At 39.5% G+C, this 72,089-nt stretch overlaps 1 protein-coding gene across 1 annotated transcript; it reads left to right on the top strand.

Annotated features, from left to right (window-relative positions):
- The first annotated feature begins 15,911 nt into the window (after window positions 1-15,911).
- LOC127506172 (cadherin-7) lies at window positions 15,912-70,551 on the top strand. Its single transcript, XM_051882375.1, is given in 11 exon segments — window positions 15,912-16,040; window positions 25,020-25,476; window positions 43,246-43,540; window positions 46,716-46,835; window positions 52,771-52,904; window positions 52,906-52,939; window positions 56,738-56,925; window positions 61,120-61,373; window positions 64,963-65,099; window positions 68,956-69,077; window positions 69,859-70,551. Coding segments are annotated over 10 exon segments (1,518 nt in total). The 5' UTR covers window positions 15,912-16,040; window positions 25,020-25,254; the 3' UTR covers window positions 69,871-70,551.
- The last annotated feature ends 1,538 nt before the right edge of the window (window positions 70,552-72,089 follow it).

The following is a 72,089-nucleotide window of genomic DNA, read 5'->3' as shown; positions in this document are numbered from 1 at the left end:
AGAAAAATACTGCATCATGGTACAACAGTATTACTCACGCTATCAAGAGAGAAACTCGTAATCTAGAATGCAAATGGAGACAAACTCGTTTAGAGGTCTTCAGAATCGCGTGGAAAGACAGCTCGTCCCGTTATAGAAAGACTCTAAAAGCAGCCAGGGCCGAGCATCTCCGCAAACTCAGAAAATAACCAAAACAATCCAAGGTTATTTAGTACAGTGGCTAGATTAACTAATAAACAGACATCACCAGAACAAAATATTTCATTACAGTTTAGTAGCGATGACTTTATGAATTTCTTTACTGAGAAAATCGAAAGCATCAGAAATACAATTGTAAATGTACAACCTTTGACAGGGTTTTATGATTCAGCCTCAATTATCGTCCCTCAAGAACAGTTGCAGTGCTTTACAACTATAGGACAGGAAGAGCTAAATAAACTTATCACAGCGTCTAAACCAACAACATGTTTATTAGATCCAATACCCACTAAACTACTGAAAGAATTGTTACCTGTAGCAGAAGAGCCTCTTCTCAATATTATTAACTCGTCTTTATCTCTAGGTCATGTTCCATGATCGTTCAAGTTAGCAGTTATTAAGCCTCTCATTAAGAAACCACAATTAGATCCAAATGTATTGGCAAATTACAGACCCATTTCAAATCTTCCATTTATGTCTAAAATACTAGAAAAAGTGGTGTCGGTCCAATTGTGCTCCTTCTTGCAAAAAAACGCTATCTATGAAAAATGTCAGTCAGGATTCAGGCCTCATCATATCACAGAAACTGCGCTCGTTAAAATTACAAATGACTTACTTCTAGCTTCTGACCAAGGCTGTATCGCAATACTAGTGTTACTTGATCTCAGTGCTGCGTTCGACACTATAGATCATAAAATACTCCTAGATCGACTACAGAATTACACTGGTATCCAGGGACAGGCATTACGGTGGTTTAGGTCGTATCTATCAGACCATCACAATTTTGTTTATTTAAACGGGGAAAAATCTAAGATAACGATAGTAAATCATGGAGTGCCGCAAGGATCTGTGTTAGGCCCTCTGCTATTTTCAGTATCTTTGCTGCTACTTGGTAATATTATAAGAAGACATGGAATTAGTTTCCACTGCTATGCCGATGATACTCAGTTATATATTTCAACACAACCAGATGAAATCTCTAAATTATCCAAGCTGACAGTGTGTTAAAGAAGTAAAACATTGGATGACCAGTAATTTTCTTCTATTAAATTCAGATAAGACTGAAGTATTACTTATTGGACTAAAAACTTGTACAGAATCTCTCAGACTACAATTTGCATTTAGAAGGATGTACTGTTACTCCATCCTCGACAGTTAAAGACCTGGGTGTTATATTAGACTGCAACTTGTCCTTTGAAAATCATATTTCATATGTTACAAAAACAGCCTTCTTCCACCTCAGAAACATTGCTAAGCTACAGAACATATTATCTGTTTCTGATGCAGAAAAGTTAGTTCATGCATTCATGACGTCTAGACTAGATTACTGTAATGCATTACTAGCTGGTTGCCCTGCTTCCTCAATAAACAAGCTACAATTAGTACAAAATGCAGCTGCTTGTCACGATCACTGTCTGTTCCTGTCAGTTCCTGGACTCCACTTCCCACAATCCTCCCTTCCAATCACATGCACCAATCACCAATTGCCACACACACCTGCAGATCATTACCTGGACTATTTAAGACACACACACACACACCCTTGGCGAAGTCTTGATTTGCCGTGGTGATCATTTCTAAGCGTTTTCTTGTGGACTGTTTCCTGGTTTCCGATTGGACTGTTTATTCCCTGCGACCCTTTGCTGCCTACCCTGATCTTTGCCTGTTTCCTGGACTGTGATTGTTTGCTGCCTGCCCTGATCCTTGCCTGTACCCTGTTTCTGTTTGTCTGCCGCCTGCCTCGACCATTGCCTGTTCCTGTTTATGCCTCTGCCTTTGCCCTGTCTGCTCTGTAAGTCCTTTTAATAAAATTAGCTGCAAATGGATCCACATTCTGTCGACCCATCATTACAGAAGACTTCGCCAACACATGGATTCAGCGGCTTTCCTGAAGAACAATGGCCCGGTAGGAATATCGCACAATTGTTATTAGGACTCACGCAGGGCACACGATCGATTGAGGATTATATCACTGAATATTTGAACATTGCTTATTGGTCAGATCTGCCGGACTGCGTGCTCATAGACTTTTTCTGTGAGGGCATCAATCAACCACTTAAAAAACAACTAATTCGTGAGGGACCCCGCTCCTCCCTTAGTCATTTTCTGGAATTTACACTATTGACTGTTGGCTCTCCGTTTACTGTGGGTGTCGCGGAGGAATGCGACACTTCATCCATTCACGTAATTGCTGCTGTGCCAGAGGACACTCACAAGGTGGCGGCTACAACAACAACACCAAGTCAAGCCACAGTTGATATTCCTGAGCCCAGTCAAGTCACAATTGATCTTCATGAGCAAAGTCAAATCACAATTGATCTTCATGAGCAAAGTCACTTCTCTGCTGATCACCCAGAGCCACGTCACGTCTCCGCTGATCTTCCAGAGCCACGTCACGTCTCCGCTGATTGCCCAGAGCCACTTCACGTCTCCGCTGATTGCCCAGAGCCACGTCACGTCTCCGCTGATCGCCCAGAGTCACGTCACGTCTCCGCCGATCGCCCAGGATCACGTCACATCTCTGGATCTGTTTGGGAGCGGAGTGGGTTGCGTTCCAGTGTGGCTGATCCACCACTGACATCAGCGCGAGCGGCTGGCATTCCTAAGCCTCCGCCGGCCGCTTCGCACTCAAGTTCGTCGGTTGCAACGCACTCAAGCCCGCCGGTTGCTACGCACTCAAGCCCGCCGGTTGCTACGCACTCAGGCCCGCCGGTTGCTACGCACTCAGGCCCGCCGGTTGCTACGCACTCAGGCCCGCCGGTTGCTACGCACTCAAACTCTCTGGATGCTATGGACAAGATGGCCGCTTTGCCAGTGCCCACGGGCAAGATGGCCGCCCCGCCAGTGTCTGGGAACATAGGGGTCGTTCCAGCCAGTGAGTCCACTCCAGAACCAGCTCCAGCCCGTGAGTCCGCTCCAACCCGTGAGCCCGCTGCAGCGCCCACAGAGGAGGTAGGCACAGAGCCACCGCCTCAACCGCGTAAACGGAGGAGGAGGAGGAAGAAGGCTTCCTCCATCCCTCAAGGCCCGGAGGCCGTCCCAGAGCAGCCCGCTTTTCCTGATACGGCCACGGAGGCCGTCGCTGAGCTCCTCGCCCTGCCGGCGCCACCCGAGCTCCTCGCCCTGCCGGCGCCACCCGAGCTCCTCGCCCTGCCGGCGCCACCCGAGCTCCTTACCCACGAAACCGCCACGGCCTCCGTTGAATTCCCCAAGAACTTTTTTGGGGGGGGCCATATACCTGAGGGTGGGGAGCTTGTGGGTGGGGACCCTGCACGGCCGCGATCATCAGCGGCCTCCGAACTGCTTGAGCTTGCGGGTGGGGACCTTATACGACCATGGCCTTCAACTGCCTGTGAACTGCTGTGGTCGCCCAAGCCACCTGACCCGCCGTGGTCGCCCAAGCCACCTGACCCGCCGTGGTCGCCCAAGCCACCTGACCCGCCGTGGGCGCCCAAGCCACCTGACCCGCCGTGGCCTCCCGACACTCCTGACCCGCCGTGGCCGCCCGTGGCACCTGACCCGCCGTGGCCGCCCGTGGCACCTGACCCGCCGTGGCCGCCCGTGGCACCTGACCCGCCATGGCTGCATGAGTTCCTGGACCTGCATTGGAGACCCCGTTCCCGTCTGCCAACAGGTCTCCAATGTACCCACCCCCCCTCCCTATCTGTGCCATTTACGCCGCGAGGACGCGCCTTCCGGAAGGGGGGCGTTATGTCACGATCACTGTCTGTTCCTGTCAGTTCCTGGACTCCACTTCCCACAATCCTCCCTTCCAATCAATTCTGTCGACCCATCATTACACTGCTAGAGTTCTTACCAGGTCAAGAAAATATGATCATATAACACCAATTTTATCATCTCTGCACTGGTTACCTATTAAGTTCTGTATTAATTATAAAGTATTGCTACTTGAAATGATATGTATCGTGAAATGCGCTATACATATAAATATGAATTGAATTGAATTGAATTGAATATACTTGTACTTTAAACTGTTTTACCATGCTTTAGTGTTTTTTGCAACTCCTGGAAATAATATGTTTTTGTTTTCTTTATTTTACACACAGAAAGTCATATTGTGACATCACTTTTTGTGTTAAAGCATGTTCATTTTGACCACAGAAGAAGCACTTTAATTTAACATGAACAGCGCAGCAAAAATAGACTTGCCTTTGCCTATAGTATAGGCCGATATGTCAGATTGTAACACCTTACATACTCCGCTGATCAAGACACATTTTTAAAAGGTGAACAGCATTGATACACCCTAAAAATGAGGCACTCCTGAAATGAGATGGTGAAAAAAGCAACAGTTACAGAAGAGGCAGAGACGGTGAGAACAGAGCAGAACACCTTATTCTGTGAGACATGAATAATGACAAATTCTGTCAGAGGAAAAAATGCTTGAATGATTTTCCAACAAGTACAAGTGCATTACAGCGAGCATATCAAAATTTACAAAGCATTGGTGAGTCTGTGAAGACACTGTAACTAGTGTGAGGTTTACAAATGAACATGTGCATGGTGTGATTTCAAGCTCAAAGCATTGAATCTCCTTTTATTGTGCACTATTCAGACATTCAGACTGATATTTTAAATTTATGATGCAAAAAACCTTACAATAACAATAAGGCATAAAATAAAAACACAATAATAAAATGCACCTGTCTCACTCGCTCTTCAAGCATGACACATTCAGTGTGAAACACGAGAAAGTCTTTCTGTCCAAACCAGGCGAACAGTCACCGGGCGAAGACAAAGCATTTCACCTCACATCTGATTCTGAACCATTCAGATGCTAATCAGACAAGAAGATGGTTCTGAGGGTTCTGCAGAAATCATGTAATGAATTATTTGCCGGTGATGTTGATGTCAACTTGATGTTGAGTTTGGCTGCTGTGATTAATTGTTTTTAGAGGTGGATATGGTTTGATATCTCACTAAAACCAAAGTTCACCTTCCTGCTAAATGCCAAGGGTAATAAACCTTTGTTGCTTTCACATCCGTTGGGATTTAAAATATATGCTCTAATTAAGAGGAAATGCCACCAACACCAAACAGCACAATCATAGCTAATTAACCACTGAAGGCAATTCTGCCTTATTAATTTTTCACTTGAGTTTCTCAGTAACGGCACATGAGCTATACTGGAGTTCAGGACGGGTGTGGGTGGATTATTGCCCCAGAGCAGAGCCTCTTAAACCCTGAATCTCCGTACGTCTCCCTCATCAATCACACCCGGCTCACATCCTGCAGTCTAATGAGCTGAAGAGTGAATCAGGCGCGTTAGATGAGACACAGGACGGGCTTGAGAAGCACTGACTCAGGGTACAATCACACCCAAGCAATGCACTAAAAATGTGTTTCGCAGACGACAACGTTGTCAAAATCCCCGTTCAGACGGATCTGCAGAAACGACTAAAAACGCTGTGTTCTGCTGCCAGGCCAGTAAATGGCGATGTCACTTTGTAAAGAAACATTATAACGATAATGGTATCTTTTTCATAATCTTGCACTTCGAAACTCATTTTCAAAAATTTGTGTTTTTCAGACCCTCAAAACATTGTTATTGTGTAAATGAACGGCCAAAACGCATAAAAAGTTTTCAGTTTTTCATTGAAAATTGTGTCATGTAAACGACCCTCAGACATCAAATCCACCATGAAAAACAAAACAAATGAGTGCAGACGAATGTTAGTGGTGGTTAATGGTGACCACTGAACACAGCAGACACGGGGTTGCTATTTAAATTGGTTCAAGACTTCAAACGATCAAGAGGTCTAAGCTTTGAACCAAACCAACCAGCTGTGAGATAAGTGAAAACATGGACACATGTGATGAAGCAAAAAGGGTATTTGAAACTCATTAAAAACAAGACGAGGTAAAGGTATTTACACAGGATCCGTCAGCTGTGGGCCATGAAAACGTCTCTGGTTCAGAAAAGTCTATTACAAAATATTGGGGTCAAACTCCACCCCAAAAATCAAAGAAAAAAAAATTGTTTCTTGCATAAAGAAAATGAAGCCCACTGCATCCTTGAGACCATTAAGATTTTATTTGTGTGTGATATTTTTTCATTACAGTTAAGCACATCTTATGTTAATTATCATTACTTTCAATGGTGATTCTCATTTCTGTACAGTATTATATTGCAATAAAAATGATTGTGATTTATCTATTGTAGTACAACAACCATGATTTATGAATATTTATAATGTAAATAATCTATATAACATGCAGAGCACAAGCTAGTTGAACCAGTCTTAACCTCAGAGAATAAGCAGTTTCTACGTCAGAAAATAATTTAGCAAGCTTCTGCTGATATTCATTCATGCTCATTAGTCTTTTAAAAGTACTTCAGCACCATCAGAAAACTAAACACAATAACCAGAGACTGAGCCCTGGAACAGCAAACAAACTTTGGCAACTCGTTTGCAAAGCTAGGTTAAGCTTATGCAAAACAGATGCATCTTCAGAGGCTCGGAAACGAACACTTCCCACCTTTTGACAGGCGACTGACAGCTATTTAAATGCGAGCTGTCATTAACAAACACAACCCTGGGCGACACCTGCTTTAATGACAGAAACAAAGGCGCAGGATGGCCGGTCCTCAGCCCTCGTGTCTGTGATGTTCAGATGATGGGAGGAGCAGCAGCGCACAACAACAACATCAAACGAGTCTGAAGCTCACGAGGACGGCAGAGCTCCGCCTGCCACGCGCCTTAATCACCGCAACGGCCGCAAGATGCTGTCATGAAGAGAACGCTGGATCGCACACCACTGTAAGAGCCATTGTCATGGAGAGGTGTGCTGAAGGGTCTCATCGCTGTAAGAGCTAAAATTAACTAATGTCTTACCAATGTGAAGCATATAATGTTTAAAGATAGTATTTTGTTCATATGTATGTCATGCCTGCCTGTGTTTGAGTATATGAATGGCTCCTTGGTGATCTGTTACATTTGTTTAAAATGTTTATAAATGGATGATTCAAGTGTTTGGTTGATCATTGGAAAGATTGTAATTAATTATCAAGCATATTTTAGTTATCAAGGGGGGGACATCTTCGGCTACTTAATCATCATCAATAAAGATATCATGGTAAATGTAGTACGGCCTTTGTTACAGTTTGTGAAAAACAGGTTTGCATATATTCAATTATACACACACCTCTACAGAAAATTCCCTCAGAGACTGTCGCTGATAAAAGCCCTGATATTCTCAGGGCGAAGTTCTTTTCTTTGGGGTAAAAAGAAGTTTGAAACATCTTTTCAGTGATATACTGTTAGCGAACATCCCAACATCCCGACTTTTAGATGAATATGTAAAAATGTGCTGCGCACTTTCCTCTCAGTAACAAAATAAACGCAAAAAAACTAAGAAAAGACTCTGGTCGCAGTGATGTGGATGTTTGTACCAGCTCTGAGATTCAGACTCCAGTCATGTCAGGTTTATTTATATAGTACTTTATACAATAGATCGCTTTAAAGCAGCAGCTTTACAGTATTAAACATGAAAAACAATGTCAGTGTCTCTTTAAATTAGAATTACAGCTTCAGTTTCTACTATAAAGCAGCTCTCCTGTGTGTTCATGTTTTTACTCGTGTCTGACCTCGACCGACTGAACAGAAGAAATGAATCAACTAAAAGAAGGCGGAGCCTCAGAGCCACACCCACCTATTACATCACCGTCATGGACCAATGGGAGTTCAGAGGCGTTTACCAGCCAGAGCAAACTTTTCCAGGGGGGTATTCCAGAAAGCAGGTTATGTGACATGCCTGAGTAAGAGTAAGTAAGCAGATAAGCTCAACTTTCGGTTCCAAAAACGGAGGAACTTTCAGGGTATGTAAGTAGCCATAGCAACTTACTCTCTGAACAGAACCTGCTCATGTTCCAGGGTTAGTCTGCTTAAGAGGTATTCAGATGCATGTTATGCATGTTAACTGGGAACATACTCTGGGTTGGCTGAACTTACTCCCGGACGCGTTTTTGGAAACGGCATACCTTGAGTAAGCAAGGCTTGGGTTAATCAACCGAGAGTTCAGGGTATATGTGACGGTAAGTTAACCTTGCTTTCTGGAACACCCCCCAGAAAGATCACTTTGACAAGCTGTTTTGAACTCTGTAAACAAACTCCAAACGAACTTTGTTTTGGCCTGATTTTGTTGGAATTTATGTCACACGCTTGAAGTATATCAGGGCCTTGAGACAGGACAGTTCAGCTCTAACCCTAACCAAACACAAGCTGATCACTGTTCAGAATCACAGGTAAATCACAGTCAGGTGTGTTACACTGGGACTGAAGAGCCCTGGTGTCGGTATCTCTGGATATTGATATGTCTGAGTGACACAGAATATGAAAGTAGGATCGAAAGCAAACCGATTATTACACTGTGTGCTAATGGTGTTTAGTCAAACTGAACACAACAGTTGAGCCCTGGAAGTGAAAATCTGTTATTTTCTCCTCATGGACTTTTTAATGATAAAGTCATCAAAGGTTTTTAATGATGATATGATAGTACAAATTGAAGAATCTCTTTAATTAATGTGATGTACATTGTATTTGTCGTTTACGATGATAACATCATGTGAATGGTTGTGTTAATCAGTGTTTCTAGCAGGTTTCAGCCAGTTCCTGATCTCTATATTGGTCGTTACACAAGCACAGTATCTGAGGCGAACACCTTCCGTCAGTTCTCAGATTGTGAAGTTGTGGCTAGTGTTTATGTGGCTTTATTTTCATACCGTCTCTGTTTTCTCCCAGGATTGATGTCATTAGCAACATTAGCCGAACAGGGATTTCAGACGCAGGTGGAGGATTACGACAACACTGGGATTCATGTAAAGGTGATTATGAAACATCTGTCGTGTGCCTCTGCGGAAATAAATCAAAATCCCTCAATAACATCTTTATCCTCTTTAATCACTAGGAGAAAAAAAAAGATCAAATTCAATATACATCTTTTTGATGATGCATACTATACACCGGCGAGCAGATGAGCCCAGAATATTAACGCAATGTGATAACTCGCTCGTTAAGCGTTTTCATTATCTTCTATGGGAAACTGCTTAACGTGAAACTCTGCACTGCGTTCATATTCTGGTTCACCTGCTTCCCTGTATTCACTGTATATATCATCAATAAGGTGTTTATTGAATTTGGTCTTATAATATCACTTTCTTACTAATAGTATTCATTTTTACCAATTCTGGTGGTCAGCAAAGGAGAGCCTTGTTTTGCCCTCCAGGTAGACGTTCTTATGTGATGTCACATGAAAACTTTGAATATGTACATGAACTAAAAATCACATTCTTCTTCTCCATAGAGAAACGTTTCAGAGTTCTGAGACCACAAGATCAGAGGTTATTAATCAATGTTATATGCTTCGGTTCAGGTCCATTTATACTTTATTCTTGCTTCAAAACACACACACACGTATATTTCATTCCTTAAGTAAAAAAATGCATTAGGGCCTGACAGGCTACAATTCTTCTCGGCAATCTATGCGTTTATCACAAACAGAAACAGCTTCGCTGTCTCCCAACATTATGATTTTACTAACAGTTCCAGTGAAACAAGAATGCCATCTGTAAAGCTGATTTAATTTGCTTCATCCATACATCATCATGCAGTTACTTTCTTCTGTTTATAATAAGAAGTCTCTATAGCTTTTGTGATCCAGGTGCTATTATTAAGTTTATCACGAGCGTCTGCTGAACGAACACTTCTGAATTGTGTTTCTCTGTAATAAAGAAGCGAAAAGCGTGATTAAAGCTGAGGCGGCGCACACATTTGTGCCTGTGACGACGCTGCTCTCTTGCTAATTACATGGCAACAAATGAGCTGTCAATCATTTGAATGCATTGTTTGCGCTTATCAGAAGGACCCATCAAGTCGAGCCAATTAAAAGTCTGAAACGAGACAGGCGGTGGCGGGGAACATGTCCTCCCCCTTTTACTTAATTCATGATTGCCAATTAAAAAAAAAAAAAAACAGTTTGTTGTGCTGTAAAATCTACCAGGATGGTTGAAATTTGCCTTTTTCATATTAGATCTGAATTGTTTGGTTCCTTTTCTCTTATCCTGTTTCATTTAGAGGCAGTATGAAGGACTAAAACGGTTTGGGATATTTAGTGGCAGCAATAAATTATCAATGGAATCGATGGATTATTTTAATCTAGCATTTTAATTGCTTGAGCTCTTTTCATTTCTTACATAGAAAACAAAGACGTTTGTTTTCTTTCAGTGAATACGATGAAGACGAAATATGACCAGCTTCTGACTAACTGCTGATTTCAGCCTGGCGTCAGAGGTGTGCGTGTTTTATCCGTCTGTCGTCTCTGAGAAACATGAGCTTCATCTAAACTGTTCTTCAGTCAACTTTTGTGGCGGTGATGTTGCAGATTATAATTAATGGCTTATAATTGTTTGCATTTAAAGTTGTTTTGGGCAAAAGAAAAATGCTACAGTAAATGTAGATGGACCATATATTCTTTACTAAATCTAAAAACCTTAAATCTAAAAATTTGGTTATCATTTGTTGCTCAAATCTGTATGACTTTCTTTCATCTATGAAACATGATAAAGTACAATATCGTGTCTGTGAGGTCGAGTCTCTCGCATCATTAGCTGCTTCTTTCTGCTATTGATGGCCTAATTAAAACCAGTCTGAATTGTGTCTCAATTTTAATGGCAGGAAATTGATAGTCCACATTAATTTCCACTGACGTCTCTGCTCTTTCTGATGCCACATTATGGCTTCTGCACAGATCCATGTATTTAGTGCTGTCGTAATCCATCACCAGCACAAATGACTAGCAAACCTGTTGAAAATCATAATGTTTTACAGATATTAAAACCACAGAAATTGTACCAGATCAATCATATATTTGATTCAAATGCACAAATGCAATATTATTTCACTGTTTTGAAAATAAATTGAAATATAAATTTTCATCTAGTTTGTCTCTGTTTATACACCTTTTTTCTTTTCCATTCAATTTTCTCCACCTGTTTTGCTAAACTCAAACAGGTGTTTCAGGCTAAAAAGATAAAAGCCTTTTTCCTCTGATGGGCACAATGAGACAGTTAGGGGATTCTTTCTGTCTTAGCTGGACTAAAAGAGCAAAACGTCTCCAGCTCTTCTCCTGGGGAATCAGTGCAGATGGCCTTTTTCAGATGAAATCTGTCACAAACCGAAGAGGACCGGATCAACCTCTGTGACTCTGCTGAATGTGGCCTTGAAGTTCCTGCCGATGGCAGTCCGGGGTGTCGAAGCTGAGCGTGTGCTTTCAGTCATGTGGGCCTTCAGTGTTCTCTCATTTATAAACTGTTCAGTCAGACAGAATGTGAAGAGTCTGAGAGTATGCAGCGTATTTATTGATTGGCTTCTCCTGCAGATTGTGTGGCTTCCGACAGTGTCATTCATCAAATTTGGCCTCAATGTTCTTTTGTAACTCAAACATGCGTTTAGATGGAAGGGTGTTTGTTGAAGAGCTCCTGATGGCAGAGAGATGGATTGTTAACAGTCATATTCTGAGCCGAACTGCTGAATTATGAGCTCTGCTCCTTATGAGGAAGGAAAGAGTGTTGTGCGTTTCTCTGAAATCCAACAATGCTGATCTTTCCAATCTCAGTTTAATGTTGTGTTAGCAGTCATCTATCAAAGGAGTCCGGAAACATCATGCTTCACTAGATTCTCCTAAAATCCTGAGGGTAAAAAATGTGTTTCAAACCATATTCAGTACAGTACATATATATGCAATACTTCAAGAAGACCCATCTGAAACTGTCAAGCAAGAACACCTAGAAATGGACAAAAATATAGACAAAAGTGAGAAAAATATATGTGAGAGAAAGTGCTGAAAAGAATGGAAAATGAACAGTCACACAACTTTTTTTATACAGTAAAATTGTATTTTAGAAGTTCAATGAACATTATTTATGTAAAATTGAATAACTTATGCTTAAGAGCAAATTTGACCAGTTATTTTCTTTATTTTTTCTTCCACCAACGAAAGCCATAGTTTCATATTTAGTTCTCTGTTCTTCCCGAGCTAGTGTAGCTTATAACGTTGCAGTTTGATTTATCAAGGACTTTGACAAACACGCAACCAAAACACAGAGAGTCAAGCTGCCAGCTTCTCTTAAAGGGGTCATGACATGGAATTTTGTATTATTTTAATATTTCCTTGAGGTTCACTTTTTGCACAAAAAGCAGTCAGTTAGACCCTCATTCAGAGCCTCATCTGAAATGACCTGTTTTAGGGGCCAGTGTCAGTGAATGGACTCAGTTATGATTGGTTAATATCATTGCATAGGAAAACGCACCACCGCCCCCTCGTATTTACAGACAGAGCTTTGTGAAATTGTTTCCATACGGTTTTTGATGCAGCTGCTGTCAGATTCAATACAGTCGGCTGCTTCATCTCTCCTTGTGAACTCTCTGTTTCACTGTGCCTCATTCAAGTCAAGTCAAGTCAAGTCAAGTCACCTTTATTTATATAGTGCTTTTTACAATGCAGATTGTGTCAAAGCAGCTTTACAGTGATAACTGGTATATCATTTTGGCTGCACAGCGGCTCTTAAAGATAATGGTGTCATTGACCAGCTTAAATAAATTCAGTATTGATTCATTCCATTGTAAAAATCAATAATTATTAATTTATCTATATCAGCACTGGAGTAAACAGTGATGTCATCGTCCAGCTCAGTTCAGTTCGCATACAATGGTGTCAATGCAGGAGATCAAAACACTGTTGAATATCAAATATCAAGTGTCCCCAACTAAGCAAGCCAAAGGCGACAGCGGCAAGGAACCCAAACTCCAACAGGTGACAAACAGGTGATAAAAATGGAGAAAAAAACCTTGGGAGAAACCAGGCTGAGTCTCTCAGTTCTCCTCTGGCCAACAGCGAACAGTGCTTTATTATGATTCAGACAGCGTTACAGGTCATAAGTCCGATTGGGATTGCAACAGTCAAAATAATTAATCCAGTTCCATGTAGTTGAGGATCATATTCATCACGCCGGTATGGACGGTTTGTTGAGGATCTGTTCCACTGGCTGTCATGAGGCCTTCACAGGGGATGATCTAGTTGACTCAATCTCTGCTGACACTTCAGGGCTGCGTTGTGGTCGTGTCAAGGTGCAGGTCCTCCATCTGATCTGGATACGGCCCGGATCCGGTTGACTACGGTAAACCTCGGGATAAACAGAAAGACTAATATTAGCATAGACGCCATTCTTCTTCTGATGTAACGAGTACATCTGGTGTTATAGGAAGTGTCCCCGTGTTCCCTAATAATCCTTTAACGGATCTGAAAATATAAATTGGTAATGTGTTATGTGTATGCCAGGTTAAAGAAATGCGTTTTTAGTCTAGATTTAAACTGACAGAGTGTGTCTGCTTCCCGAACAATGCTAGGAAGATTGTTCCAGAGTTTAGGTGCCAAATAGGAGAAGGATCAACCACCTGCAGTTGATTTTGATATTCTAGGTATTATCAGCTGGCCTGAATTCTGAGATCGCAATAGACGTGAAGGACTATAATGAATTAGGAGCTCGCTCAGGTACTGGGGAGCTAAACCATTTAGTGCTTTGTAAGTAATTAGCAAGATTTTAAAATCTATACGATGTTTAACAGGAAGCCAATGCAGTGTTGACAGAACTGGGCTAATATGGTCATACTTCCTGGTTCTAGTAAGAACTCTAGCTGCTGCATTTTGTACGAGCTGTAGTTTATTTATCAGGCGAGCAGAACAACCACCCAGTAGAGCGTTACAGTAATCTAGCCTTGAGGTCATGAACGCATGAACTAACTGTTCTGCATTTTTCATTGAGAGCATATGTCGTAGTTTAGATATATTTTTAAGATGGAAGAATGCGGTTTTACAGATGCTAGTAACATGGCCTTCAAATGAAAGATTGGTATCAAAGAGCACACCCAGGTTTCTAAGAGACGACGAAGACTTAACAGAGCAGCCATCAAGTGTTAGACAGTATTCTAGGTTATTACGTGAAGAAGTTTTTGGTCCAAAAATTACAATCTCTGTTTTTTCTGAATTTAGTAGTAGGAAATTACTGGTCATCCAATTTTTGATATCAGCTATGCATTCCGTTAATTTTGTGTCTGGTGTAGACACGGTGTTACACAAAATTTCTGAAACTATGGGTCCATTTCGCGTTTACACAACATGCAAATGTCACACATCTCTTGCAAAAGCAAACACTTCATTCAAAACTTTTTTACAGTTTTTTTCAACTGCTTACACACATTTTCAAAACTTTGCCTCTTTTTTCAGTACTTTACACAAATCCAAGAATTGCAGTAAACACGAAAGCAAGTTTGAAACCAAACTATTTATTTTTTCACTGTAAGCATTTGTGGTTGTGAATACAGTATTACACAGTATGAAAGAAAAGAAATACATCAACCATGTGTAATTGGACAGAAACAATGGTTGTGCTTGAAAAAGTGTTTTATGAAATTGAAAACTGAGTCGAAGGCCGAGAATTAGTGTATGGTTTTGCAGAATTGGTGTGTGGTTCTGGTGTTTGAGTGTCAGGTTTCAGAAATTGTGTGACAAGTAAAGATTTTGTGTGTAAGCAGTTGAAAAAACAAAACAAAAAACTGTAAACAGAAATGCAAGGGTTTGATTTCTACGATCAAATTAGGTATATTTATCCAATAAACAGAAATGCAAGAAGGTAAAAATAAATCATTTCTTTCTCAAAACAATGTGTTTTGATTTCTAAGTGAACAAATTAAGTATAAGTGTTTTCACACATATAGGTAATTGGTAAATGAGTGTGCCATTTAAATGCCAGTGTTTCCCAAATGACACACAAGAGCTGTTAGTTTTGAATGATGTCTAATGCAGAGAACTGTGTTTAGCATTTTGTAAAAAGTTTGTTTTACAATTGCAAATTGTAAAGCTACGGAAGAGGATTAGGGCCAAGCAATAATAAAAAAATAAAACCATCTCGAGATTAAAGTAATTATTAAGCGAGATTAAACTAAAAAAAAAAGTCGAAATAAAATGTCAAGAATAAACTCATTAAATTTTGAGAATAAAGTCGTTATGTTTTGAGGAAAAAAACTCATTCAATTTTGAGAAAAAAAAAGTTGAAATAAATGTTGAGAATAAACTCGTTAAATTTTGAGAATAATGTTGTTATGTTTCGAGAAATAAAATGTAGAGAATAAACGCATTTGAACTGTCATGTTCATTGCATACTGATAGAGGACATATGACAGAGTTGGATCACTTAGTCAAGCTATATTTTAGGCTTTCTTTTAGTAACATAAATACTATCAGCTTTAGCTAATTATAACTTTTATGTGTATTTGTCCGTTCAAGCGTAAGAAATTCGTGCTCTTTGTGTGAATGCTATGGATGAAGCGCCATATGCACCAGACGAAAAACAGTGAATCTATTCACCATACAGACAAAAAGTTCACTTCAAGAATGAAAAAAGTGGCATTGATGTGTTTTACTGTAAATGTGCAAACAGAAACATAAAGGACAATTTATATCTCTACATAAGCACAGGCTTACAGGCTCATTAAATAGGCTAAATAAATAAAGCTGATAGTGTGTTTGCAGTTTTGCAGACTTGGGAAGAGAGAGAGAGAGAGAGAGAGAGAGAGAGAGAGAGAGAGAGAGAGAGAGAGAGAGAGAGAGAGAGACTCTGCCTGCTCATTCTCGCCTCTCGCAGCATCAAGCACACTAGAGGATTTGATCCTCGTCTCTCTGATGTCTTTTCTTGCTTGAGCTCGTTGGGTCGACACGATCATATCGAAGCGAGAACTTCTGCGGATGTTTCTCTACAGTCACATTAGGTGAGTGTTCACGTGTGTCTGTGATGAATGAGTTGTTATAACGGTCCTGCTGATGGACATTTACAGCCATAAAACAACATAAAGAGAATAAATCACGTCTTCATATTACACGATGTTTCCATCCACTCTCGTGTTCAGTTCAAGGAGTTTGAGATGCGCTTATAGTTCAAAATTACTGACAGACACTCAGATGAGAATATGCTTTATTCAGTGTTTATGGCTTGGTTTAATTTCTCTGTTTCTCTGGGTGGGGATTGATGCTGTAGTTTACGTGGGACACTTATCTTTAATAATGAGCTTGTGTTTCAGAGTATATTAAGAGTACTTTTATTATAATTATAGTAGTAAAATATAAGGCTTAGATTATTGTCATTTACAAACACATGGTCAGTAGTTCATGATCATTTAATATGAATATTAACATTTGTAAATTGTAACTATATCTGTTATGTATTATACATGTACAGTAGTCTACAGTAATCTTATTTTAAGGGACTGTCAATTAAACTGTAAGGAACATTAATCAGAAGCTATAATATTAATAAATGATATATTTTTTTCCTACCATTTTAACCTTTTTTGATAATATAAGTGAAGCAGATGTGTAATGCCTATATCCAGACTGAGGCATGAATTTTGTAAATTGACTTTGAATACAACTTCCAAATTATAATATTAATAATAGTAATAATTGTTGATATTAGTTATTAATTATGATTAATTATTGTGAGTTCAATGTCTTTGGCAGAAATCACCCATTCACTTCTCTCTAGTAAAGTCATTTCTGAAGATTCTGTCTGAAATATTCATCCATCCACAAACGGATCTGGTGTTTTTCCCCCAGGAACACGTGCACATAAAATATTATTAGAATGTAAAAGTTGTCTATTTTACAACAACAGTAATAATAATAATAATAATAATAATAATAAATGAATGCTTATTAAAGACTCAAATTTATGTGCCATAATTTATTAGTCTGCTAAACAAAAACTGCACCACTGGACTCAAACATCTTATATGTGCATAAAGAACTATTATATTGTTTGCTTAAAATCTTTTCTGCCAATAAAAAAGCATGATGCCCCTGAAAGGAACTGCATTAGTTGGAGTGTAGGAATTTTGTTTTGTTCATTAAGATATTATTTTGATTCATACAATGTGGAAAACTATAATGTTTTTGTTTAGTGTATGTGTTTAATATTGAATATATATTTAATATTCAACATGGACAACCAATCCGGTAATGAATACCGATACAATCACTCAACCGACCCACTGCTGTCTGAAGAAAACCGTTATTCATTTTATTTTTCATGGATCTTTGAATATAAAGTTCAAAAGAGCAGCATTTATTTGAAATGTTTATATATATATATTATAATGTTTATATAAAACAGAAAAAAAAAAACTTCTTGAGGAAAATCACAGGCAAATTACTGTGAAATTGTAAAAGTGCTAATTGAATGAGACGTCCACAGCTTGAGACGACTGACTCTTCAGAAGCATTTCGTGGATTTTAAAGTTTAAAGAATAAAGAAAAACAAAACGAGTGATATGATGCTAAAAACGACTCCAGCTCCACTGTGAAGTATGATGAATGCTCTTAATATCATGCTAGAGACGTCATTAATTGTTTAATTCTTATTTTTATCTTCTCTGTAGAAGTTTTGTTCTTTTATAGTCATTTCAAATGCATTTGTCGTGTCTGAGTTTTTTCTCTCTCTCTCTGAGGTGATTGTTGTAATACATTTATTCATTTGTAATACCAAAGGCACAGGTGCTGATTCTCCCTTTATTATACATGTGAAATATTGGAGCGGTGGATCGTATTGATGAAACAGAAGCGATAGAAATGAGTCAACCGAAACCGAGAGAAAATTCAAGAAAAGACAAATATTTTATTGGAAAATGAAATTGAGGGACATGTGGTAGAATTAGATTGTGCTGAAAATCAAGAAGGCTAATGACACTCATGGCTCATAAAACATCTGAGCGTGTTTTCTGAACTGAAAATTCAACACTTTGCATTGAATTCCCCCCCATAATTTCAGAACGAGAAAGCTCAAACAATTAAATAAATTATGTTTTTCTGTGTGTGTATTTAGCAGTTCTGGTAGACTGGGTGATATATTATCACATGTTATCTTCTCCGCTAATGAATAGTTACAAAAGAAGCTATCAAGAACAGTCGAGGTAACGACCACTACAATCACACCTGTCGAAACGTCTCAGATGCTTTGATTGTTTTACTCTAACTCTTGGATTAAACATTTTGATTTAGAAATAAAGAACATTACAGAGCAAGTACATACATATTGAGATATATCTAATATTGTCAAAAGGTTGAAAAACAGATATGCACATTTACACTCACAAAGTGAATACCTTTCTACTAGAAAATATACTAGAAAAATACTTATTTCTACACTTATTTAATGGTCACTTCATTCAGACAGTACCTTCGCTTATCAGTGGCTCAAACTGAACGAGTAAAGGTGGTCGAGTTCGGACACTCAGGAGGTCGTGAGCCATTGCACACGATAAGAGTCAGTTAACCTGATATTAACCTGATAATTGCGTGAAAGCAGCTGGTACACGGCACAACTGTACTGCAAACCGGCGGCAACTGTATGAGCTTCCACGCTGAACATGGAGACTGGAACGTTGGATAGAAAAAAGTAAATAAAAAGTATGTGTGTGTGTGTGTGTGTGTGTGTGTGTGTGTAAGATGTAGGCTTTATTTAGACATTGTGAACCACAAACACATAAGGAGCTAAAGACACTCATACAGCAGTTTTTATTATGAGGTGATGAAGAATCACAGACTATCAGAGCCACTTTGTAGCTTATTCTGGCCAAGAGGTTCCCAGTTAGACAGGAAATTACAGGTTCATGAGACGCAAATTATTTGAATTATGAATTTTAACATTTGAATGATGTTTCACCTGTTGGTTAGTGCATGGCCAATGCCGTATATGTCAGAAGAACATCCTGCATCACAGTTTTTGAGCATTTTGCCACTATTTTAAGATGTTGTTTCCAGTTAAAATAACTCAACTTTTAAAGACATCTCAAGACCCCTGTTCAACTCAGTTGCACTCTGTTTAGCTGTTTTTGCATCTACATTTAATCATTTAACAGATGCTGCAAGTCAATGCGATTATAAATAAGGAATATCACAAGCCATTTGGCATACAGGGGTCAACAATTTTATCTCATTGTCAAATTAGGTAAGCTAAAGTAGTACATAAGTCAACTAAAGCAGAAGCAGTTTTTTTTTTTTTTAGTTTTGTTTTAGTTTCTAAGAAGTGGCTTTGTTTAAAACTATAATTTATTGACAAAAACAGGAAACTGAAACTCTAGGCATCATGTTTTGTCATAAAGTGAAGAGCCGCTGAACTCATTGAAAGTGTCACCAGTAATCATTCCTCTGCTCTTCCTGCAGGTTTTTATAACTGTCTTAATAGCAATAAAACCGAGGTCCTACTTGTACGCACAAGATCTGCTCTGACAAAATTTTTCTGTGGATATCGATCAACATGCCATTTATCCTTCTCTACAGGTTAAGAGTCTGGGTGTTCTTCCCTCACAATGAACAACACTGCAATTCTCATCCATGCACTGGTTACTTCACGTATCAATTATTGCAACTATTCTCACTGGTCTTCCTTCCAAACTTCTCTATAAATTTCAGCTGGTTCAGATCTCTGCGGCTTCTTACCAGAACTCCTTCTACTGAGCACATTTCACCAACTCTCCAGCGACTACACTGGCTTCCAGTGAAATATCGCATTGATTTCAAAATTCTACTTCTCACATTCAAGACACTTCACAATCTCGCTCCTCCGTATCTTACTGATCTCCTTCATATTTATAACCCTTCACGCACTCTAAGATCTTCACTCACACTCTCTCTTGTCACCACGTATACACTTAACTACCATGGGAGCTAGAACTTTTAGCCATGCAGCCCCTCGCCTATGGAACTCTCTCCCTCTCGATATCCCTAATAGTGACAGTCTGCATACTTTTAAATCCTGTCTTAAGACCTACCTTTTTACCCAGGCTTTTTTATGACTTACTTCCTATTCTACTGTTTCTATGATGCATGTGTGCTTTTAAGTTGTTGTGATGCGAATGGGATTTGTTTATTGCTATTTACCTATTTACATTTTTTTTTATAAATTATTGCTTGTTTGCTTGTAAGGTGACCTTGGGTGTTATGAAAGGCGCTGTTAAATAAAATACATTATTATTATTATTATTATTATTATTGTTATTATTGTGTGCATCACTATTTTCATCATGGCTGGCTTGACAGAAGTTCAGTAAGTGATGTTCTCAAGTACTCCTGCCCTTCCCTAGACCAGCTGATGTTCCCATGAGGAAAACAGCTTCATAAACATACTAAATGAGATGTAAACATGCAGAAACATTTGTCTGAGGGTTAGATTTAGGGGTAGACAATGTAAAATATCAGAGCTAGCTCAGAATGAAAACAATAGAAATCACTGGAAGGTGACTGACAGAAAACAAATATGTGTGTGTACCAGTACCATTATTTGATTATGTGTGTTAATTATCACCCTACAATAATTGCTCTGTTAAGGAGGATGAACAGCACAACACTGAAAGACAGAACAGAACAGCTGAACAACAGCATGCTGAAGCAATTGTCTCTATCGCTGGCAGAGAAATGCCTGAGATGGGCAGAACAGACTCGGAAAGAGGCCTTCAAGTCTTTCCATGTAGGAATGTTGATGTGGCAAACTGAAAATGAGCTGCGGTCTGATCTGTTTTTAAAGAAGTTGTTAATTAGACAGAGCGCTCCCTGGTGGATTGGAGGTAGAGGTCTTCCAGTCGTGACACCCAAGGAAGGGCAGTTGACAGAGAAGTAGTGGGCTTTACCGCTTTTAGCATCCTTTTCCTCACTTTTCCTCAGTCGGCCCTCTGCAGCTTTAGCAGTGGTAGTGTAGACTAGATACAGCTGCATCTTTCCCCGGTGGTCCGCTGGAAGGTTTTTCCCAGCTGGATCTCCTAAAAGTACTGGTACTGTTCTCCTCCAAAGAGGACTGAGGGTAGAGCAGACAGTTATTAGAGCAGATGGTCGAACACTAGATGGCATCCCTCGCTCTCTCCTGCGGTCTTCCCAGTTTTTTCACTGGAAGACTGTTGGGTTGCTTTGAAGGAGCTTTTCAATTGCTGATGCCTGGGGATGGCTAATGTGGTGGAACCATAGACCGCCCTCTCCAGAGGAGAAGTTTTAGGCGGACACAGCTGTAGCTGCAGTCTCAGTCAGTTCTGCCCCGGTGCTGTTTTTCAGGGGCATTAGAGCTGCGGTAGGTTCCCTGCCTCTAGGTGCTAAGCTCTTGGTGACTTGGTATGCGTCTTGCAACCCATGCAGTCCCTTCAGGTTGTGCTATGCTTGGTTTGCATCTATTTATTCAAAGTCACAGCTGGCGAGCAGGCATTTGTTCAGTATGGCATAGTTTGTAGTAGGCATGCCTGCATGTCTTTCTTCAGACAGATCGAAGTTGATGATGTTTATTGCAGGCACTCTTTTATAGACATGCTGGTGTACCAGTGACATCATGTGACTGCTGTATTTCACACGGCACATGCTGATGGCATTCCCATAGCATCAGCAACTGAGCCAGCGTCTTGTTCCTTTCTCAGGAACCATTGTAACATACGTAAACCTAAAACCGTTTCCTTTACATCATTAATGTGATTAATGTAGAAATACACATGCAAAAACAATTATTTTCCCCACAGTTCTTGCTTTCATACAGATAACTGGCCTACTCACACTAAACCAAGCAAGACCATTTTGGTCAACCAGCTTCACTTGAAAGACCATCTTCACCAGCTGCGCTTTGCTTAAGAACAGCATGACTCTTATGGTCCAGCACTATACCAACATAAACCATCCTGGACCAACATTCATACTGGTTTACTGATTTTTTTTTCAGCAGATATGTGGTGACTGTGATATTCCACATGAGACATCATCATCAGTCTTTGCCAGAGTTGTTATTTTGCAGTGGGAATCAGCACTAAGATGCTAAGCAGCTAATTGATATTCCACACACTCAGGTCTTCTGCCCTTTCCAACTCACAGGCGGTGTGTGTGTCCTACGTATCATCATGTTACTCTCAAATCTAACCACAGTCTATATGTTTTGTCTTGAATGTGAATGTTATGTTTATTAAAGTCAAGGACAATTTCTGTACTATTGATTGGCAGTTGGCATCTTCACCTTCCAAAATCAAATTCAAGCACTTTTCAAGCATTTTCCAGCATCTTACAACTGTGGTAAATGACGTTTATGTATATAGTATATGTACTTATACATTCTTCATCACATTAAATTATATGTTACTGTGCTATTTTAATAAAAAAGTGTTTGTTATAGCATTCTACAGAAGGGTGACACTCCCATTAGTACTGTCAGGATTATGTTGTATTTTATGTTAGTTTCATTCCTGTGTGTTTGTTTCTTGTGCTTCGGTTTAGTTTAGTCTTTATTGCATTCTAGTTAGTCACCTTGGCTACTGATTACATTCAGGTGTCTGTTATTGTAAGGATTGGGTCAACGGAGTGAAGATCCATCTGCAGCTTTTATTGAAGTCAAGTTCACAGACACAATAACAGCAAGGATGAGCTCGTGGCAGAAACAGTGACAGGCAGTGATCTGGGTAGGCAGCAAACAATCAGTCCCAAGGCAGGCAGAGATCAGGGCAGGCAGCAAACATGCACAATCCAGGAACAGGCAAGGGTCAAGGCAGGCAGCAGAGAATCAGAAATTAGTAACAGTCCAAGGTCAAACACAAGAATACAGAATCCAGGGGAAACCGCTGAGAAATATCAGACGGTGCTAAACAAGACTTCGCATGGAGGTGTGGGTGCAAGTGTCTTTTATGTGCGAGTGAGTGACTGTATAATGGGTAGCAGGTGCAGGGTGATCAGTCCAAGGTATGAGGGTAGATGGGAAATGGAGTCCAACTGATGTGTATAGTCCAGGGTGGAGTGCCCTCTGGTGGCAATGATGGGCACTCTCACTGGTGATCGTGACAGCTATTATGTCTCCCTGTGTATTTATACTCCCCGTCTCATTCGGTTCATTGTCAGTTCTCGTCTGTAATGTGAGTATTTTACATTACAATTCTCTGTACATTCTTCTATGTATTCGTGTTTATTAAAGAAAGATAGCATTTGATCCTCATTGTCATGATTTTGTTTACTACCACATCAGTTGTGACAGAAGAACCCACCAACAATATGGATTATGGGGACTATGTTTCACAAAATGGCCGGTCGCTGGAGGATTATGTGGAGGCTTACCTGGAACTCTATCATGAGGCGTGCTGGGACGATGAAACTCTGAAACATCATTTCTGGAACAGGATGGACGATTTACTCGGCCAGATGCCACTGCCCATGCCCACCACTGAGCCTGAACCCGAGCCAGCACCCGCCGCAGACCATGAGCTTGAGCCCCCTCCATGCCCAGAGTTAGTGCCAGCCACAGAGTCCACCCTGGAGCCTGAGCAGGTCGCCACACCTGTCCCGAGGCTGGAGCCGATCACCAGATCCAGCGAGAAGTCAGGTCCTGTGAGACAGTTCTCAGATGAGCCAGTTGAGGAGCGCTGGCTCATCAATTTCACAATGGAGCTTGTCCCTCTCCAACCCACTACACTCTCTATCCTGGATGACCTGATCCCACCCAGTATCCTTACCTAGGACTTACCTGGCCCACTAGTGTCTCATAGCTCCTCGACTCCACCCTCGCCGCTGATTCGAGATTATGACGTCACCTCTGCCTTCCATACCTGCGATGTCGCCCTGGGCTGTCGTCCTTGTGGCTTCGCTTAGGGTCTCAACCTTGTCCCACTCCACCACCATTGGTTGACGCACAGGCTCCGCCCAGTAATAGTTTTAGGACTCTGCCTTGGCTCCTCCCTCCGCCAGTTCTGCTGTGGTATTCCTCTCTGCTAACTCCTTCTGTCTCCTGTCCATCTCCAGCCACTCCTCACCTTCCTCCTAAACCCCCCTTCTTCTATGTAATATCTTTGTGTTTATTAAAGAAAAATAGCATTTGATCCTTTAATCCTTTGATCCTGAAATTGTGTAGCTAAAACTTACTGAATTAAGTATAACCATTAAAATTAGAAAGATCAAATCAAACTTATGCCTTGTTTAAAAACTTTTTTTTTTCTTAATTATACGAGCGTTAAGGGAACATTGTATCATTCTTCAAACATTATGGGAACGTTACTTTTTACTACATGTTCTCTCAAGGTTCTGAAACAAGCAACATTTAAGAAATATTATATAAATGACCAACTATAAAAGTTTGAATGAACAATGAACTATTAATGTTACTGAAACAATGTTTGTTCATTACTTTGAGAGAACCTTGCCTGAATGTTAGCCAAACTTCTGAGAATGTTCCCTGTTAGCTGGTTCATCTGTCAAAAAACACATTTTTAAAACACTTCATTAAAAAAAAATTACTCTCCTTATCTCTCCTTATACAAATGAAGGAGACTAGGAATCTGCCGTAAGTCATTCTTAAAGATTTTGAACACTTGTGTAGTTTTTCTCAGAAAATACAAAAATCTAGTGGGTGGTGTTTGCTATGGCATTAAAGTGTTTAACTGTTTCCTACCATTTTTACTACAGATATATCTCAGTTGTGTAACTTGAACTGAGGTGCGCTATTACTTTTAAAATAGATCAGACTTACACTTTTTGCCTGGGTAGGGTGAAAAAATCCCATCAATTCGCACTTTTGATAGGTAGATCACCCTCACAATTGCATAGCAAGATGTACCAACTGCTTTTAACAACACCCTGCTATCCACCCAACACACAAGCATCGTAGTGGGGTTTGCTGGGACAACTCTTCTTCAGAAAGTCTACGATAGTTGAAGGATCCTCTGACCCTTGTTTTATCTCTCTTTCTCTGATAGGTATCAGAAACTCCTCATGCAGAAGAACCATGAGAAGACTGTCCTTCAGAATGACATCACTGTAATCACATCAAGGATTTCTGGGTTTTGTGCACCAAAAACTTAGGAAAAACCACAAACTGCAAGGGTTTAATATTTCATTCTCTGCGTTTTTTTTTTTTTTTTTTTTTTGGTAATATCTCAGAACATTTTCAGACTGATCCGTCTCTTGTGGTGATCCTTCACGTTGCCCCAGATGAGTTTTTGTGGCCGTCTCACATGTTGTGCCGTCTGGCTCCTCGCCGTTCAGAGCATGAGCTGCTGGGGACTGAGGTCTGCTGACGCGACCCCTGATCGACCCCAGAAAGGCCCCAAGCATTCACAGGATGCCTTGCAAAGACAGAAACGTAACTGGGTTTGGAATCAGTTCTTTGTGCTTGAGGAATACACCGGGACCGACCCGCTGTATGTGGGCAAGGTAAGAACTCTTCACTCATTTCTCACATAAAAGTCTTGTTTTTTTTTTTAAATAATCACCACAAAAGTTTAATGTTTAGAATAAGTGCAGTCAAGTCCTCTATAACATGTACAGGTATTTTTTTTTCTTTCCGGGCACGCACTAATGCAACGTCAGCTGCGTAATGGGTATTAAAATTTCAGTACAGAGTAATGTAGTAGTGGTTTTACGGACTAGACTTCACAGCACACAGAGAACGGGCATAAATCTTAGAATATTATTACATTCTTTTTGCCCTTTTATTTCTGCTGCGGGGCTTTATTTCTGGAACCTTTTGCCCTTTAGTAAACTGCAGTTCTTGAGGAAAGTCTATTAATTCTGGCCTTCTGCTCTTTCTCTGATACTGAGTCTCAGTGTTCAATGACAGCTGTTCCCCGCCCGTTACCATGATGTCAACCAGTGGCTTCATTAGAAAAGTTAGGGGAAAAAACTTCTCTTGCAGATTCTGAACAGATATCAATGAAATGTTTGGTGGCTTTTGTTTCCAAATATAATTAAAGTGGATTTTTAAAATGACGAGCCATCACCAGAGCTTCTCAAACCTGTCCTGTTTCCACTGCACATGCTGTGTCTCTCCATCATCAAACGCACCTGATTCAACTCATCAGCTCATTTGTAGAGATGGCAGGACATGAACCAGATGTGAAGGATGAGGGGGACACAGAATGTGCAGTGGTGGGTTTGAGAAGCTCTGCTCTCAATTAATAAATTAGTTAATTTCATTTATAAAACAGATCTGCAGAAAAACAGTGATATCATCGTCCAGCTCAGTTCAGTTCTCATCCAGTATTGTCAGTAGAGTCAAATCAATAATATTGTTGAATATTAAGTGTCCCCAACTAAGCAAGCCAGAGGCAACAGTGGCAAGAACCCAAACTCCATCATGTGACAGAATGGAGGATAAAAAACGTCTCGGGTTACTGGTGTAACCCTTGTTCCCTGAGTAAGGGAACGAGACGCTACGTCGAATGACGTGATGGGAACCCTCTGCGTGATTGCGTTGTGAAGCACTTCTGTATCTAACCAATGATGAGACGAGACGTCAGAGGCGGGTGACGTCACGGACCAGGAAACTATAAAGCATACCCAGAACAAAGAACGCTAGCTTCTGGATTATGGCTGAAGCAAGACGCTCCCAGGTACGCTGGGGGTACGGCCTTGTGACGTAGCGTCTCGTTCCCTTACTCAGGGAACAAGGGTTACACCAGTAACCCGAGACGTTCCCTTTCATGGGAACTATCGACGCTACGTCGAATGACGTGATGGGAACGCTGTCCCAACTACACCGTATCACCGAGTGCCTGTCTGTGATCTTGTAGACAGAACCGAGGAACCCGGAGTAGAACTCATGTCTAGGTTGTAAAACCTGATGAATGTGTGCTGGGGTGACCAACCAGCTGCATCACATATATCATTCAATGATACTCCTGACATTAATGCCTTAGAGGACGCCATACCCCTGGTGGAATGAGCACGGACAGCTAGAGGACATGGCTGTCCAACTGCTTCATAGGCAAGTGAGATGGCCTCGACCACCCACTTACTCATCCTCTGCTTAGATGCTGGGACCCCTTTCTTAAGGGACCCATAACATACAAACAACTGGTCTGTTTTTCGCCACAGGGCAGCACTGTGGACATATGTATCTAAGGCCCTGACGGGGCAAAGCAGATTGCGTTTCTCCTGATCCGGATCTACAAAAGGAGGAGGACAGAAAGCCTGGAGTACAATAGGACCCGGGACGTTGGTGGGGACCTTTGGCACGTAGCCAGGTCTAGTGTGCAGGAAAGCCTTAACCATACCAGGCGCGAATTCCAGACACGAAGGAGCAACCGACAGTGCTTGTAAATCTCCTATCCTTTTAAGAGACGAGATTGCCAGAAGAAATATCGTTTTCAGAGTGAGGAATTTTCCTGACACCTAGTGGTTCGAAGGGAGCCTCAGCTAACCCCTCTAATACTATAGCCAAGTCCCAGGCTGGAGTTCTTGTGCGTACTGCAGGCCTCAGCCTCAGCATGCCACGAAGGAAGCGTATGACGAGAGGGTCTCGACCCACCGAGAAACCCCCTACAGGAGCGTGATAAGCCGAGATGGCTGCTACATAAACCTTCAGTGTTGAAGGAGATAATCCTTCCGAGAACTTTTCTTGGAGGAACTGAAGCACAAGGCTAACAGATGACTGGACAGGGTCCGTATTGCGTTGGCTACACCAAGTAGAAAACAACTTCCATTTGTATGCATATAGCTTCCTTGTGGAGGGAGCTCTGGAATGAAGGATGGTCTCCACAACCTCGGTTGGGAGACCAGAATCTATGAGCCTTGCCCCCTCAGAGGCCAGGCCCACAGTTTCCATAGTTCTGGGCGGGGATGGAGTATTGTGCTGCCCGCTTGAGACAGGAGATCCTGCCTGAGAGGAAGCTCCAATGGAGAGCCGTCTAACAGGGACATTAGGTCCGCAAACCATATCCTGGTCGGCCAGTACGGGGCCACCAGTATTAGGCTGACCCCTTCCTGGCGTACTTTTTCCAGAACTCCCGGGAGCAGCGCGAGGTCTGGTCTGGAAGGAAGTGTTTCAATGCAAGAAATACCGCCATCATCTCCAGCCGATTTATGTGCCAGGAGAGCTGATGGTCCTCCCATAAACCCTGAGCCGAGCGACCACTCATGATCGCCCCCCAGCCCGTGAGGGAAGCATCCGTCGTAAGCATTACGCGACGACGAGAAGTCCCCAGCACAGGTCCCTGGGACAGGAACCAAGGCTTTTTCCACATGACCAGAGCACAAAGGCATCGCCGCGTGACTTTGATCATGCGAAAAGGATTTCCCCTCGGAGAAAACCCCTTGGTCCTGAGCCACCACTGTAAGGGTCTCATGTGCAGAAGGCCAAAAGTTACCACGTTGGACGCAGCTGCCATAAGACCCAACAGTCTCTGAAACTGTTTTACAGTGAGTGACTGGCCTAACTTCACCCCTTTCACGGCCCCGAGAATGGAACTCACACGAGCAGGGGATAGATATGCCTGCATCGTGGTAGAGTCCCAAACTACCCCTAAGTAGTTGGTCATTTGACTCGGAACCAGCACACTTTTCTTGGCATTGAGCCTCAGCCCAAGCTTCTTCATGTGCGACAGAACAACATCTCGATGTTGAACTGCCAATTGTTCTGTTTGAGCTAATATCAACCAGTCGTCGATATAGTTCAGCACGCGGATGCCCTGGAGTCTCAACGGAGCCAGAGCTGCATCCACGCACTTCATGAACGTGCGGGGTGATAAAGATAGGCTGAAGGGAAGAACCTTGTATTGGTAAGCTTCGCCCCCGAAAGCAAACCTGAGGAACTTCCTGTGATGAGGATGGATGGATACATGAAAGTATGCGTCTTTCAGGTCTATCGCCACAAACCAGTCCTCGGACCTGATCTGTGGGACAATCTGTTTGAGTGTAAGCATTTTGAACTTTAACTTTTGTACAGATCGATTGTGCGTCAGGGCGCAGCGGTCTCCACCGATCCTCGGAGGATCGGTGGAGACCGCTGCGCCCTGACGCACACTGGGTGGCAGGGTTGGCAGAACGGCCCCCTGAGGGCGCAGAAGGGGAACAGGTACCAGATTTTTTAATACCCGAACCCCTGCCCTCGTGAGTCCCGGACAGCTGGCGTCAGGACTTTTTCTTTGAAGCCTTCCGGGAAATAATGACTGTCCTCAGATCCGCCCTACCCCCGGAAGGCTTCGCCTGTGCTGACCGCCCCGGGCCCCAAGCTCTCTGCGGGGGAGCACGGGTGGCCACACTGGCCTTCTGTTGCGCTCTATGTGCCGAGGAGCCGGCTATCGGCTGAGGCTGCTCCCGCTCAGCAGCCCCAGGGGGATGAACACGGCGGGGAAGGAATCTCTGGAAGGCCGCTGATTGTTTACGTGTCTCCTGGAACCTATTGACGACAGATGACACTGCGTCGCCAAATAGGCCCGCAGGAGACAGCGGCGCATCCATGAGGATGTTCTTATCTCTCTCCTTCATATCCGACAAATTGAGCCACAGGTGCCTTTCCGTGGCCACCAAGGCTGCCATAGAGCGGCCGATTGATTTGGCCGTCTCCTTGGTGGCCCGGAGAGCTAGATCTGTCACCCTTCTAAGCTCCTGTATAGACTCAAATGTCGCTTCCCCGCTTTCATCTATCTCCCCCAGCAGGTCAGCCTGGTAAGCTTGCAGAATAGACATTGTGTGAAGGCAAGCTGCAGCCTGACCTGTTGCCGAATAAGCCTTGCCCACCAAGCCCGATGTTGTCTTTAAAGGCTTAGTGGGCAATGTCGGGGTCTTGAGGGACGATGCAGACTCGGGCGAGAGATAGCTCGCAAGCATCTCTTTGACCCGAGGCATCGCCCCATAGCCGTGGTGTTTCAGCCCCACGATGTTACTATATGTAGATGTTTGAGGGCTGAACACACGATACTGGACTAGTCTATTCCACGACCTCGACACCACGGTGTGGAGGTCGGGAAAGAACGGCAGACCCCGACGCTGGGGTAGTGACCGTGCGGGGAGAAAGCGCTCATCAAGCTTACTTTTTGGTTTCGTTTCGCTTCTCTCCGCGGGCCAGTCTATTTTTAGCTTATCGACTGCCCTGGTCACTACCTCCAGCAGCTCCTCATAAGCTGGAGACGAGGATGGCGGGTCCTCATCTCCAGTCTTGACGCTCACCACGTCAACCTCCTCGGAGGAAGATATGTTGAGCGTCGGTGTCTCCCTCCGGGGGGAAGAAACCGCAGCGCGTGCTTCCACCGCCAAAGGAGAGACACTGGGTCTGGCAGGTAAGGGAAGCGATAAGGCTGAGCCCATCTCTCCCCCCTCTGCCAAATCCATTTGTGATCCCCACGAATGCAGCCTGATCCTGATCCGCGGGGAGCACTCGCCGCGGCACCCTCCTCAAAGAGCGCGCGGCATGATCTTAATACTCTGAGAGTGAGCCGCTCGCAGTGTACACAGACAGCCCCCTCGAGAGCTGCCTGTGCATGCTCGACTCCCAGGCAAACAACACACATCTTGTGTGTGTCCCCACCCGAGATGAATCGCGTGCAGGGAGGCACACACTTAATGAACTGCTGTTTGTTAACTTTTTCCGCCATTTTATATATATATATATATATATATATATATATATATATATATATATATATATTTTGTGTCTTGTAAGTGCTTTGAAACTCTTGTCCTCAGACAAAGAGATCACTGTGTGAGCAAAAACGGGACAGACAACACTAAATAAGACACACAAGATACAGAGAGCGCTTGCTGAAGACAACAGAAGCTAGCGTTCTTTGTTCTGGGTATGCTTTATAGTTTCCTGGTCCGTGACGTCACCCGCCTCTGACGTCTCGTCTCATCATTAGTTAGATACAGAAGTGCTTCACGACGCAATCACGCAGAGGGTTCCCATCACGTCATTCGACGTAGCGTCGATAGTTCCCACGAAAGGGAACCAGGCTTAGTTGCTTCAGTTATCTTCTGGCCAACGAATGAACCAGGTGTAATTATGATTCAGGCGGCATCACAAGTCGTCATTTAGCCTAAAACAGGGAGTCCATCTTCAGAAATAAGCAAAAATGGGGTGTCTTTTGAGCATGATGGCAGCATAGCGTTTTAGCTCTGCTTTACCCTACTCATTTTCATTATATATTCAGTTTTTTTGTTTGTTTGTTTGTTTTTGCCAACTACTCGACATTTTGTTTTACGTTTTGACACTGTGCATCGACAGTATGACTCCTCGTCAAGGTAAATCGGCCACCAAACAAACAGCAGGATCAAGCATTTGAGGCGGACAAGATGGAAGAATCCCTTGCCGCCATGATCGCCCATGCAATGGAAAAACAGCAGCAGTTCGTTGAAATGCAGTTTAAAACTCTGCAAGACAGACTGGATAACATTCAGTCTGAGCTTTCCAGTTGTTCTAATGGGGTGAGAGAACTGCGTGATCGATACTTTAGTCTGAGCAGCCGGGTCGGCAAAGTGGAGAAAAATCAGGACAAATGTGCCGCCACACTCATCTATTTTTATATATAGGCCTCCTCGTGCTGATTGGGTATTATCTGAACATGCTCCTCCCAAATTTGGTTAATAAAACATCATTTGAATACAGCCATTGTCAGGAGGGGTAAACCCAGAAAAAATGTTGTCAAACTTTTACATTTCAAAGAAAAACAGATTTTGTCCTCAGCCAAGATGTTGAGGGGGAACAAACGTTCTTAAAGTTTTCTTTGTTTTGTAATTTCCAAGCAATGCGATCTCAGGCAGTATCAGTCGCAGTGACCATAATCCGACTGCTTTGACTAAAAAGACAAAATTGCCCCCAAAAAAGAACTAGGATTATATTACGTAGGTCATATACAATATTTATTTGTTAATAAAGCAGTAGTCTGGAGCATGTCATGAACTTGATGTAGATATTGCCTTTTATGTAGATATTGCCTTAAACTTTTATGGATATAATAATGGAGATAATGGATAAATATGCCCCACTTAGGAAAAATTAAGTAAATGTTCAAATGCACCCTGGCCTGATGATGAACTGAGGTCAATAATGCTTTAAAGAGAAAATGCAATGTAAGTTACACATAAATCAGGAAATTAGCTGGACAAACAGTTTTATTGCAAGTTAAGAAATAGTTTACATAATTAAACTGAATTAAAAAGAGGCAATATTTTTAGCAAAAAGAAAAGAAAAGAAAGAAAAAAAGAGGCTTAATTATCTCCAGGTCTGCGCCGCTCTCATCCATTGGTGGCCAAACGGACATGTGGAGCAATACGCATGTCTTTAGGAAGAAACAAAAAAAAGGATCATTTCCAACCCATTCAAGCATTTATTTTAGGAAAAATCAAACAAGAGATCATCAGTTCAGTTCAGTTCAGTTTATTTATAAAGCACTTTTAAAAAGACCAAAATGCTGTACAGATAGAAATAGAGCTAAGAGAGATTAATAACACAAATAATATTAAACACAGTTTTAAACAAAAGAGTCATTTATAAGCTAAAAGCAACAAAAAATAATTAAGTTTTGAGACTTGACCTGAGAGGAAGCCAATCTAATATAAAGTGGAAGCTTGTTCCACAATGTGGGGCCAGCCACTTCAAAAGCTCGGTTACCCCTTGATTTTAGCCGGGTTCTGGGTATCTGAAGGAGGAGTTTTGTTTCAGATCTAAGACTTCTAGTGGAACAATATATATGGAGTAGATCAGACAAATAAGAAGGAGCTAAATAATTTAATGATTTATACACCAGAAATACAATTTTAGACTCAATTCTGGAACTTATTGGGAGCCAATGAAGGGATCTCAGAAGGGGGGGGTAGCGTGATCAAATTTCCTCTTTCCCTTCAGGAATCTCGCCGCAGCATTTTGAACAACCTGTAAGCGTGCCGTTTGGGACTTATATATACCAAAATAAAGAGAATTGCAATAGTCCAGGCATGAGGTAATGAAAGCATGGATAGCAGTCTCCAAAGAACGCTTGGGGAGACAAGATTTAATTTTCGATAAAGAGCAAAGATAGAAAAAACTAGATCCAATGACCGCACTAATTTGCTTATCGAATTTAAGGGAGCTATCTAACATCACACCTAAGTTCCGTACTTGGGGAGAGATAAATTGATCAAGAAATCCAAGGTCAAGATCCTGTCTTGGCCTGGATTCTGAGGGGTCAAATACAATGACTTCTGTTTTGTCTGAGTGCAGAAATAGGAAATTCTTGGCAAGCTTTTACCTCGTCAAGACATGCTGTCAAACTGTCTAGACAAAGGCATATAGATCTGCATGTCGTCAGCATAGCAGTGGAATAAGACATTGTGTTTTCTAAAAATGGACCCCAAAGGCAGAAGATAGAGAGAAAAGAGAATCGGAGCTAAAACAGAACCCTAAGGCACACCGCAGCATAAATTTCGGAGGGAGGAAGAGAAATGTCATTTTTACAGAGAAACGTCTATTTGTTAAAAAAAGATTTAAACCAGCTTAAGACCGCACCCCCTAGACCAACACAAGACTCCAACCGAGAAACGAGAATCGTATGATAGGTCTAACATTACTAAAATGACGGAATCTCCCGAATCAGTGGCCATGTAAATATCATTGAGAACTCTTATAAGAGCAGTTTCTGTGCTATGCAGAGATTTAAACCCCCACTGAAACTTTTCAAAAATATCATTGTCATTTAGGAAGGTCTGGAGCTGTAAAAATATATATTTTTTCCAGTACCTTGGAAATAAACGGCACAATGGATATTGGACAAAAGTTTGATAAGATAGAGGCATCAAGTGAGGGTTTCTTTAGTACAGGTGTAATTGAGGCAATCTTCAAACTCGAGGGTATAGCTCCTTCAAGTAAGGATTTATTCAATAACGACACCAACCCAGGGCTGACAGTATCAAATAGTTGTCTCAGATAACGAGGATGTAAAGTGTCATACAAACAAAAGGATGGTTTAAATTTAAACATTTCTTCCTTTACAGAATGCAAAGAGACAGAATTGAAAGAAGTCCAGAGGGATGGTGAACTCATCTCTGTCGGTATTTCCTGATCAGAGACCTGAAATTGGGCTCGCAAATTTGAAACTTTATTGCCAAAGTAGCTAGCAAAATCCTCACAGAGTGCCCAGGATGGGCAATGAAGAGAGTTTATAGAAGTATTTAAAATGGAGTTAATAACAGAAAAAAGTGCTTTTGAGGTGTGGTGATGTTTCTCAATCAATTTAGTAAAATAGGAAGCATTAGCTTTCTTAACAGCATTCTGATATACCAATAGGCAGTCCCTTAAGTTCTCGTATGAAACCTGTAATTTATATTTTTTCCACTTTCCTTTCTACTTTCCTGCATGACTGTCTCAGGGAGCGTCTACTATGATCAATCCATTGCTCCGATTTAGATGTAGATTTAGGCTTAAAAGAGTTGAAGGGAGCAGTAAGATTTAAAATGTCTGACCAAACAGTATTTATCATCATTCCAGATTAACGTGTATAAACGTTTCTTTGCAGTAAGCCTAGCTAATATTTCATCATCACAACATATGATAATTTTTGGCGGATTGTATGTTAGAGCTTGTGTTTAGAAGAGGATTGAAGGAAAGGCTGTCTGATAAATGTGGGTAACACACACACACACACACACACACACACACACACACACACACACACACTCAGAATGCACGTCTCATCACTCAGGCTGTCCATTTCACTAAAGGCCACTTTCAACAAATGTCAACTAGCAAACGCAGGTAAACAGTCTGAGCGTAGGCCAAATTTCAGAGAGGTGACATGTGCAAAGGATGCCAGTTCTACTTTTAAGCCAGTTGCAAAGCTGGCCCTGTTTCTTCCATTGTAAGCGCATTACTGTACATTTTTGCTTTAAAACACAGTAGTGTCTGCAGTTATCGGCATTTTTCCACAAATCCTATCAAGCTCAACTTGTGATGTAGAAATGTAGAATCAATGTTGCCAAGTAACTCTTGTATAACACTGTGTATCTGAGGATGTCTGAGTGATTGTACAAAGACAGGATAATTCACTAAACACTTTTGCGTGTGCTATTACTGCGCAAATACCTGTCTAATACACTAACCACCTGCAAAACACCTGTTTAAGCCAAAATAGCATCAAAATAGTACTGCGCCATTCCACACAAACATGCTTCTTTTCTATGAAAATTAGGCTATTTAAAGATTGCACTTTACAAAACTTTGTGTTAATTCCCTGACTGACTCAATTTACATTGTGCTATTAGCTTCCAATGAAAGCAGGTGCTGAATGAACGTTTATTTCAACAGGATGTTGGTGCACACCTGCTGGTGATCATTAGTAAATCAGCCGAAGATAGTGGTTGCTGTGGTCTGCTGCATCATCCATACTAGCAAGTTCTGAAATGCGCTATGCAAATTGTGTTCAGCAATGTCCTCATGTTATGTAGCATTTTAATTTATGTATGTGTGCTTAGTGCTGTGTTGTGCAAGTTTTGTTTTGTTTTGTTTTCTTCTCCTGTCTGTCTCTTTTAATAGCCCCTGTTATATCGCACAGGTGCAGTGAGTTGCGGTCATTAGAGGAGGAGTGCTGGTGTTCCTGCGGAGCATATTCACTCCATGAGTTCACTGCAAGGATTTCAAGTCAAGATTTAGACGGTATCATAGTACTGAGACGGCTCTCATTAGAGTTACAAATGATTTGCTCTTATCATCCGATCATGGTTGTGTCTCTCTATTAGTGTTACTGGATCTTAGTGCTGCATTTGACACTATTGATCACAACATTCTTTTGAATAGACTCGAAAATTATGTTGGCATTAGTGGAATTGCAATGGCATGGTTTAAATCATACTTATCCGATCAGATGGTAGTAAATGTAGAGATGTCATAATCGATCACAAGTTCAGTGTGGAGTACCGCAAGGCTCAGTACTAGGACCGTTGCTGTTCACTCTGTACATGCTACCCTTGGGAGATATCATTAGGAAGGAATTACTGTTACTCTGATGATACTCAGCTCTATATTTCTTTGCGCCTTGACGAAACTTACCAATTCACAAAATTAACGGAATGCATAGCTGATATAGAAAATTGGATTACTAGAAATTTCCTACTACTTAATTCTGAAAAAACTGAGATTCTAACTTTTGGACCAAAACCTTCAGCACGTAATAACCTAGAATACTGTCTAACACTTGATGGCTGCTCTGTTAAGTCTCCGTCGTCAGTTAGGAACCTGGGTGTGCTCTTTGATACTAATCCTTCACTTGAAAGCCAAGTTTCTAGCATCTGTAAAACCTCATTCTTCCATCTCAAAAATATGTCTAAATTGCCCTGCATGCCTAATAAACCATATTAGTCCGGTTCTGTCAACACTGCATTGGCTCCTTATTAAACATCGTATAGATTTTAAAATCTTGCTAATTACTTACAAAGCATTGAATGGTTCTGCTCCCCAGTACCCGAGCGAGCTCTTAACACATTATAATCCTTCACGTCTATTACGATCGCAGCATTCAGGCCAGCTGATAATACCTAGAATATCAAAATCAACCGCAGGCAGTAGATTCTTTTCCTTTTAGCACCTACACTTTGGAACAGTCTAAAAAGGCATCTCTTTAACCTGGCATACACATAACACATTATCTACTTCTATAATTCAAATAATGTAAATTGTTAGGCTGCATAGATTAAGTCAGCCGGAACCGGGAACACTTCCCATAACACCTGATGTAATCATTGTATAGAGGAGTTGTTTATGTCCAATAAACAGTTGGATGTTTTTTCAGTTGGATGTTAAAAGGTTAAGGTGTCTGCCCCGCTTCAGTGGGGCTCTATGGGCCATCAACCTAGACAGATTCATATTGAACAAACAGAACAATGATTGTACAGATAAACATTATTGCCATGCTTCTCTTACAAGAATCGCTGCAGGAAACCTAATTGTGTATAAAGCATCATTCTTCGTCATCATTTTCACGAATGACACTGATCTGAAGACACTTCATTTGGTGTGTTTCACCCTGCCGGGTGTTTTATTATCCTCATTCATTCCTCTGTCCTGTTCTTCTCATCTTCACTCACTTGAAACAGCTTTGCATCATGAATGTTTGCCATTGCCAGCGGTACAAACCATACTAGTTGGCAAATTTCATCATTGTGTCATATATACAGGGATGCGCATTGTTTGTTGAAGTGAAATCACAAATGGAGAACATGAATAGGCTTCTTCTTCAAAAAATTCTGATACTCTTTTCCCATTCTCTCTCCTCAATGGCAATATCTGTGACCTTTTTCCCTGTTTTCCTGTGAAACGATGCGCTGAAAGTTGACAACTGAAACACTTCAGACAGAAGCAGAACGAGAAACAAAAACTGAACATGAAAAGATGGAAGGTGAGGGAGTACAATTTGAGAGTGGATATTTCCACAGGCGAATAGTGGCACAATATGTCATTTGCATTTATATTATTTTTTGGCACTGATGTCCCTCGGGCTAGCCTGTTAGCAATGGCATCATGCCAATGATTGAGATTAGATGAAAGGCAGCAGATAGATACATTCCTGGATAAACATATGTAATGACAACCCACAGACAACTTCAGACCACGCAAATATATTTTGACACAAACCGCATTGTTCAGGGAACTGAGCTAACATGTTTGAGAGGCACTTTTTAGAAGTAAAACCGGCTGTTCTCTCATACAGACGGAGATCTGAACTGCAATTCTTTTTACTGGAACTGGCATGTCCCAAATTTAACAAAGAATATATTGATGAATCAGGGTTAGTTAGTTTGTAGGAGGTATTGTCCCTAACTATGATAAAATACTTATTGGGGACTTTAATATCCATATATACTGTGCAATGCTTAAGGAATTTTAAAATATTGACGCTTTTGGGTTTTACCAATTTAGGAAAGGCTCTACACACATTTGTAGGCATACATTAAACCATGTCTTGTCTCTGGGTTTGTCCATTGTCAGTTAAAGTCCATTCTTCTATCCAATGGTCTCATATATTTAGCTCTATGTGTCAGGGTTTGGTGAGGGAAGGATGAGCAAGGACTCAATAATGCAGGTTGAAGGGCTCTTTCTTTATTAATAAAAATAAAACAAAAACAAACAAAAACTACCCCGTGGGGGAAAACAAGACAGCAAGACTGGCATCAAGACTAGGCAGGGTCAGGACACGTGAGGGTACCTTAGATGACAAACACGCACAGGAGAATAAAAAGGAGAGCAAACAAGGCAGGTAATGAGGGAGGACAGGTGGGGCAAATTAACCAATAATCAGGTAACAAGATATGCAGGGTCAAGACAATAGACATGAGAACACATGGCACATGGAAACACATGACAAGCCATGTGCTCACACCAAACATGACAAAACACAAGCACATGGCCAGTGAAAACAAATCACAAAACATGTGCTCACACAAAACGAGACACGAACAACTATGAGAAACTCATAAGCTGTGTGTTCACACAAAACATAAGAAAGCACGCGGCAGATGTAAATAAACCACGTACTACACAGAACACAACAACAAGAATAAGAACCAATAAGAACCAACCAGGCGCTCACAAAACACGAGACAAGAGCGCATGGCAAGTGAAAGTACACACAAACCGTGCGCTCACAATAAAGACAGAACAGAGAGCGCGAGTGTCCGAACCCCGACACAAAACTGAAACCGAACCAGACATGAGTGCCGGGATCCGAACACCACGTGCCCAACATGAAACAAGACACAAAGACAGGACAAAACAGGAGTGTCAGAGCTCTGTCACAAAACCAAGAAATAAACTAGATTTCTTGACATGATGTTACATAGAGACTTGCATATGATGCATCTTTATCTCATCAAAATGTAGAGGAGCATGTTAAGGCTTTTAACTCCACTTGTGTAAAGATCTTAAATGCTTTTACTCCTCTGAGGAAGAAACATGATAAACGCAAGTCAGTCCCTTGGTTAAATGATATTCAGCACATACATGGAAGAATGCCGTGTTATGAAATCCTCTTATCAAAGTTTCAAAAATCTGGGCAAAACATCAAAGGGCAAAATATTTGTTTTGATTTACAAAAAAAAAAAAAAAAAAAGCTCTCTTTTTTTTTCAACCAAAACAGGTTTAAAAACAGGTCTCTTGATGCATTGAGACTGTTTCCTCAAATTCTCAGGTCCAGATCCAACATGGAAAAACTGGTGAGTGTCTCTCCATTATACTCGGCTACTCTATCATGTTTTCAAGCCATCACTTTTAAGGAGACTGTTTAACATTCGAAATAAACTACTTCACCACAAGATATTATTCCAATGCACTTCTTGAAACAAATTATTGACAGTTGGTCCTGGTTTGTTGCCCATAATGAAAGATTCTGTTCAGTGTATATTAAACATGCAGTTGTGCAGCCCCTTCTTTAAAATAAGTAAAAAATAAAAAAATAAAAAACAATCTTGATGGTATTTGCTGTTGTATTTAAAGTGGTTTCCCTTAGGAAGTGTGTTTAAGAAATATGAGTTATCATTGCACTTCTATGCAGACGATACCCAAACTTACCTACCACTGAAAACACATGACAGGCATTAGACGCCCGGAAGTCTTGTTTAAATGATGTGAAAGCATGAATGTCATTAAAGTCTCAATGACACGAAGAAGAAGAAGAAGAAGAAGAAAAAGATCTTTCTGAGAGAACTGGCTCTCTAAATGTTGACTTGGGATATTTGAACCTCATCCTTAAAACAGTAAAAATCCGGGCTTTGTGACAGTGGACTCAAGTTTGATAAACAGATTAAAGAAGTCATTGAAACAAGTTTATTTAATTGAGATTTTATCTAAGGTAAAGCCTTTCCTGTCTGTTAAGGATTTTGAGAAGGTTATCCTTGCCTTTATCTCTGCTGAGCTGTAATTCCCTCTAAAGACGAATTAATAAAGGGTCTCTTACTAGACTGCAAATGTTCTGAACGTTGCAGCTGGACTGTCAGTGCGACCAGATCACTGCTGTTCTTCCTCCCCTTCAATGGCTGTCAGTTGCTTTTGGAATTATGAAATACTACTTTTCGTTTTCAAATTGTTAAAACGGTTTTCGAGCCTCTCGTCCAGCCACAACCTTTTGATAGTCCCTAGGATTAAATTTTGAAAATCACTTTGGTCCGCATCTGCTATTTTAATTGGGGCTTTATAACTTAAAAAAAATAGCTCGTTTACACTTGAGGTTTAAATGTTTGATGTTATCAAAAAATGTTTATCTCAGTATAAATTCATGTTTCAGTTCTATTTGATGTTTAAATGTGCAGATCATTATGTATTTGAAGTTCAGACTGTTTTGACACTGTCTGCTGATGTCAAAGTATTACTTTAAGAATTACACAGAATTACTTTATCTAAATGAGTGATTTGTACATTGTTGATGTTATATTCAGTAAGATTTGTTTGGAGAGGGATGTAAGACATGTTGCAGTGCTAAAAGACGTGCATTTGGGATATTTGCCAGAAATTAAAACGCCTCAGATGTTATACACTCAGCTGGCCTTTCATATCTAAAAAATGTAAGAACACTTTCTCTGCATGTGGCAAACTTTTCTGAAAAGAAATCAGAAGGAGTGTCCTGAAATTATTCTTATACCCATTCCTCCTGCAATAACTAGATATCCCTGGATCACAGTTACATTAGGAGACATTGGTAGGTGACAACTGTCCTTCAAATACGCAAAGTATTTTTCCATCCAAGTGGGTTCATTGGTTTACATGGCAATTATTCTTCTATTTAACAGATTAAGATCTGCAACACCTTTTTAATTTAGAAATTTAATTCAGATCGTCACAATCATGTCTTTTTTGCCACTCATATTCAAATAGGCTCTCCTAAACTGTCCATGTTGTTGGAAACTACTTGGTTTTAGCAGCTCATGTACGTCGAGCTGTGTACTCTCTTTTGTAGTTAAATATTAAGTTAAGTTCAATATTTTACATATAAATGTCAGTTTCTAGTTTTATTAGCTGTATTTAGTGTAAATGAATCTACTCACACAAATTCAAATCTTCAGTATCATCTGATCAAATGTATTGCTCTCTACCTTAGCAACTTGTAGTATAGCTAATAAAGCTCAGTTAAACTCTTCAAATGTCAAAACATCTTTCTCTCCCCCAAATACACTATATGCTGCACTGTTATGTCTTTTTAAATTAAACGGCTATATTAATGGCTTTTTTTACATCACACATTCAGCTTTTGCTTATACCTCACTTCCTTCTATCAGTTTTCTTAGTGATCGGATGCAGATATGAAGTCTTCCCACGCTCCAGAAAATGTATAATCAGAAATGTAAGAATCAGTTGTGACTTTGATGGAAAGCTGATTGGTCTGTGAGCACTGAAGCTTGTCTTATCCTCAGCAAAGCTGTCTGAAGCTCTTTTCACATTTGCATTTGTAAAGGGCCCATCCCTAGATGCTTCAGAGCTGCTGTCAGTCTATGATGCACATGGTTGACTGTGCCGAGCTGACTGATGCTCCCAAAGCTGTTAACCTGCCTTACCATAACTTACCTTCAATTGATTTTAGCACACAGCAAACAAGAGCTTTCACTCAGACCCATGGAAATGGCCATGTATCGTTTACTGACCATCTGATGTATATCGCACACAAAAATTGCAAAAGCTCCAATCTGATTGGCTGATTTTCAGCTCCCAAAAGTCAGAGTGCACATGTTTGTGTTTGTAAATTATATGCATTTTGGAGATTAATGAAACTCAGATCATCACTACCTAGATTTTTCTCTGGACTGTCAGATCAGATCATACTTTTTTTTTTTTTCTCAACATTTCAGTAACACTGTTTTTCATGTTATATTATAGGGTCAGATGCATTTATAAGCATAAAAATTACTCAACCCTAACTTCACATGATGCTTGTAGAAATTATATAATGCAATATTTATGTGACATGATGCGTAGCCAAGTATGGTGTCCCATACTTGGAATTTGCACTCTACATTTCACCCACCCAAGTGCGCACACACACACACACACACACACGCAGCAGTGAGTATATTGAACACACATCCACAACGTGAACACACACCGGGAGCAGTGGGCAGCTGTTTTTGCTGCGGCACCCGGGGAACGATTGGCTCAAGGGCACCCCAGTTGTGGGTAATGAGAGTGGAAGAGCGCTGTTCAATCACTCCCCCACTTACATTTCCTGCCGATACTGAGACTCAAACACGCAAACTTCGGGTTACAAGTCTGACTCTCTAACCATTAGGCCACAACTACCCCCAAACAATTGAGATATTTTACTGTTTAGTAATGGAAAATGACATTGCCTACATGCAGGACTTTTTAACCAAAAACATTTTAATGCCACCCAGAATATGTTGTATGAATCATTCCTCCTTTTTTAATTAACACTTGAATGTGGGTAAGTTTCATAAAAAATAAAAAAAAAGCGGAGAAAATACCGTTTTGTCAAAGACTTTGTCCAGATCGGATTTGAAACGATGATCAAAACACAAATGGAGTAGAATGAGGTGAGAGTTTTGTCTTATGCCTGGAAAGTGAATGGAGATGTAGATGAATTACTGAGGGCTGGATTGCAAAGCAGAACTTTAGTGGCTGCTGTAGTTAGTTGTGAGAAGTCAGGTCACATTTGTTTATTAGGAGCTTTATACAATACAGATTGTTTCAAAGCAGCTTCACATAATTCAAAACAAGTGATAATGTTGTAAAATTCATCAGTTATGAAATATTCAATTTCAGCTGTAAAGCAGCTCTACATAAGACAATAGTGTCATTATTCAGCTCAATTTATTTCAGTGTAGTTTTAATTCAGTTCAATAGCTGTGTCAATGCTGGATAATGATGCTTGCTTTCATTATCCAGCTCAATTCAGTTCAAATTTTGTTCTCATCAGTGCAGTTAAATCAATAATATTACTAAATATTAATTGTCCTTTCACACCCGAACTGAGCAAATCACTGGGAGAAACCAGGCTGGGTGGCCAGTTCTTCTGTTCAGCAGGTCGAAACATGAAAGTAGAGCTGCCAGTTAGCCGACAGTGTGGGAATGGTCATGGATAGACCAATCAAAATGAACTATAGAAGAGGTCTATGGGAGAAATGGATTCATTTATGCACATCTAAATGTCTGAGCATAAAACAGCTGTAATGTGAGTTTTCGTTGTCTATAAGTCTTTGTTGTTTATATTATAGTATGTTGTGTATGTTTTTTCACAGCTGCATTCAGATGTGGATAAGGGTGATGGAAATGTCAGGTACGTGTTGACTGGGGAGGGAGCATCTTCAATCTTCACTATCGATGAGAATACAGGGGACATCCATGCCACCAAACGTCTGGACAGAGAGGAACAGGGTTATTACACTCTGCGAGCTCAAGCGGTGGACCGCGGGACCAACCTTCCGGTGGAGGACGAGTCTGAATTTATTGTGAAGGTCCAGGACATCAATGACAATGAGCCTAAGTTTCTGGATGGGCCGTACGCCTCAGGAGTCCCTGAAATGTCTCCTCTTGGTACGTTAATTTAACTAATCTTTGCTCATCTTCAAAATCTTATGATTACTTTCTTAGAAGGCATCTTATAAAAAATAAATTAAAAAAATAGCCAAGAACTGCCATTCAAAAGTTTGGAGTCAGTGAGATTTTTTTAATGTTTTTGAAAGAAGTCTCTTTTGCTCACCAAGGCTGTGTTTATTTGATCAAAAAATGCAGTAAAAACAGTGAAATATTGTTAAAATTTAAAAACAGCTGTTTTCTATGTGAATATATAGTAAAGTGTAATTTATTCCTGTGATCAAAGCTGAATTTTCAGTATCATTATTCCAGTCTTCAGTGTCACATGATCCTTCAGAAATCATTCTAATATGATGATTTGATGATCAAGAAACATTTATGATTATTATCAATGTTGAAAATATCAATGTTGTTCTTAAAGAAGACATTTTATTCTCCATCAAAAAATTTCCTCCACAGTAGAGGGAAAAAAACAAGGGCTGTACAAAAACCCTGTGTGTGTGTGTGAAATTACTTCATAGATTCAGTATCTGCCATTGCTATTTAAAACAATTCTATGCCTTTGTTAATAAATTGAAGACATGTTAGAACTAGAAAAGATGAATTGGGCTGTTTCTTGAAGTAACGCGATAGCCTCCATCATAGCTGTATTTCTCTGCATTGTGTTATTGAAGAATATATTGTCTGAAAACTGTCCAGACACCAAGTAAAGAAATTGATTCACATAATGAGACTATTACAAGACTCCTGTGTGTTTAGAAGAGGATAACTACCTTTTAAAGCCACAGAATTGTGTGCTTTTACTCCCAAGATACACTGTGAGCCACTCAATGTGAGTGTCATCTTAGAATTGGTCTGTCCTACAACCATCCCTCAAACTGCCAATGAAAATAACCAAGAGCTTTCAGAAGCACAAGAACATGGCAAGAGAGAAAGGAACAGTCACTAAAATGAAACATGGAGGCAGAAGCTGCCACAAAGCCAAAGGTTCACAGAGCTGATGTCTCAAATCCCAGGAGATCTTCTAAACGATTCTGAAGCTTAATGCTCCTCGCCTGAGGACCCTGTCAGAATGGGATTCGTAGATTAAACTTCCAGGTTATGTTGGAGTGACGGTATGCCAGGGACGGTGTCAGAAGCTGCAACAGCGAGCAGCAGCTCAGTGTGTCTGGATCAGTCGCATGACAGGCGTATACCGCACTGAGGGCACATGCAAGTCCTGCACTGAAGCATAAATGCATGACAGAAACCTCTTGTTGCAATAACTGTGATATTGGAAATCAATAATATCAATAACTAAAAGTGAATCTGAGGGGATGCAGGCCTCATGAAATCACTGTCTCTATGAAAATCTCAGGAGTACTACCTGATGAGCAACACACAACTAGACAGACAGATATATCACACTCTCACAATTGTTACATTTTTATCAAAATGTCACTTTTGTGTTGATTCTTGTGTACAGCAAACCGAAACCAAACTAGTGATCTTAAGAAAACGAGATCTAGTGACCATAACGGTCAAATTTCAGTTCTTGTTTGGGGGAGGAATATGAAAAGGTGCCATCTCCTGAAATTAGTCGAGGTATATTTATTTTCATTACTGTCAGATGACAGTCGGCTGCCTGGAGCACAGCATTGATTACAAACCCCAGAGATGCATTTCTAATACACAGAAAATGAATGGAAACCTGAGAATGTGATCATTCACTGGAATGAAGATGGACAAATGAGAGATGACAGAGAGAGAGACAGTGGTTAGACATTCAGCTGCTGAGACTTCGACTCAAGCCAACAGAAAGACATTCCAGGTGAATTTATAGCACACTGGATAGAATCAAACAACACTTCAAATTGTTGCAAGCATGCCAATGCTGATGGATAAATAAAAGTGTGTGTGTGTGTGTGTGTGCGTGTGTGTGTGTGTGTGTGTGTGTGTGTGTGTGTGTGGTTTACATGCAAGCTGTTGTTGGATTTATTGTGCATTCCTAAAGCATCTCAAAAGTTTGTTTTTATGATTCGCTTTATGTAGTAATCAGGTTAAAAGCATCAGTACTTTCCTCTGCAGCAGTTTTATGACTCTAAGCTCACAGTTCAGGCAGTGTAATATGTTACATTAAGGCCAAATCGATATGGAACAATACTTCATCTTTTCTCTGTGACATTTTCATACTGTTTAATTCCATGTGAATGTCATTGACTTTGACCCATGCAATGTGTTTGGTTCAAGATTGCATGAGGGTGAAAATGACCAAACAAACTGAATATTAGCTTACTCTAATTATGTGTCCGCTTTGGCTCAGAGTACTGAAGCAGGTTGTTCATGTTCAACTGTTCCAGTTTTTAGCACATCTTGCTTGAAGTGGCTTTTGTTTATTGTGCAAAATGGATACAGAATAGCACAGATATCTGCTTATCTTTGCCTAGATAAGCCTAATTATTTTTCTAGATAGTTAAAGCTTTGCATCTTGTGTTTTCTTTTCATGCTCAATTAATTTAGTAAAATACAATCCATACAAGACAGCTTTTTTATTGCATGTGGCACTTTTACCTACTATTACCAAAAAAGACTCCCTTTGGTGGAGCTCCCTCTTTGGTGCTTCAGTTGGATGCTATTAAATATGGCAACAAAATAACAAATAAATAATACACACAGATTACTTAGGGCTCCATTTAAATATGCAACCATTGCTAATTTCACTTCCATGCAAACAGGGGCATGAGGGAACATATGAAGCAGTGTTTCTGAAGACAGACCAACACTAGACTTTCCAACTCTTCCTAGTCAAACACACCCGATTCAAATGATTATTAGTAGAGACTTCCAGACCTGAAATTGATGGGTCAGATAAGGCAACCATACAAAATGCATAGTGTGTGCCTCCAGGAAAAGGGTTGGGAAACACTGAACTAGAGACACTAAATCAGAAGCATCAGCACATATTCAGCTTGCTTCAGGTTGGCGATGGGGTTTATTGTGTGCTGTAGGTTGAGCTCTGCGGGCATGAGTTTGTTCAATGTCGCTTTCACTCAAGACAGAGCTGACACACAGTATTGCCATAGTAACTCGCATCACATCCTGTTCACTTCAGCTTGCTGCAGTGCAATTCTGCTGTCCGCTACATTCTTTTCTAATGCTCGCTAGCATTTTGTTTGCATATTTTCTGGATGCACAGGCACCACGGTGGTTCAGGTGACAGCGACTGATGCAGACGACCCCACTTATGGCAACAGCGCCAGAGTTGTGTACAGCATCATACATGGACACCCTTACTTCTCTGTGGAGCCCAAGACAGGTAACTTTTATTTCGTAAATATAGCTGAACAGCTGACATTAAATATTTGTAGAAAATTTTGGTCTTTTCTACTGTTTTTTTTTTTCGGCCAAGCAAAACTTGCTCTTTTTGTACAATGAAAATGAATGTGGACATATGGGCTACTTTTATGCTTTGTTTTTGGAGCATATGACTTGTGTGATGTGTGCTATATTTTATGTCAGCGGTTGACAAGCTTTCTTACATGATGTGTCAAGACTCATTCTTGCTCTCAAAGACGAACTGAAGAGTGAAAACAGAGAGCAAGAGTTTTGATAAGTGTTTTTAAGTTGCTGTTGCAAAAGAATGAAAAACAAAATGTGGCTCAATTTACTCATTGACTTATTGTGTTGTGTCACTGCCCATTTTTTTTTTTTTTTTGGGCAGGTCATACCCCATGCTTAAAGAAATATCCACCCAAAAATGAACATTCTCTCATCATTTACTCACCTTCATGCCATCCAAGATGGATATGACTTTCTTTCTTCTGTGGAAACAAACATCTTTTACAGTTGAAAGAATAATCTCTGTGAGTCCATATAATGCAAGAGTGCGGGACCCTCAAAGCTGAAATTTCAAAAAACATTCAAACAAACACAACAGTAATCCATACGAGCCCATTTGATGAATCAATGTCTTCTGGAGCTAAATGATAGGCGTGTGTGAGAAATGAGATTTGGTATTTTTCTAAAAATGTGTTCAGCAGTGATATTTGAGTGGTATAAGGGAGAGTAGGAATATCATTGGAGACATCAGGTGGGCACCCTCCACGTTCGTTGATGAACCCACAACGCTTCCAGAGGGCTCAGCGGTGACACCCCTCAACTCCATATCCTCCAGTCTTCATCTCACCTCATCTCAGTTGATTTCCTTACTTTTAATCCCCAGCCAATTGCTGCTTCTTTCCATTGCATTTGACAGGGACTTGATTGCTTGTTGTAGAGAGTGACTCCTAACTCCCATTGTCCTCAGTAAACTGGCTGTGGATGTGGCGACAAAACCCCTGCATCCCACTTCCACTGAAAAAAATCCTCTTCCAGCCATTTTGTGCAGCTTTGGTTGCCAGTTTAGACATTTTCTCTCAAATGCTTCCTCCATTCCATATACATCTGGAATGGCATGATGGTGAGTAAATGATGAGAGTAATCAATTGTAGAGTCAGTTCAGGCAGACCACGTCAGTCAAGCTCAGCTGACCCATGTACCTATAGGAATACAATAGGTGTGTTGGACTTGAAATGGCGCTGGGCAGACCGATCGGTGTATGACATCAAAGGCTCTGTATGCTTTCGAATCGCTCTTGCTGTATTTTGATGTCATACACTTTTCAGTCTCAAGAAGAGCTTATGGAATGTGTAAAGGAGTCAAAACAGCAGCAGAAATCCCTCCTTTACGCACACAAACGATGATCTGCTGCGAGGAGACGCGGTTCTGATGCCTATAAATTTAATTTGATTTGAATTGTTTAAAACAATTAAAATACTATTTGGCCAGTGGAAAAGAATGAGATCAACTCTATTCTAAAAACTTCTTCTTTATCTGAGAAGTATTTTATACAATTTTGTTTTTTATAAAAATATTTTTTTATATATTTATTTTAAAACATAAGGATATTGGATGATTTTTAGCAATGTTATGTGTATGGCACTGTCGTGGAAATTCCCAATACTAATCTGACTTCACCACTGACAATTCAAACAACCTCCAGTTGTCAATATAATATAATACAATACTACAGTACCAATACAGTACAATACCTTCGAGGTAATTCCCGTCCCGAATATAATACAATATAATACTACAGTATCTCGAGGTAATTCCCTTCTCAGATACTTCTAATACATTTCCAATACTTTGAGGTAATTCCCTTCCCAAAGTAAGGTGACGACGTCCCTTAACACTTCTCAGGTGTACGCTGGTCCGACACAGGATCATTAATACTAACTCTGAGTATTACAGCCTCACCCCGTGGGCGACTCTATTGTCTTCCAACACTATCAGTGTCTCTGCTGTGGTCTTTTGAGCGTAGATCTTTAGTACTTCTATTCCTCAGCTGCGCAGCATACACCTGACACGACTTCCAAGTTGCTCTTTGTAGAAATGAAGTTTTATTTACGGCCAGGAGGTCACTCGTCACAACAACAGAGTGAGTCTCTATGAATAGAAAGAGACATGCACATTTAAGTCTTACAGTTCATTAAAAATCTGTGTCTTCTTCACTGTGATTTGTTCTGGTGATTGGTTTGTAATGATCTAAGCTAATCATATGACTGGTCTTTGACCTGAGCATCCTTAGTCTGCATTTTCTGTACATTTCATGTTGACATAAAATATTTCTATCACAGGCTAGAGTGGCATTTATAGTCCGTATCTCATATTTCCCTAACGTCTTTACCTTTGATAGTGTTAAAGATGGTGTCATGTGGATGTGAATATGCATGAAAATGATATGCAGATGAGGTTATGCATAGTAAAACTAGGCGTTGTAAGCTCCATATATGGTGATTTCGGTGAGGAGACGGGGTGGAGATGCATGTACACACAATCTTCCGCTGACTGGGATTTATAAAGGGTTCTTTGTGCAGGTTCTGGCGTACGAATGGTTTTATAAATCTGAAAACTTTTGTGCATACGCAAAACCTAGCTTTTGTGCGTACGTACACTTTTAGGATGAAATCTACAGAAAGTTTTATAAATGAGTCCCCTGGTGTGCTTGAGCATTCTGTCCTTTTTAGGCTTGCATCTTGTGACATCAAGTCCTGTTTTTGTTTGTTTATATGTCTTTGGTCCGTGTTGCATTCATATTATAGTCAAGCCACACCAGAGTTTGTTTGAAAGCAGACCGAGACCCATCTTTTCAGATTGCAGCATTCACACTCATTCAAATGAACCACACTAACGGAGCAATCGCACCAAAGTTCGTTTTGTTTTAATCAAACCAAACCTGCCAAGTGTGAACACACTCTTAGGTTTAATCATTTTGAGGGAGCAAATGACTCAGTTTGCATTGGCACCACCTTGTGTTTTGTACATGAATGGAGGAGCTCACGCAAAATACAGATTCATCTAGGGAAATCCACAAAAAAAGGACAGGACACACTGTTTTGCGCAATCCTTTCATATAGACAAGCCTTTAGTAAATCAGGGCAATAGTCTTTGTGGACGATTGGAAAGAAAATCTCTGATCCATCTTGAGGCTACCATTAACCCTTAAATCAATTAGTCTCGGCAAAAAAATGTGTATCTACATTGTAATAAAAGCTGAGCTAAAATCAATAAATAGAATTCTAGTTTAATGTGCACTGCAGTCTGCTGAATATATTCAGCATCTCTGTCTAACCTTAAACATGAACCAAAGTAATAGTGATGCTTGCTTTAACAAACACTAAATTACATCAGTGGACATGGCAGAAGCACTGACTGCTGAGGGTGGTTCATTGTGTGTGTGTGTGTGTGTGTGTGTGTGTGTGTGTGTGTGTGTGTGTGTGTGTGTGTGTGTTCATACCTGCAGCAGTCTCATTACCCAGCATCCTACTGTGCTCCAGCTGCCACCTGCAAAGCACTCTTGGTGTGAATCTCAGACAAGAGGCTCAAGGTCTGCTTGTTAGCTGTTCTCTTTCCTGAGGGGAGAGGAGCGTCGACCCGTCTCATTATTCTCTGATGCCTGTGGTGTTAACCAACACGTGTGCATGTCATTTGCAGCTGTACCTGATGCATTGTTCATCTGTCATGGACTTTTTTTTATTTTTGATTCAGCTGAGGTTCCAAATATGAGGAGCTTTATAATGTTCCTGATGCATGGATAGATGTGACACAAACACTGCATATGAGCAGTGAATGCTTTTTAGTTAATTGGACTGTGACTTTTTTTCCTTCTTCTAAGCTAGCCATGGCCATATGAGCTTCATCTTAGGCCAGGCATATATGATGCTGTTCTGACAGTCGAGAGGTCGTGAGCCCCACACAAACAATCACATCAACATTTGCGCTATTAGAATCTTGCACAATTATTTTGCACAGTTAGCTGTTTATGCCATTTTGACATTAAAGGAACACTCCACTTTTTTTGAAAATAGGCTCATTTTCCAGCTCCCCTAGAGTTAAACAGTTGAGTTTTACCGTTTTCGAATCCATTCAGCCGATCTCCGGCTCTGGCGGTACCACTTTTAGCATAGCTTAGCATAGTTCATTGAATCTGATTAGACTGTTAGCATCTCGTTAAAAAATGACCAAAGAGTTTCAATATTTTTCCTATTTAAAACTTGACTCTTCTGTAGTTACATCGTGTACTAAGACCGAAGGAAAATTACAAGTAGCTATTTTCTAGGCCGAAATGACTAGGAACTATACTGCGTAATAATCAAGGAACTTTGCTGCCGTACCATGGCTGCAGCAGACGCAATGATATTACGCAGCGTCTCTCACAAATGTCTCCATGGTTGCAAGGCATGCTCCCTGTGCAAGCAGGGGGTCACAGACGCTGCATAATATCATTGCACCTGCTGCAGCCATGGTACGGAGATTTGTAGAGATTTGTAGAGATTTTTCATGATCACATGTCAATATTACACACTAAAGAAAGATGAACATGGAGAAAAGCATAATAGGATCCCTTTAATTTAGCAAATGTATATAATAAGTTACCCTGCCTGCTGAAGGCTCACCATTTCAGTTCACTTTCAGATCAACTGCACTGTAGACATAATCAATACCAAGTACACCAAAATGATTAAAACAAATTGTATTACACCATTACTGACACCATTTCATCATTTATTTACAACATCTCAAGTTAATATTGAGCAAAAAAAAAAAAAGAGTCAAAATATGCGGCCACATTTACCATGGCTTCGTGGAATTTCGTGGTTAAATCCAATTCCACAGAATTTTCCAAAATTCCATCAGAAAGCTACTTGTTTTAGAAGTGTCTTCTGTGTTAATGGCCAATTGACCTTTTTTGCCAGCCAAATTTCGGTAATGTGACTATGCCTTAACAGCTGTGTTAGAAACTAAACTAAACCAGTATTAAAAAAAGAAAATGCTGTTTTCACATGTTAATCAAGAGGGGTGGTAATTCCTTTTACCAGGCATTTAAATGTGAAAATAAGATTTTCTAAAAAAAAATGGACACAGTGGGTAAATAAGTACATGTACAATGTTGTATAGACATTAACATTGAAACGTTTAATATTTATGGTCTCAATCAATTACACCCAAAGTTCCTATTCCTGTATATATTTCTATATATCCTAATTATTGTTAATATGTAATTCATTTTTCCAGGAGCTCTTTGCTTCTACCTTCAATTAAATTGCTAACAGTGATTGTAAATTAATTGCCTAAATTATTACATTATTAGCTAACTGCATTCTCCAAATTGTAATGTTGACATGCATTCTCTGTAAAGCTGCTTTGAAACGATATGTATTGTGAAAAGCGCTATACAAATAAATGTGAATTGAATTGAATTGAATTGAATATTAGTATAATACAGTGGCTCATAACTTTGTTTGCAATTGATAACCACTAGTATAATAGATGTGTGTGTGTCTCCACGGTTTGCAGTGTGTGTGTGTGTGTGTGTGTGTGTGTGTGTGTGTGTGTGCGCATTTCCTGTGATGGGTAGGTTTAGGGGTAGGGGTAGTGTGGGGCGATAGAAAATATGGTTTGTACAGTATAAAAACCATTACGCCTATGGAATGTCCCCACAATTCACAAAAACAAACGTGTGTGTGTGTTCACTACTTACTGCTCCTAATGTGTGTGCACTTGGATGGGTTAAATGCAGAGGAATTCTGAGTATGGGTTACCATACTTGGCCTTCACGTCACATCACTGTCACTAACCCTATGTAATCAAGATATGTTTTTAGATTTAAATACATGTTTTTCTTTGCATAAAGTCTATGTTTTCTTCAGGCATTATACGGACAGCGCTGCCCAACATGGACAGAGAGACGCGTGACCAGTACGTTCTGATCATTCAGGCCAAGGACATGGTGGGTCAGATGGGAGGACTGTCAGGCAGCACCTCTGTGACGGTCACACTCACCGGACGTCAATGATAACCCTCCACGCTTCTCTCGCAGTAAGAGCAAAACATGTCTTTCATGTGTTTGCCTCACATCCTGACCTCTGGACAATTGGTGATTGTGGAAAGTGAATATGATGTAATTTTCTTCAGTGTAAAACATATTCATGTACCATACACAGTCCATCTTAACTAGGCACCAAATGCCCATTACTTTTTAAACTCCTACAACACTATAAATGTGACACCCTTCCCCAAAAATCAAGAAATATCTGAAAATGCAACAGAAATACTTGATAAGCTGGGCGTCAAGCTACAGCAGTTAGAAGTTCTAGTGCTTTGGAAAAAGTGCTCTGTGTTTATACTGAAAGCGAGTGTGATGCAACAATAGGATAAACTCTCCTATTATAAAAACAAAGCTGTCTACATTTGCAAGCATGTCATTGAGGTGCCTAGTTCATATTATAAAGTATCACTGAAAAGCAAACACACACACACATTAGCGGAATTTAATCTTTAAATATGTTCCTAGTACAAAATCTTATTCTCTATGCATCAACCAAGTACCAAAGTAACAATTGAAATTAAGTCAGTAATTTTAATCTGATTACATACAATTGCTTTGTAACATGCTACTCCAAACACTGGCCATTTATCATTATTTTCTGGGAAGACACTCCTTCTTTGTTTGCAATTATGGCTCATTGTCGCATACGCCAGATTAATAAGCATCAGTTAAAATGCACTTTTACCACCGAGAGTAGACAAACGATGCATTGAGAGCATTAAAACTGTGCTCAAGCGTTCAGCGCAGTCAAGCACATTTAATAGAGCTAACTGAAGCGCTTGGGTTGCAGCGCAGGGTTTAGCAAGCATTCCAGATCCTGACAGTCTGCTGTGTCGTCCTCCAGTTCTTACTGTACCGTATCACACAGAACCGGCCTGCAAGCTGGGAAATCGCCTTGTGCTCATTGAGTGCAAGTTTGAGGCTATCTTTGGGCTTTTACCTGATTTGCATAATTCATTTAGTAAGTTGGATGCTGAAATACAAATAAATCTGTAATAATTTCATTCAAATTCTACTGTACTGTACTTCCCACATAACATTTGTTTAGTGATACTGACACACACATTCAAGTAATCAAATCTTTTGATCTCAACACACAATTTCGTATTTCAGATCACAGTTTTTGTTTGCAAGTGTTTGTTGCATGTTCTGCTATTCAGATGCCTCATTGAATACTACACCGATTGTTTTACACATTAGCTAATGTTTTGTTGGATTGGTGAGGAGTGTCTGAAATGATAACTCTGTGATGCCTGTAATCTTTTTAAATGGCTCTCAGTACATGCGTCTCTAAACTCTAGTCAATTTAGTTGAGCTAGAATTGAAATGCAGGAGAGTGACCATTGTTACCACACATGTCTGTGCGGATTAAACCCTTTGTGATGGGAAGAATGTTAACGGAAGCTGGCCTTTACTGCTCAATAGATCATTCCTGACTTCTCAAGACAGCAGCAAGTCAAACAAACTGAATTGGCCAGGTTTTTGGGTAGATCTGTCCTGTTGAAGCGACAGTCTCTGTCTCTCCAGGGAATATGCTACTCGGTTTTTAGTAATTTGGCTCATAGCCAGGGCAGGACTGACCTCATATTGTGACAGAATAAATTAATTTATAATTAAAAATACATTTTTGGGCTCCCCAAACCACACATCGTATTGAATACAGTATTAGCTGTGACTCAAAGACAAAAGCTAGACTAAGGCACACTTCTCTACTCCTCAAATACATAAAACATTAGCATTTATATAAATATAATATATATAGTGTTTCTTGAGTCAACCAGGTCTTCTTTATTTACCTTTGCATTGCAAACAAGCAGAGATGGTCCAAAATGGGTGCAGCTCTTCATTCATGATAGAGACGGGCAGAGTCATGAGCTTTAATTGATACTTTGAGGATCCAGTAGAGTTACAAGGTTCAGTCACAAGCTCTTTTTTTTCATTTTTTTTTTTTTTTTTTTCATTTTTCAGTGTTTATTTATTAAGCACATTTAAAAACAACCCAAGGTTGACCAAAGTGCTGTACAGATCATTATACTCAAATAAAAACAAAAATTACAATCTATAAAATAACAAACTAAATTGGTTAAATATTTACAAACTTTTCATTGGTTAAATATTTACAAAACCCACAGACAGATGTAAATAGTAATGATTTATTAAAAAAAATAAATAAATAAATAAAAATGAAAAAGTATTGAGATACGATGTTTCTGCCTGACAATTTTTAAAAAAATGTATTAATTTATAAAGTAATTGTTTCACAGAGTTTTAGCATTAAAGCGAAATAATAATTTAATAAAATAAATAAAATAATAAAATAAAGAATGACTGGCCTATTATAAAAGGCTAATAAATTTGACTTGACTCGATTACTTAACTTCAGAGCTCATGGTAAGTTTCTCTTGATAGACAGGCTTACAAGTTAACACTAAAAATAATTCCCTCTACGAAGAAAATGGATGGGCTTTGGATGGGATGGGCTTACTAACCAGGCCAGAGAGAAGACAAACAAACTTGGAATAAGAAGAGCAATGTTTGTGAGAAAATGTGAAAAAGAGAGGACTAAAAAAAAGAGGAATGGGAAGAAACAAACATGTAAGGAATAAAAATAAAGATAGTTTAAGACAGGAAAGAGAGAATAATGGATGACAAATAAATTAAAAAGAAAAGGATAGGTAGATGAATGGAGGGATACACAATCACAGGGAGAACAAGAGGAGTAAAACCAAGGCGAGGGTGACGGACAAGGTTTGGTCTGCTAGAAGCTTCTATTCCACGGCAAATTAAAAAGTCATTACAGAGATTTACACGGCAGTTCTCCATGAGGGTGACATGAGTGCTGAAGAGACATGATAACACAGGCACCCAGAGATCTAATGACGCTCATCATCTTACCCTCCAGCATGTAGTAATAGATCTGAGGTAAACCTGAGATAGAGTGATTATACTGACCCCCAGATATTCTTGCCCTTATTGAAAATTCAAATTTAAAAAATGCATTGACGGTGCTACTGAAAAGAGAAAACTGGTTGTTAAAACTTAACAGATATTCTTATGGATAAGTCAGCTAAATGAATGGCTGTGTAATAACACCAATTTTGTCCCCATATGTTGTTTTTCAGTCTTCTTTTTATTTTGGGTCAGTCTCACAAAAACTGACACACATTTCGCCCTGGAACAAAAAGAAGGAAACAAGAAATCATATTTTGTATGAAAAAAGTCATGCCTACTGGGATGATTAAGATTTTTCTTATTTTATCCCTAAATTCTCATTACTGTATGTATATTACTGTGTTGCAGGAGTTTGTGTAGGTATGCTATAGTCTTGTTGTTTGTGCTCCAACTCACTGAAAAAAGTTTTGCAAAAAATACTTTATAATTTAGGTTTTACTTTTGATTTGTTTTGTTTTTTGTTTTTTTGTTTTGTTTTCAAATAATCAAATAATAAATACAAACCAGGACAATAAATAACTTTACAGTAACAGTAAATTGTGTAGTATTACATTATACTATAGTATACTAATATTGTAATACTACAAATATTACAAAGATATATCATTAGGCTATAGTTAATGTAATGAATTGTCATTGAAAAATACGAAATCTTAATGATCCTAAAATTTATACAAATGAAGTGATTTACTTAATTTTCATCAAGCAAAATTACATTTCTAATTCTTTTTCTTTGATTTATGACCTGGACATTGACAGGTTCGTAACAGGTTTGGTGAAGTCCATCCTTTTAAATGAGTTTAGTGTGTTAATGTTAAACATCTCTCTGCCTCTAGAATCGTATCAGTACTCGGTGCTGGAATCTTTGCCAGTGTCATCAGTGGTGGCCAAACTGAAAGCCGCAGATGCTGATATCGGCTCCAATGCAGAGATGGACTACCGCATAATAGATGGAGATGCACCCGGTGTGTTCAACGTCACCACAGACGAGGAGACACAAGAGGGAATCATCTTTCTACAGAGGGTGAGATCATAGTGGCCTTATAGGGAAAGACAGGCCATTTGGAGTAAACATTAAATTAGATTGTTGTTCTTTGTTAATATATCTGTAGTCAACTGATTTTGGTGGTATGCAGGGTTCCTCACTTCTGGGTCTGGAGAAACTAATAAAAAAACAACTGAACTACCATCCTGCAGAGTTCAGCTCCAACCATCAACAAACACACCTGAAGCAGCTAATCAAGGTCTTTAGGATTACTTGAAAACAACAGCCAGGTGTGTTGGAGCAGATTGGGACTGAAGTCTGCAGGAAGGTTTCCCTGCAGGCACAGGGATGGACTCCCCTGTTCCAGGGCATTCTAGGAGCCAGTATTATGCCATTTTCCCTCTCTGACTGCATTTCAATTGTATCTTGGTGGGCTAACGCAAACAAATGTCTAGCACTGCCAAATAAGGTTGCGAGGACAACTGCCAGACACCTATTAGAATGGCATGAAGAAGACCGTCAGCATGATGTTGGCACATGCAACAGCAGTGACTGGAATAAAGAAGGACAAATCTTTTCACTCAAATCATTTGACTCCTGGTTCTGAGTCTCTGGCCTGAAAGAGGAGAGACATAATGACCACATTCTGCATCTTTACTGGCAAGATGTCAAAAGATACTACATCACGTCCTGAGTCTCCATCCATGATAGACAAAAGCAGATTGACGAAGTTCTGTGTCTCTGGCCCAGTGAGGCAGAAAACAGTACAGACACATCTGCAACCAGGTTGTTCCAGATTGTTAAGGACCTTCTGCACCTACTTCAAGACTTTGTCTGCATGTCCCAGATTGCAAGGACCCTCTTAGTGCTCCAGGAGATCTGTATCCCAAAACACTTCATGTTCAAGACTGTCAAAATGGATTCTAGCTCTATTCCCACTTCACTGACACACAGCACATAACGCACATAACTGAGCTCATCAAATATGGTAAGAGGAAGCTCAACTGTGATTGCCTGATGTGCAAGCACAAACCTCATTAGTTCTCATGTCATGCAAGCATGTTTGAGCTTCCATTTAACATATTTTATGTACTTGGATGTGCGTTGGTCCATTTCTATATTTGAGTAAAAATCCAAATTAAATTTGTTCAAAATTTTGGATGAACATATTTGCTTTCAAAATGGCTGGGAGGAAGAATTTATAGAGGCTAAATAATTTGAACTGGATGGTTTGTGTAAATTCAGTTATTTTGTCTTGTGGACTATATCTCAACTCTGGCCCTCGAAATTCACTTTCCTGCGGAGTTTACATCCAACCCTATTCAAACACACCTGCCTTTAACTTTCTAGTAATCCGAAAGACCTCAATTAGTTTGTTCAGGTGTGTTTGACTAGTCTCGAGGGCCAGAGTTGAGAACACTTGGTATAGGATAAGTAGAGATGTGGATCTAAATCAGTGGTTCCCAACCCTGGTCCTGAGACCCCCACCAATGCACATTTTAGATGTCTTGGGAGTGAGAATGGGTTGTGATTAAGAAGATGATTTTTGCGGAGTAAAAAAAAAAAAAAAAACTAGAGAGACTTCAAGACCTTAAATGAGTGTGCCTCACATCAGAATGTGCAGTGTTGTGCTATTTATGGACACAATAATCAATACAAAAATGAATGCAGTAATTTTCATTCAGGTCATCATTGCAATAGGGGTTTGGGTTGAGTGGGACAGGGAACATACTGTTATATGCAATATTGTGAAGAGCTGCCCATATGCACCCACAGCACAGCACACCTGCATGCAAAACATTTCTGTGTCAGACTTATCCTGACACTTGTTCACACATTCCCACTGACCAGTGGCTCTTCGACTACTGAACGTGCCTGGCAGCATCTTATCTTATTCAGAGTAAGAATGCAAGATAGTAAGAATGCAAGGGCTTTAGATACTGCTTTGGATGCGACTAGCTTAGTGAAATATGTACATTGTTCGGCTCCGGCTATAGAGCCCATACAGCAGGGCAACTGGGTGACTGTGAGACGGCATAGTCGCGGGGCAAAACACCGCTCTTCCGTTCCGATTGGAACATCAAACAGGTTCTCCCCACTCAGTTATGCACCCACTGAGAATCCTGTTGAAAGTGCCCTAGTTACTGGTGATTCTATTACATGGAACATGAAAACAGAGACACCAACCACCATAGTCACATGTTTGCCAGGAGCCATAGCTCCTGACATCAAAGCAAATTTAAAAGTGCTGGCTAATGCTAATCGTAAATTTTCTAAGATTATTATTAATGATGTTTGACTTCGCCAGTCAGAGATCACTAAAATTAACATTAAAGAATGTGTGTGAACTCGTAAGTACGATGTCAGACATTGTAATTTGCTCTGCCCCCCTTCCTGTTCGTCGGAGTGATGAGATACTTAGCAGATTATCATCACTCAATGGCTGGCTGTCTAAGTGGTGTCCGCAGAATAATATAGGGTTCATAGACAATTGGAAAAGTTTTTGGGGCAGATATGACCTGTTGAAAAGAGATGGTATTCATCCCTCCTGGGGTGGTGCTGCTCTTCTCTCTAGTAATATAGAACATAGTCTTAGAGATGAACCTTGACTAACTGGGGCCCAGGTCAGGAAGTCACAGAAGTCAGATAAATCCCAACACATTGAGACTGTTTCACCTAGATATCATCACATAAAGACTGTGTCTGTTCCCCAAATTAGTAAATACAAAAAACTCTCAAACCAATTTAAGGGTAAAAATTTAATTAACGTTCAACAAATAAAAAACAGATATGATACAGATGAAAAAAATTATAAAGCTCAGTTTGCTTAATATTAGATCCCTTTCTACAAAATCACTCTTTGTAAATGATATGATTACAGATCATAACCTAGATATGCTATGTTTGACAGAAACCTGGCTAAAACCAGATGATTACATTACTTTAAATGAGTCCACCCCTCAAGATTACTGTTATAAACATGAGCCTCTTCTGAAAGGCAAAGGAAGAGGTGTTGCTGTAATGTATAGCAATATCTTCAGTATTACTCAGAGGTCTAGTTTCATATATAATTCTTTTGAAGTGATGGTGCTTTATGTAAAGTTATCTAGTGTATGTGATGAATCCCGCTTGACATTTGTACTGGCTACTGTATGTATGTGTGTGTGTGTGTGTGTGTGTGTGTGTGTGTGTGTTTGTCAGTAAGTATGTGTGTGTTTGTCTGTGAGTCTATGGCTGCATCTGAAATCGCATACTCTCTGAGTAGGTACTTCACAAAAGTATGTTCTATTATAAAATGTAATCGGGATGTACCACATTTCTCATGTTGTCACTGCACCTCTTCACTGCCTTTCACAACTCCTCTCCAGTGGCCTCATGGGAGAGTCACATGTACATTGAATGTGTTCTTCAAAATCTCACTGGAAGTAGTTTGTCATCTGGGTCCTTTTTTAAGTTATATTTTTGAAATTTTTTCCCTTAATTTTTATAGGACAGTGTAGAGGAGACATAAAAAAACAGGAGGCAGGAGAGAGAGGGGAACAGGACAGGCAAAGGCCTTGATCACTGCGCTGCCCACATGACTTTTGCTCTGACATACTGGTACTTTTTGCCTACTGTTTTATGAGTGCTGTGAATTCAGACAGACTACTCTTTTTACATACTGTGTTTCACCCACTATATAAGTACGGAAGTATGAACATTCAGACATAGCCCATCTGTCATTTGAGAGTGGATGTGAAGTAGTGAACTTTGAAAACAATCAGGTTGACAATCATCAGTGGCCTGGATTGAGGAATACACTCTTGGTGACACATTCCTTTCCAAGACGTCACCTTCAGTCTTATAATTACACCACATTGAATTAATTGTATATAGATGAGTGGAAACACAGAACCGTTTTTATGCTACTGAGCCACTGGATTAAATGCTTTTAATACCACCCTTTGTGTACATAGTGATCATTTTAGTTTAATATTTGTATGTTATATTTATATAACCCTTTTATGTTTTGTAGACTCTGACGATTGGGCGGAGTGTTACATTCTTGTTTTAAGAATGTCTTGATATTTTTATATGAAAAGACAAAATCACAGATTAAGAATTTATTTTTGCTGTGTTTGTTGCTTTTCTCCTTTTCTCCTTCCATGCATGTCTTCTGTCTTTTTAAATGTACTTGCCTTTCTCTCTTTCTCTCTCTCTCTCTCTCTCTCTCTCTCTCTCTCTCTACTACAGACTTTGGACTATGAAACTAAAAGCAGTTTTTCTCTGAAGATTGAAGCCACTAATCGGAATATTGACCCTCAATTTCTGACCTTTGGCCCCTTCAGTGATACAACGGTTGTAAAGGTCATTGTAGAAGATGTAAATGAGCCGCCTGTCTTCTCAGCCCTGATCAGTAAGCTGGTGGTGTCGGAGGCGGCGAAGGTTGGCACTGTCATTGGAACGGTTTCAGCCCGTGACCCAGACTCATCCAGCAGTGCCATCAGGTAAACGCTTCATTTATTTGTGTGCTATGTAATATGCTAAAGTGATTCATATCACTGTTTGTTTTTATTTTTCCTCTTAGCCATGTATGTTACAGTTCTGAACAGAACACTGATTGGGGCCAAAAACCACACACGAATCTATACTAGTGCGCTGCTTCTCTGAAAAGAAAATCCAATGTACATTTTTTTGTCAGACAAAACATTGATTTATCAAATGTATAAAACTTTAAAATTATATATATATATATATATATATACAGTAGTCAACATTTGAAGTGGATCAAAACCTTTCATCAAAGTTGCCCTAAAACCTTCTTTTTAGGACAGCTTAGTTCTTAGGACAACTTTGATGAACTTTTTTGATCCACTTCAAATGTTGACTACTGTATATATATATATATATATATATATATATATATATATATATATATATATACAGTGGGTACGGAAAGTATTCAGACCCCCTTAAATTTTTCACTCTTTGTTATATTGTAGCCATTTGCTAAAATCATTTAAGTTCATTTTTTTTCCTCATTAATGTACACACAGCACCCCATATTGACAGAAAAACACAGAATTGTTGACATTTTTGCAGATTTATCAAAAAAGAAAAACTGAAATATCACATGGTCCTAAGTATTCAGACCCTTTGCTCAGTATTTAGTAGAAGCACCCTTTTGATCTAATACAGCCATGAGTCTTTTTGGGAAAGATGCAACAAGTTTTTCACACCTGGATTTGGGGATCCTCTGCCATTCCTCCTTGCAGATCCTCTCCAGTTCTGTCAGGTTGGATGGTAAACTTTGGTGGAAAGCCATTTTTAGGTCTCTCCAGAGATGCTCAATTGGGTTTAAGTCAGGGCTCTGGCTGGGCCATTCAAGAACAGTCACGGAGTTGTTGTGAAGCCACTCCTTCGTTATTTTAGCTGTGTGCTTAGGGTCATTGTCTTGTTGGAAGGTAAACCTTCGGCCCAGTCTGAGGTCCTGAGCACTCTGGAGAAGGTTTTCATCAAGGATATCCCTGTACTTGGCCGCATTCATCTTTCCCTCGATTGCAACCAGTCGTCCTGTCCCTGCAGCTGAAAAACACCCCCACAGCATGATGCTGCCACCACCATGCTTCACTGTTGGGACTGTATTGGACAGGTGAGGAGCAGTGCCTGGTTTTCTCCACACATACCGCTTAGAATTAAGGCCAAAAAGTTCTATCTTGGTCTCATCAGACCAGAGAATCTTATTTCTCACCATCTTGGAGTCCTTCAGGTGTTTTTTCATGTGTCTTGCACTGAGGAGAGGCTTCCGTCAGGCCACTCTGCCATAAAGCCCCGACTGGTGGAGGGCTGCAGTGATGGTTGACTTTCTACAACTTTCTCCCATCTCCCGACTGCATCTCTGGAGCTCAGCCACAGTGATCTTTGGGTTCTTCTTTACCTCTCTCACCAAGGCTCTTCTCCCCCGATAGCTCAGTTTGGCCGGACGGCCAGCTCTAGGAAGGGTTCTGGTCGTCCCAAACGTCTTCCATTTAAGGATTATGGAGGCCACTGTGCTCTTAGGAACCTTAAGTGCAGCAGAAATTTTTTTGTAACCTTGGCCAGATCTGTGCCTTGCCACAATTCTGTCTCTGAGCTCTTCAGGCAGTTCCTTTGACCTCATGATTCTCATTTGCTCTGACATGCACTGTGAGCTGTAAGGTCTTATATAGACAGGTGTGTGGCTTTCCTAATCAAGTCCAGTCAGTATAATCAAACACAGCTGGACTCAAATGAAGGTGTAGAACCATCTCAAGGATGATCAGAAGAAATGGACAGCACCTGAGTTAAATATATGAGTGTCACAGCAAAGGGTCTGAATACTTAGGACCATGTGATATTTCAGTGTTTCTTTTTTAATAAATCTGCAAAAATGTCAACAATTCTGTGTTTTTCTGTCAATGTGGGATGCTGTGTGTACATTAATGAGGAAAAAAAAAATGAACTTAAATGATTTTAGCAAATGGCTGCAATATAACAAAGAGTGAAAAATTTAAGGGGGTCTGAATACTTTCCGTACCCACTGTATATATGTGTATATATATATATATATATATATATATATATATATAAATGCAAATAAATAAATAAACTTTAGTTTATTTTTAGTAATAACTTTTAGTTTTAGCTAAAATTAAAGGATTACAGATAACTGGCTGTCACATATTGTGTGGTAGCGGCGCACAATGAAGATGAAGGAGATAACAATAACAGCCTTTATTAAACTTTACAAACTCAGAACAAACACTAGAATATTCTCAGGATCAAAAATGACACCATACATTTATGAGAACCGACCAGGAGTAACCGAGGGGCTGGTTACACAATGGTTTTCAACTAAAAACAGAAAACTTTTTATGCGTTGTGACCATTCATTTACATGACAACTGCATTTTGGGGCCTGAAACGCAAGCTTTTGAAAACAATACCATTATCGTCTCTGTTTAAACAACAACAAAGCAAATTTGTGAAAACGGTGACGTCATGCGCATTTCGTGTTCAGTCTATAGGCGAATAGTGTTTCTTTACAAAGTGATACTGGCCTGGCAGCAGAATACAGAGTTTTTAATTGTTTTCATGGATCCGTGTGAATGGGGAGCACAAACAATTAATATCAATTATCACAATCAATTTTCCATATGATGAGTAAACCCAAAAAAGTCCTGAAGATTTTGAAGAGTTTTCTTAACTTCAGTGTTGGCAGATACACCAATGAAGTATATCACTTGGTGATTTTTTTTTTATAATTAACATGTATAACTAATAATTATTACATGTGCATCGCATCAACGTGCCATGTTTTAGAGCTTCATTGGAGGGAAAGTTTATTAGTGAATAATGACATTTGTTTTGTTCCTCACATAGATTTGTCATTTGGGGTCCAAATGTTGAGACTGTTTAACTAAGATTAATGACATGCCAACAGATTCCGTAGTGAATGATTACAAGCTTATTTAATTCATTAAGATTTCAAACAGGAATGAATAAGATCGAGTACTTAACCAATAGATTTAAAATATCTTTGATCAAATTTCCCTTGAAATATCTACAGTATATGTAGATTGAAAGGGTAATAATTCTTGAACCATGTGGCTTGCAGGGACAGTGTAACTCATTCATCTGAGCAGAATCCATTCTGACATGCAGACTGTTTCTGTGATCCTTTACAATTATTTGCTAATTGAAGAATTATTGTGAGGCACTGGGGCTTGGACGGTTATGATTATCTGTCATTTCAATCAAAAAATTAAATTACTCGCTCATTTAATTTTTTTGAGAATAGCCTCTCTGTGACTGAAGGAAACTGAGTTAGATCAGTGATTGGGCTTTGGATTTAATATCTGTACTTGTTTAATAACAACATAGGAGGATATGTTTCTCGTTTAAGTTTAAATTAATGAAACAAAAGCATCTGTGAATAATTTTCGTCATGCTACAGTTAATCAGGTGAACTATTTTCCAGGTTAGAGCCAATGATGATAAATAAGAAAAGAAGAAAGCCAATAAAGAAGAGTTTATTTTCCTTGTTATGATTGACAGACTCATTACTGGTGTGTCCAGGTACTCCATAGACCGTAACACGGACCTGGAGCGGTTCTTCAATGTGGATGCCCTGTCTGGTGTCATCAGCACAGCCAAACCTCTAGACAGAGAAATCAACTCTGTCCACAATATCACCATATTTGCCACTGAGAACCGTGAGTATAATATAAGCCATATCTGAGAATTCTGAGGGGGGAAATCTGAAATCTGCTGATGTAAACATTACAGATTTTTTTTCTGCAAAACGCTGGTTAATGCTTCTCAAGTAAATTAACATCAAAATCACGATATGATCTTATACAATTATTAGACAATAAAAAGCTTCGAATTAATTACTAAAAGTGTACCTTCTTTTTATTGTTACAATGTCTGTAGTATATGTAAATGAACAATGTTTACACTTTCTCTGTGTTACCTGGACCAAAAAAATTTCGTGAAAATACAAATTATACTTCTACATTTTTGTATACAATCGGATAGACAGAGGGTTAATACAAAACAGTTATTGTAAGGCTAAAATAGTTCAAATAGTTTTGTACTTTGTCTAATTTATAAACAGTATTCTGGTAAAAATATAACACTATTGTAATAGTTTGTGATAGTTTTCCTACCTGTATGCGACGGCAGAACTGACAGAATGGCAATTTCTTTAAGTTTTATTCCCTCTGTTTGGCCTAAAACACTGTTTTCATATTCATCCTGTTTGAAATGTTGAAAAGATTCTCTGTCGCAGTGTTCTCTCCATATCTACAATCCTTCACTGGAAACCCAAAGTAACTCAGTAAACATTTACTCTTTGAATTCTTGCATCCGGGAACAATACAAGTCCACACCATTATGACTAAAAGTTGCTTGGGAAATGTGATTCCTCAGGAAACTATGGCACAGTTTACATGCCCTTCCTCTAATCACACGTGCCTCTGACTGCCCTCTGAGCAGGACAATAAAGCACTTGAATGTGAATGTGTTCTTCTGGGACTGATTTTGACCTATAGCTCAGGGTCACAGCTGTGACTATGAGCTGAGCTGCTGACTAAGGCATGTATACACAATTGTTCTGCATTTATTTATGCAAATGTCATGCCGCGAGGTGATATGCGTGCATAATAACACTTTCAAGGAGAAAGACTCCACAGAATCTTGGTGTGTTCTCATCCACACTCACTAACATTACATTACTAACATAATTCCATATTACAGATCAGACAGGATAGTTGCTCTAAGTTCTCCAAAAGTTAATTCACACATTCTCGAGATAAAGTTGGATAAGGATAAACTGGTTTCACTATTGGACTATGCAGGAGGGCGAATAGTCAACCATACAAAACTACAAAACTACAATTCTGATTTCAAAAAGTCTTTATTTGTCAGAAAATCATCACAGTCTAGACCAGGGGTGTCCAAACCTGCTCCTGGAGAGCCACTGTCCTGCAGAGCTCAGCTCCAACCCCATTTAAACACATCTGAACCAGCTAATCAAGATCTTTAGACTCACTAGAAGTCTCCAGGCAAGGGTTAGGGTTAGCCTTTGTAAAAAAAAAAAAAATAAAATAAAAAAAAAAGTCTAAATATATAAATAAACTAATTCTGTAGATAATATAGTAATATTACTATTGTATAGTAATATTAACTTTAAAATAAATGTAAACAGAAACATACATATTAATATTGGAATTATGGAGAACTTAAGCACACGCAACACGCTATTTCTGTTTCGCCCCGCGCCCACTTCATACTGACAACAGCACTCTGGTGCTGAGAAGCGAAAAAGAAAAGAAAACAAGATTAATCACGTGCATCATTTTTAAGTATGTTCACAAACATGTGGAACTTTATATTTTTGACTATTGTAGTTAATGGGTGAGATTAAACGTGTTTAACGATGTTAAGGATTTGACCACCACCAACGCATCTACCTGATTTGATACTAATGCAATTTTTTCATAGCTATAATTTCAATATTTTAATGTGCTATGCATTGGATTTTGAACCATGGTAAAGATATTTGTAGCCAGATTTCACAATTCCTCAATTAATTTTGAGTGCTCGATTTCGCCAAAATTATTAAATAAAAAGTAAAATCATAATTAGACCGTTTTCTAAGGCTTCACGATATATTAAACAATTTAAAAGATGATAATATAGCATAACATAGTGCTATCATATATAAACCTACACTAACACAGGAGAATACTTGTTTCTAAATGTTCACCGCAGTTTCAAAATAAAAGTTTAAACCCTCGCTCTGACTCTGCATGTTTTGTTAACATGTTCTTGTTGAAGAAATGACAGTGACTGCAGCATTTATATCATAAAGATGTGGCCAAATATTAAAGATTAAGTGGACATTTGAATTAAATGTTGTTTGGCCAATATTAAAAAAGGATTTGATCATGCTGTAACAACAATAGCAAGAAGTTTTTATTTATTTTTTTATTTTTTTATTGAGATAACAATGGGGAATACAAAGACATTTGAATCTGTAAAACAAAAAAATCTAATTTCTGCATTTTATATCACAAATCAATCATGTTTCTAATATATCAAGTATCCTTTTCAACAGCTTAGATGTCTTAACAGCTTTTCGAATGTTCTGTATTGAAGTTAGAGAATCGTAAAAAGTCTTCAAATCAGTGGAAAATAGTCTACTATTTGGTACAGTCGATATACATTTTGCTTTATGTATATGATATTTCCCTAATAGAATAAGAAGTTTAATTATATTATCCATTTCCAATAAACCAGTATCACAATCCATAAACAAGACCATTACATCAGTTATAGTGACAAACTTGTAAAATAACTCAAAGAAACAAAGACACTTGGGACCAAAATAATTTGGTATAATTACAACTGAAAAATAAGTGTATGATTGTTTCTGTTTCTTCTTTACAAAAACTGCATAATGGCGAAAACCCTTCTTTAAATTTACTAATAAAATAGTTACATGGATAGTATCTGTTTATTATTTTAAAATGAGTTTCTTTGACTTTATTAGGAATTACATATTTATTTATATCTGACCACAAATTCTGAAAAACAAGGGAGTGATAATCCTGTTTCCACTTCACCATTGCCTTAGGTGAAGCACTTTTTTCTCTGGTTAATATTCTTCTGATATACATATTATTAAAGGAGTAGGAAGACAACCAATTTTAGGATTATACATCTTTTCGTTTTTTATAAGATACAATGAATTTTAAATATTCCTTAGAAGATACATTTGTTCCAAAATAATTAACAAATTCATTATAATTATATAAGTCACCTGACTGATTTATCAAGTCTGTAACAAAAATTAAACCTTTCTTAAACCAATCGTTCCAAAAAATGCTGATGAAGTTGATAGTTTACATTATGTATTTTCACAACAAAATAACTTGCTTTTGTTACTTTCGTTGAAACATTTATTACTGCCTCATTGTTATTATATATATGTATATATGTATTTTAAATCATTTTAAAGACTGTTGTTCACTTCTATTTTTATAACCACAAAAAAAAAAAAGGTAATGCGTTTGTGGAGGTTGTGGAGGGGGTTGGGGTCACAACAATACAGTTCTGCTTAGGGCACCCATTTGACCAGCAGCGGCCCTGTTTATAATACAGACAGCCAATAGTAGACAGTACCATGTTTTAAGGGCTGCTGTCACTAAGACCTAATGGACGGAGACAATATGCTTTTTGATAATAGGCAATAGGCATTTTGACATAACTGTGTGTGTATTTGAACGTTTATGTGTAATAACAATATTGATTTATACAGAACTGTTGAACTAATTTACAGTATGTAACGCAAATACATTATAAGTAACTGTAATTAAATTACCTAAAAATAAACAGTAATCCCTTACTTTACTTTTTCAGTGGATAAGTAATTTAATTACAGTAACGCGTTACTTAATAACACTGGACATAACATCATTGTTGACCCGTCTTAGAACACAAATCAATATTCACTTTCTATGTGGTGATAGCTGTTGATGCTAACTGTGTTTTTGTGTGTGTCAGAGGACCCGTCTCTGGTTGGCAGAGGAATCGCTCTGATCACAGTCATGGACATTAATGACAACGCTCCAGTATTTGCTATTGAGTACGAGACGCTCCTCTGTGAAAATGCTGCACCTGGACAGGTATGTGTAGCTCTGTGCGTGTTTATTAGGGGTGTCAAAATGCAACAATGCCTCATTACGCTCATAAAAATGAAATGCATTGATTATTGAATTTAATTGATTATTGAATTTAAGCACTCAAAAATGCAGAGTGTAATGGTCTTATATTTACAGTAGAAAACACTACTGGCAGCTGGACAACAAACCAGCACAGGACAGAGAACATAAGGAGAATAAATAGGAGAGGGAATTAGGAGGGTATCCCAGGTGGGGCAAATAAACCAATAATCAGGTAACAAGAGGGGCGGGCTAAAGACAATAGACAGGAGAGCACATGACACATAGAAACAAACATGACAAGCCATGTGCTCACACCGAACATGACAACACCGACATGGCTTGTTTGACTTCATGCAGCGCTGCACAGACCGATCGGCGGCTGACTTGAAGCAGTGCATGCTGGATAGAAATTTTGTCCGTCTTGAGACTGCGCCCACGCCATGTGACTGTGACACATGACATCAAAGTACCGTAAAAGCGATTCGAGAGCAGTCGGCTGAGTCAGCCACAATTGGCCGGATTCACCGCATGACAACAATCACGTGTGTTTCGTGTTTATTCTGAAACCTTCAGTTCCACTAATGCTCACAAATCTGTATATTTATAACAGTTACAGCTCTTTTCATGTAGTTGCGATGTTTTATTGTGTCATGTTTATCAAAATAAAACTGATCAAAAATGTAGACCCCACTTCTTTGGTATTTAAATATGCTTATGTTGAACTTTATTCTTGTACATGCAGATGCTGTATTAAGCAGTACAGAAAGTGATAAAAGTATGCAAACTCAGCATGATCTTCTCTGGGAAGCAGAAAGTGTCAGACTTCACGTCTCCGTTTTCAGCTCCTCCCCGACTGTAAGCGGCAACTCTCGCTGATCGAATGCATCCAGCTGCAGCCGATGTCGAACACACCTATTAACAAGAGCACATGACCAGCGAACACAATCACAAGACGTGCTCAAACAAAACATGACACGAACACGCAGCCAATGAGAGCTCTCACTGATGAAAAACACAAGCTGTGTGCTACACAGAACACAACAACACACACGGACAGAAGAAGGTACGGCCCGAGCGAAACTCGAAATTGCACACTTACCCAGAGACCAGAGCACATGAAGAATGAGCGGATGCCCAAAATTTTTGACAAATCTCTTACACATATTCAACCGTTAACTTAACATGTGTCTTAGTTTGTAATATAATACATTTTCCAATAATGTCATTCACATTCTTTTTTTTTTTTTTTTTAAACCAGACATATTAATTTGTCTATATTTGACTATACTTAAAATTGTCTCTCTAGTTGCAATGTCTGAAGAATAGTTTTGGAAATAATTATGAATTGTTGCAGAATAATAAAGTGAATTCAGATTTCACAATATCAGAATATTTATATATGCATTAATGAAACAAATAAAACACATTCCTCTCATGTATTTGCATCGATTAGTCTTCTAGTTTAAGTTTAAAATATTTTAAGTAATAATTTGTTAGCAACACAGTCAATCATAATATGAGATTATTTATAAAGTGCATGTAACGTGTCGGTATCACTGTTTCACATGCACCTCATGTGGCTTGGAAGATGCAGTCAAAGAGAAAGAAGAATGAATGACACTGAATAAAGGTCAGAGGAGGCACACAATTCATGCATTACACAGCAAATATTTAGCAAAAGCCTTTTGCGGAGCTAAATGTCTGAATTGGGTGCTCTTGGCATTTAAAAATATAATCAGCAAGAGAGAAAAACCACAAAGACATGAAAAAGGATCATAGATCAAAATGATACTAATAAGGAAACGGTCATTAGGCTTATTTAATGTGGATTTGCATTGGCTCTTGCTGCTCATAAAATCAAATAAAGCAAAGCTTTCTTTTGAATCTGCTATATATCATATCAGTTTTGTGAATGGTTTCCTTTCTGTTGAGTCAGTCGTTCAGCTTTGAGTTCACAATCAAAAGAATCTGAAAATGTAGTCTGTAGAATATGTATGGATCTCATTTAAACTCATATAAATGACTACACAACTAATTTTGCTTAGACATTTCTAAAGAAATGTTTTGCTCTGTACTGAATGAAGTAGTGTGAAGGCTAATTTGCAGTAATTTTGAACTCCACTGGCAGGTGATTTCAAAGTATGTCTTGAATCTGAAATTACAGTGGAACATAAAATGATGTCACAGACAATTAGCGTTAATACTAGACTTGATGTTTTGTGACAGTGTGTGTCTGTGTGTGTGTGTGTGTGTGTGTGTGTGTGTGAAGCACCATGAAGCCTTGTCTTTCACTGTGTCTGTTTAATGTCACACTTCTTCCTGCATAAATTCTAACTATTTGCTAATTGAACTGAAGCTGCTGAGCTTGTAGTTAAACTAGCCTATTGTGTTAAACGATCTCTGTTGTCACTGAACTCATACAAATGTGTGATTTCAGCATATATATGAGGCTGTGTTCTGAATGACACTAATTAGAAAACATTTATTCTGTGACTAATTTCTAATTTTCTGTGACCAATCTCTTCATCATACATCATATGTAAAGAACTGAATTATTAGTCAAGCTGTTAAAAAAAAAAAAAGTCTTTGTTGACTGTCCACAGTTTAAATATTTTGCTTTGTATGTGGTCAGATGTTATTGTTTGGTTTGTCTTTCATTTAATCAAATCATGTGCATCATGCCATTATGAACAGAAACAAAAGTGGAGTTTTCTGATAGAACTATAAATTATGCTCCGTATCAGAAAATTCTTCTGAACAATGTTACGCCGTCTGTCCATTATCTGAAGCACAGTTGGTTCATGCTTATGTTTGAGATCATTATCTTGCTACAATTCTACCTCAGAATGGTTGAAAAACAGGAAGGGTTTTGGAGTGGCACAGTCAAAGTCCAGACTCAAACCCCATGAACTGAAGCAGCTAAACACTGATCAGACAGGGCAAACACTGTTTCTTACAGAATTATGTAAGTTG

The sequence above is a fragment of the Ctenopharyngodon idella genome, chromosome 23 (genome assembly GCF_019924925.1).
Source record: "Ctenopharyngodon idella isolate HZGC_01 chromosome 23, HZGC01, whole genome shotgun sequence".
NCBI classification, from domain to species: Eukaryota; Metazoa; Chordata; class Actinopteri; order Cypriniformes; family Xenocyprididae; genus Ctenopharyngodon; species Ctenopharyngodon idella.
This window is presented reverse-complemented; position numbering and strand designations above follow the sequence as displayed.